This window comes from Solanum dulcamara, chromosome 10 (assembly GCF_947179165.1).
Source record: "Solanum dulcamara chromosome 10, daSolDulc1.2, whole genome shotgun sequence".
In the NCBI taxonomy this organism is placed as follows: Eukaryota; Viridiplantae; Streptophyta; class Magnoliopsida; order Solanales; family Solanaceae; genus Solanum; species Solanum dulcamara.
Window position 1 is genome coordinate 31,322,278 of NC_077246.1, and position 72,089 is coordinate 31,394,366.

General features: G+C 36.5%; 1 protein-coding gene and 1 long non-coding RNA gene across 3 annotated transcripts; one reads left to right on the forward strand and one right to left on the reverse strand.

Moving 5' to 3' along the window:
* Positions 1-19,412: 19,412 nt before the first annotated feature.
* LOC129871169 (uncharacterized) lies at positions 19,413-40,691 on the forward strand. Its single transcript, XR_008762203.1, has 4 exons — positions 19,413-20,253; positions 21,210-21,287; positions 40,157-40,185; positions 40,368-40,691. It is a non-coding gene; the product is annotated as an uncharacterized LOC129871169 (long non-coding RNA).
* A 1,310-nt stretch (positions 40,692-42,001) lies between these two features.
* LOC129870411 (uncharacterized) lies at positions 42,002-47,330 on the reverse strand. 2 transcript variants are annotated; one of them, XM_055945197.1, is made up of 9 exons: positions 47,112-47,330; positions 46,143-46,211; positions 44,663-45,777; positions 44,281-44,578; positions 43,818-44,027; positions 43,433-43,606; positions 42,993-43,190; positions 42,791-42,904; positions 42,002-42,597 (listed from the first exon to the last, which is right to left on the reverse strand). In XM_055945197.1, the coding sequence occupies exons 3-9, from the start codon at positions 45,751-45,753 to the stop codon at positions 42,250-42,252; spliced, it is 2,433 nt and encodes an 810-aa protein (XP_055801172.1). In that variant the 5' UTR covers positions 45,754-45,777; positions 46,143-46,211; positions 47,112-47,330; the 3' UTR covers positions 42,002-42,249. The 2 variants fall into 2 exon arrangements, with proteins under 2 accessions (XP_055801172.1, XP_055801171.1); XM_055945196.1 differs by lacking the exon at positions 46,143-46,211 and having other exon boundaries at positions 47,112-47,329.
* Between the last annotated feature and the right edge of the window lie 24,759 nt (positions 47,331-72,089).

The following is a 72,089-nucleotide window of genomic DNA, read 5'->3' on the forward strand; positions in this document are numbered from 1 at the left end:
CCACTAGACCTTCACCGAATCTATCTTTTTAGTCCTCAACTTCCTGACCTACATGTCCACAATAGCCACAGGCACTTCCTCATATGGCAAATATGGGCTCAACTCCACCGAGTCATGAGAAATCATATGAGACTCATTTGGAATGTAGCATCATAGCATTGAGATATGAAATACTAGATGTACAGAAGATAGAGTAGGTGGAAAGGCAAGTCTGTAGGTCACCTCTCCCACTCAATCTAAGACCTCAAAAGGGCCAATAAACCTAAGGCTGAGCTTTTCCTTCTTCCGGAACCTCATGACACCCTTTAAGAGAGAGACCCTTAACCATACCTAGTCACCAACCATGAACACCAATAGTCTAGCCCTCCTGTCAGCATAGCTCTTTTGGCGACTCTGAGTTGTCAACAACCTACCCTGAATCATCCAAACCTTCTTCATGGCATCTCAAAGCAAATTAGTGTCTAGGCTATCCATCGCCACAGAATCAAACCAGCCAATAGGTGATCTACATCTGTGGCCATACAAGGCCTCAAAATGAGCTATCTGGATGCTGGAATAGTAACTGTTGTTAAGCAAACTCCACCAGGGGCAAGTGTTGTTCCCGCCAAGCACCAAAATTGATCAAGTACCTGAATAGTCTTCTCAGACTATCCATCCGTCTAAGGGTGGAATACAATACTCATGTCCAATCAGGTACCTAATCCAAGCTGCACGGCCTTCCAGAAGTGAGATGTGAACAATGAGTCGATTTGGTCAATCGGTCAACCATAACCCAAATGGAACAAAGAAACCCCATGGTAGTGGAAAAACCTACCACAAAATCCATCATGATCCTCACCCACTTCCAAGTGGGGATGGACATCCTTTGAAACTCACCCCCGGGTCTCTAGTGCTCACATTTAACCTACTGGCATGTCGAACACTTGGAAACAAACTCGACGATGTCCTTCTTCATACCATACTACCAATAGTGCTAACTCAAGTCATGGTACATCTTCGCTGCTCCTGGATGAATAAAATATCGAGTGCAATAGGCCTCCTCAAGAATCAATTTGACTAACTCACCTACCTTGGGCACACAAATGCGACAACTAGTCCTCAAAACACCCTCTGAATGAAGCACCACTTCCTTAGCTTCACCTCTCGTCACCTTATCTCAAATGAGATAGGACTTCTCATTCTCAAACTGCCTCTCTTGGATCTGGTCCATCAAATACGAGTGGGCCTCTATTAAAGCAAGCACCAGGCCCTCATTAGAAAGCTACAATCTCACCAACCCATTGGCCAATCTATGAACATCTCTAGCCAGAGGTAGCTCCTCGACTCGAATAGCTATAAGACTTCCCATGCTAGAATTCTTCCTACTCAATGCATCGGCCACCACATTAGCCTTCCCAGGGTGATATAGGATAGTCAAATAATAATCCTTTAGAAGCTCAACCCATTTCTTCTGCCTCAAATTAAAGTCCCTTGGCTGAAGATGTACTATAGACTCTAGTGATTAGTGAATATCTCACAATGAATTCCATACAAATAATTCCTCCATAACTTCAAAACAAGGATAACCGCTGCCAACTCTAAATCATGGATGGGATAGTTTTTTTCATGAGTTTTTAATTGCCTCGAAGCATAGGCAATCACCTTCACCTTTTGCATCAATACTCCACCTAAGCCTACTCCCAATGCATCATAATACACGATGAAGTCAACATCCTCCTTAGGCAAGTATAACACACGTAGTAGTCAATAATACCTTAAGCTTTTGGAACCTGTCCTCACACTCATCCGACTAATGAAATACCACATTCTTCTAAGTGAGCCTGGTCAATGGAGTTGCTATAGGGGAGAAACCCTGAACAAAATGGCTATAATACCTTACCAAACCCATAAAACTATGAATTTCTGTAGCTGAAGTGGGTCTAGTCCATCCTCAGACTACCTCGATCTTAGCCAAATCGACTCTATTGCCCTCCTTGGACACCACATGCCCTAGGAACACCACCGAAATCAACCAAAACTCACACTTGGAGAACTTGGCATAAAGTTTCTCCTCCCTAAGCCTTTGGATTACAATCCTCAAGTGTTGCACATAATCTACCTCAGTCTTGGAGTAAACCAAGATATCATCAATGAAGACAATCACAAAGGAATCCATATACGGATAAAACACCTTATTCATTAACTCCATAAATGTTGTTAGGGCGTTAGTCAACCCGAAAGATATAACAAAAAACTCATAGTGGCCATATCTGGTCTGGAAGGTTGTCTTAGGAATATCTGAAGGCCGAATCCTGAACTGATGATATCCGGATCTCAAATCGATCTTAGAGAATAAGGCCGCTTCTTGGATATAATTAAACAAATCATCCATACGGGGAAGACGGTACTTGTTCTTGACAGTCACCTTATTCAACTTTTTATAGTCGATACACATCCTCATAGACCTGCCTTTCTTCTTCATAAATAGCATTGGGGTACCCCAAGGAGAAATACTAGGGCGAATAAACCTTTTACTCAATAAATCTCGAAGCTGCTCCTTTAGCTCTTTTAACTTACCTGGAGCTATACGATATGGAGAAATAAAAATGTACTTGGAGTCTGGCTCGAGGTCAATAGCAAATTCAATATCCTTATCAGGTGGAACCCCTGGAAGATCAGTAGAAAATACATCCATAAACTCTTAAAATACCAGAATAGACTCCATACAAGGCGGCTCAACATCTGTATCATGAATAAAGGCCAAATACGCTAAACAACCCCTATCGATCAATCACTGGGCCTGAATATAAGAAATAACCCTACTAGGATAGGAACCACTCAAACCCCTCCACTCTATCTGCGGTCTACCAGGCATAGCTAAAGTCACTGTCTTAGCATAATAATCAAGAATGGCACAATACGGAGATAACCAATCCATACCTAAAATGACATCGAAGTCTACCATATCAAGGATAATCATATCCACCCACATCTCATAACCCACCAAGGACACAAGATAAGATTTGTATAGCCAATCCACTAATAATGTCTCTCTTACTAGGGTAGAAATATGCATAGGCATGGGCATATAATCATATAGCAAGTCAAACCCAGAAGAGAATATGATGACCCATATAAATAAGTGGAGCCAGGTTCAAATATCACAGATACAGGGCGATGACAAAACAAAACAATAGTTGTGATGACTGCATCAGAGGCATCAGCCTTAGGTCTACCTAGAAAAGCATAATAGTGAGCACCTCGCCTGCCACCTATCAAGGAAACTCCACTACCACCCTATTGTGCTAAGGCATCACCCACTCCCTACCTTCGGTACGACCACCTCTATCGGATGGACCTCTACCCTGACCCCAAATCAGTGAGGCTGAACCTCTGACTAGTATCACCGAACCTTATATTGGTGCTACTGTATAAGTACGGTCTAGACTTGAATGACTCTGCTTAGGGCACTATTGAACCATATGGTACAGGGATCCCCACCCAAAATACGATCTCAAAATAGATGGATGATGTGGAGAAAAGGAATATTATAATCACCTCGACTCGTAGGCCTATGCTGTGAATCGAATAAACCCTGACTCGGACTGTATGAACTACAATAACTTGTCCCCCCTCAGATGCTCGTATAGAGGCATGAACCGGACCTCTGGGTTGAAAGAAACCACCTCCTTTGTAAGAACCTCTACCTCTAGATGAGGCACTCAGAAATGGTCCTAAAGCATAGGCCCTCTTGGGGTCCCCAAACTCCTCCTTCTCTATGAACTTCGCCTCCTTGGCGGTACTAACCATCGACTAAAAGAAAGCTCTATCTTTAGATACCCAGAATACTAACTTTCTAATAGAATAACTCGAATCCCTCACAAAACGGTGAACCCTCTCGGTCTCATCGAGGATAATAACAGTGGCATGTGTGGCTAACTGACAAAAGTGAACCTCATACTCAGAAACAGACATACCATCCTGCCTCAAGCTCTCAAATCTAAGGCGAATCTCCTCCCTCACACTCCAAGGGACAAAATGATCATAAAAAGCACTAGTGAACGCCTCCCAAGTCACTAGAAGAGATCCAACCGATAACGATCCAGAATATATCCTCCACCACTCTCTAGCTGGACCACAAAGATGAAAAGTAACATAATGAACACCATGGGACTCAACCAACCTAACTGTCTCAAGCAACTCCCTGCAGGTGGTCAAGAACTCATATGCATCCTCAGTCTTCCCACCCTGAAACTAAGGTGGGTCTATCTTCCTAAACTTCTCATAACGACGTTGCTCATCCTCAGTCAATGGATCTATTAGTGCATCCTGAACCTCAACTACTGGAGCTGGAGGAACCTCATTTATAGGGACTACTAGCGGTTATCCTGCTAGTCTCTGAACCTTAAGAGCCTACTACTGATCTGGTACCTGAAACCTCACTTGGGTCTGTGATGTATCGGGTGTGCCCGCTGCACTACCAGTCTGTGCCATAGTCTTGAGCATGCCCAACACCCTCAATAAAGTGTCTTGTATTAATGGTGCTGCCGCATAATTAAGAAGAACCTTCTCCCCTCTGGTCTCTATCGCTGGATCAAGGGAAATACCCCTCTCATGATCCCTAGTTGGTGCCTCTCCTCGGCCCTAGCCCCTATCTCAGCCTCTGGCCCTACCTCTATCTCTACCCCGAGCTGGGGTCTTAGTAACAACCTCAAGGACAGGCTCCCCTCATCTAGTAGAAGCTAATGCTTAAATCCTAGCCATCTTCCGAAATAACATGCAATAACTTAGCACTCATACAAGACCCATAGACGACAGATTTAAAAGATGTAAAAGAGAATTTTCTAATAGTCTTCATAGCCTCTCGAAGATAAGTATCAAACATCTCCACACTGATCCTTAAGGCTGTACACATGTGAGACCTATGAATCTGGGCTCTGAATCTAATTTATCATGACCCAAAATCAAGCGTGATGGCACAAACCTAACCCACCAAGATGAGTAAGCCTAAGAGTCTAAATAATTCAAGTAAGTGGAAATGTAAGTCTAACATGATATAAATAAGGATAAGCGGAAAAATAAATTCTAAGCTACCCAAGACTTAATGTCACATATACAAGCTGCTATTTCAACAGATATGAAGAAGATACAATTATAAATGTCTCAGTTCCCAAGTAGAAAAAATCGTAGAGTAATGAACGTCGAGAGTATGCCAAAGAGAACAAGCTGCTACCTCTCAAGCATCCAGAAGCCCGGACCAATCAAAGAGTACTATGAAGATCCTACTTAAATGTAGAAGCAAGGGGTGAGCATCAATAACACAGTACTCAGAAAAATGGAAACTAAACCCTAACAAAAGCAATGCAGAATATGGGTACTCCTGGCATCCTCACCACAATCCTCCAGAACTACACACCTGCACTCAGACAGCCCAATCTATATGTTTTATATCACAATTGCACTAGAATACTAGACAGACCACAATAGAAAGCACAAATACATTCTCACCACTATACTAAGGCAAACACATATAATCTCAGATCATAATAAATCACAAGAATAAATTAATAAATAAATGCAAATGCAATGTCAAATATAGTTATCCATCTTTGTCCTACGATACACATCCGTTGATCATCTCAGATCGGAACCCATTGGGGCTTCGCATAGATCATTATACGCCAAAAATAACCTTAGCCAATATCTGTCAGAAGAGACCTCAGCCATAATATCTGCCAAAAGAGACCTCGGCCACCAGAAAAAACCTTGGAAAATCACCTCAATCCGGTAGAAACTTTGGTCCAAATATTGTCACACCCCGAGAGGGTACCCTAGGCATGGCCGGCACTCAAAAACCATCTCTGGCTTACGAGAGAACCACTTGGTCTCATTACTCATTTGTTCATCAGCAGAAGACTTAAGAATACTAATGTGGTCTTTTCATCATCAACATCAAAAGAAAAATAGATAATTCTTAGAAGAAGTAGTTTCTAAGGAGAACTACTCTGATTACATCATCAAACTTTATCTATGAAACCTCAAATACTATTAGATGGTACCAATGACATGTCCATGGCTACCTTAAAAGAAACATAATACTCAAAAATAATAAAAAAGATAAAGAGTTCCTCCGAATACAAGAAAGACTCACCAAATAGTTCAAAAATAATGATCTTCAACGATGCGCCTATTGAGGATCTCTAACACCTGTATCTACATCATAAAATAATGCAGGTCGAATGACGCCAGTACGTGGAATGTACAAGTATATAAAATAATAGAAAGGTAAGGACATATATCAAGAAATTCCTCTTAGGAAAACTCATTTCAGAACTCAACATCATCTCAATATTAATATGTAATGCAAATTTAAAATAATAATAAGAAATGCTTAATCAGTTGGAAGTTTCTCTAACCGACAAAATCACTTATGAGTTAGCGATGATACAACAAAGCGATATCGTTGCCACATCTATCCAATATCTTGCTAGGGTAAAGGACATCACTATCTTAGATCCACTTATTAAAGTCCTCTTTTTGGGACTTAAGAGGCATAGACTCCATCCTATGCTGGCTACGTAGTTCTGGGGTTTTAGTCAATTAAACTCTTACCCAACTCGGTGCTCAATACTTTTTCCAAAATATGTGCTCATATTAATCTCATCATCTAGTCTCATTGGACTTTAATTTAAATCATCAAACTCATATCATTACCTCTTCATCAATCATTATACTTCAAAAATATCATTTACATCTCATCAAAATATCTTGCTCAAAACATTATTTGCTCAAATTCATTTAAACTCAACTCTTTTGCTCTTTAAAAACTCAATAATATATATATATATATATATATATATATATATATATAGTATTAATTCATATCACTCTTTTTATCAATGACAATATTAAAAATACAACATCTTTACTCTAAACATATGTAAAAATATTCATGAACATCAAATCAATTAGGATTCATGGGAAAGTAGCCATGAAGAATAATTTCAATAATATGAGAGATAACAATAATAATAATATTAATGCATAAATATATCTAACTCAATAGAAGAAGAATTAATTCATTTAGAATTTAAGATTTGGATAAAACTCAACTATAACTCAATTATAATGAATTTAAATATTGAGCGCATGGACGAACTCAATCTGATGCTATGAAAGCCTTACATATCTTAAATCAGAAGCTTTACTCCGAATTGGAACTTCGACCCCTAGCCTTTTCTTCTTGCCAGAGCATTTTGTGTACTACCCAAAGTATAAGAATCACCGGAATAGTATTTTTATACTACTAAAACTAAAACTATATTTGAGAATGAGTAAAAAAGTGTATAGAGAGAAGAGTTGCTTAAGAAAGCTTGATGAATAAAAATGATGAAATAAGGTGGGTATTTATAGGTGTGGAGGAGGGATCTAACAATAAATAAAATTAATTACAAAGAATGATCTTGAAAATTCAATGGAGGATTTTGATGTCATGGATGATGTCAAATGGTTCTAGATCTTTCTATGGTAGGTGAGATCAGATCTCTTTTAACGGAATATCCATTTTCAAAGCTGTGCTTGAACAAGATAAATTTCTTATTAGGATTTAGTGTCTTCATAAGAATTATAGATATAGAAGTCTAGTTTCAGTTAGTTCAAGAGTCATCCAATTTGGAGCATTCTACATCAAGATAAGAATTTTTATTCTACAAATACTCCATCTGTCACAGCACTATGTCTTGCAAAGATTAATTTATTTGATCTATATAAAATTTAAATCTTAATATATAGTCTTCATTAAAGTTGTAGGTAATGATGTTGTGGTTACTCAAAAATTTGAATCACCTAATTTGGACTAATCTATGAAAGGTTATACCCAAAATACAAAGACATTATTATTTTCATCGAGAATTGAAATACCAACATACAACGCTTTAGGGGTGTTACAATATCTCTTCCTTGGGATCATTCATCCTCAAATGAAGATGAAAATAGGAGATGTCAAGAATGAATATCATCAATACATCAATTTCTCAAAAACTCCGATACTCAAATGGTTAATGACTCAAATTTAAGAATACACATCGACTCTAAGGTAGAAGTAAGGAATATTACCTTGAACATCATCATCGGAAGGCACAAATAGATGAGGATATTTAGCCTTCATATCTTCTTCTTCTTTCCATGTAGCCACTTTAAAAAATTGATTTCGCCATAGGACTTTGACAAATGCCACTTCCTTAGTTCTTAATTTGCGAACCTGATGATCAAGAATCTGAACTAGAATCTTTTCATAACTCAAACTCTCTTTCACCCCAATGATCTCAGTTGGGAAAACAAGTGAAGAATCTCCCAAACACTTCTTAAGCATAGAGATGTGAAACACGGAATGAATAGCAGCTAATTCTAGGGGAATTCCAATTCATAGGCTACGTTACCTACCATCCTCAATATCTGATAAGGACCTATGTAGCGGGAACTAAGCTTCCCTTTCTTTCAATATCTCATCACACCTTTCATGGGTGAAACTTTCAAGTATACCCAATCGTACACTTCGAACTCCAAATCTCTCCTCCTAACATCAGTGTAGGATTTATGGCGACTCTAAGCAGTCCTCAACACCTCTTGGGATGGTTTTCACCTTATCCATAGCTTGGTGAACTAAGTCTGGTCCAATCAACTCAGCTTCACCAACTTCAAACCAACCAATTGGTGATCTACATCTCCTTCCATAGAGAGCTTCATAAGAAGCCATTTGAATACTCGAATGGAAGCTATTATTATATGCAAATTCAATACGAGGTAAATGATCATCACAATTACCTTTAAAGTCAATGACACAGGCTCTTAACATATCCTCTAAAGTCTGTATCGTATGCTCTACCTGGCCATCTGTCTGCGGATGAAAAACAGTACTAAGGTTCACTCTTGAACCCAAACCCTTCTGAAATGACTTCCAAAACTGAGCAGTGAATTGAGCTCCCCTATCAGAGATAATAGACAAAGGAACTCGATGCAGTCTAACAATCTCTCTAAGATACAGTTTGGCATAATCCTCTGTAGTGTTCGTAGTCTTCACTGGCAAGAAATGAGCCAATTTGGTCATCCTATCCATAATCACCCAAATAGATTCATGTTGTTTGCAGGTTTATGGTAAACTGGTAATGAAGTCCATGTTGATCATTTCCCCTTCCATTCCGGGATATCTATATTCTAAGCCACTCCACAAGGCCTTTGGTGCTCAACTTTAACTTTTGGCAGTTCGGGCACTTGTATACAAAATATGCTATATCTCTCTTCATTCCGCTCCACCAGTATACTTCTCTCAAGTCTTGGTACATCTTTATTAAACCTGGGTGGATGGAATACGTGGAATTATGGGCTTCTTCCATGATTCTCTGTCGAATACCATCAACACTTGGAACACATAATCTCCCTTGATATCTCAACACTCCATCTCCTCCTTTGGTAAAAGCCATTACCTTTTTCTTGTGAACCTCATCCTTCAGTTGAAGAAGAATGGGATCCTGATCTTACTTTCCTTTCACCTCTTTAACTAGAGATGATTCAGGTCCATTTTGGACTATTGTACCACCCTCACTAGAGTCAATAAGTTGAACTCCCAAACGTATAAGTCTATGCACTTCTTTTGCCAACTCCTTCTTTTTCTCTTCCACATGAGTCATACTCCCCATAAATAACCTGCTAAGAGCATCAACAACTATATTTGCTTTACCTAGGTAGTAGAGAATGCTCATGTCATAATCCTTGAGCAACTCTAGCTATCTCCTCTGCCTTAAATTTAGCTCCTTCTGGCTGAATACATATTGTAAGCTCTTATGGTCTGTGAACACATCCACATGTACACCATAAAGATAGTGACACCAGATCTTAAGAGCAAATACCACAGCTGCTAACTCAAGGTCATGAGTGGGGTAGTTCCTCTCATGAGTCATAAGCTATCTGGAGGCATAGGCAATGACCTTACCTTTCTGCATCAATACACATCCCAACCCAAATTTGGAAGCATCACAATAGATTACAAAACCATCTGTTCCTTCGGGTAGGGATAGTACTGGAGCAGTAGTCAATCTAGCTTTCAACTCTTAAAAACTTTTCTCACAAGCATCAGACCATTGAAACTTAGCCTTCTTCTGAGTCAGCTTAGTCAATGGTGAGGATATGGATGAAAATCCCTCAACAAACCTCCTGTAGTAACCAACCAAACCTAAGAAACTCCTTATGTTGGTTAGAGAGGTGGGTCTGGGCTAGTTCTTAACTGCCTCAATCTTTTGAGTATCAACTTGAATTCCATCACCAGATATAAAATGGCCTAGGAATGCTATAGACTTAACCCAAAACTCACACTTTGAAAACTTAGCATACAACTCTCTCTCCTTAAGAGTTTGAAGGACAATCCTAAGGTGATTATCATGCTCACTCTTACTTCTAGAGTAGACCAAAATATCATTGTTGAAGACAATTACAAACATATCCATGTATGGCTTAAATACCCGGTTCATGAGGTCCATAAAAGTTGCAGGAGCATTTGTCAATCCAAAGGACATAACAAGAAACTCAAAATGACCATAGTAGGTTCAGAAAGCCATCTTTGGGATGTCACATTCTCTCACTTTCAATTGGTGATAGCCTGATCTGAGGTCTATCTTAGAGAAGCATGTGGCACACTGAAGTTGGTCAAATAAATCATCTATTCTGGAGAGAGGATATTTGTTCTTTATGGTGACCTTGTTTAGTTGACGGTAATTAATGCACATTCTAAGGAACCCATCTTTCTTTCATACGAATAGGACATGAGCGCCTTAAGGTGAGATACTTAGCCTAATAAACCCTTTATCTAGAAGGTCTTTTAGTTGTTCTTTCAATTCTTTCAACTCAGCGGGAGCCATCCTATAAGGAGGAATGGAGATAGGTTGTGTATAAGTAAGGACATCAATACCAAAGTCTATCTCTCTATCAGGAGGGATTCTGGGTAGATCCTCAGGAAACTCATTCGCAATGGGAACTTACTCAAGAGATGGAGCCTGATCATTAATATTTTTGACTCAAACTATATAATATGTACATCCCTTGGAGATTAATTTTCTGGCCTTAAGGTAGGAAATAAATTTACCTCTAGGCACTACAGAACTCCCCTTCCACTCTAAGATAGGCTCATTTGGAAATTGGAAATTGACAATTCGATTCCTACAATCAACTGAAGCATAACAAGCATAAAGCTAGTCCATGACAAGAATCACATCAAAATCACCATGTCCAACTCAACTAAGTCAGCCATGGTATCCTTATGATAAATTGACATAATATAATTTCTATAGACTCTCTCAGCTAAGATAAACTTACCAACAGGAGTAGACACGCTAAAAGTCTCAAGAAGACACTCAAGAAGGAACTCAAATTTACTAGCCAAGTAAAGAGTCATAAAAGATAACATAGCACATGCATCAAGTAATGCATACACATCAAAAGAAAGGACTCGGAGCATACCAGTAACAACATTGGGTGCATTCTTTTGGTCTTGGCAACTACCCATAGCATACAGACGGTTGGTTCCCCCGCCTGCACTTGAAGTTGCACCTCTATGATTACCATTATTCTGTGGAGCTGCAGAAGAAAACTGAGCTCATCTACTTCTATCTCCCTGTCTCTTTGAAGGACACTTATTCTGGAAGTGACCTATCTTTCCACATCTGTAGCAACCATTGGTTCCCACATGGCACTCTCCCAAATAGAGCCTCCCACATCTAGCACATGGTTATTTCCCTCTAGAACCTTGAGCCACACTTAATTAGAACTGAGAACCCTGAGCTCGAAGGTTTTGGTGACTCAGCGACCTCTGATCATACCTGGTATTAGGTGTAAAAGCATTTATTGAGGAAGGTACATAATTAGAAGACCTTTTTTGAAAGAAGGACTTGTTACCCTTCCCTTGCTTCTGCTCGTTCTCATGCCCAGCAGACTTAGCCTTCTTGCTTAGGTGTTCCTCTCGGTCCTTTTTCTTGTCATCTTCAACCTATTGAGCATACACTATCAATCTAGAAAAATTCATGTCAGAAATTATTAGCATTGCCTTACATTTTTTCTTTACATGTTTGCTTAGGCCAGAGACAAACTTCTTCATCTTAGACCTCACATGAGAAATTATTTCTGGGGCATACTTGGACAACTGAATAAACTTCAAACTATCCTCTTTCATAGTTATATTCTCCTGTTTGAGGTTCACAAACTCCTCAATTTTTACTTTACATAGCTCTTGGGGAAAGAAGTTATCAAAGAATGCTTTTTCAAACTCATCCCAAAGAGCAGGCTCCGCATCCTCACCTCTACTTTCTTCCCACTGGTTGTACCAGACATTTGCCACATCCTTGAGCTGATAAGACAATAACTCAACCCCCTCAATCTCTGTAGCATGCATCATTCTTAGTATCTTCCGTATCTCATGAATGAAATTTTGGGGGTCTTTATTAACCTTGGAACCCGTGAAGATTGGCGGATTCATTCTTAGAAAATCTCTAATCCTCGTGGAAGAAAACAACTCTTGATAACTAGAGCTAGGAGTTGGTAAACTCTGGCTACTATTTCGAGCAGCCACCAATTGGGTGAGTATAGCAATTACTCCTCGAAATCTTTCTCTGAAGTAGGAGTGGTCTGAACAGTAGGTATTTGGGGTACCTCAGTAGACCTTGCAGGTCGACCTCTAGTTCTCCGTGGAGGCATCTCTGACTATAGCCTCCTAATTATAAGTGTGGTGCACGACACACCCATAAATAAGACTCTACTAGACACGGCTTCATAGACACCCTAGGACTCTTGAACTCTGTGCTCTGATACCAAGTTTTTCATACCCCAAGAGGGTACCCTAAGTGTGGACGGCACTCAGAAACCATCTCTAGCTTATGAGAGAACCACTTAGTCTCATTACTCATTTATTCATCAGCGGAAGACTTAAGAATACTAATGTGGGCTTTTCATCATCAACATCAAAGGTAAAATAAATAATTCTTAGAAGAAGTAGTTTCTAAGGAGAACTACTCCGATTACATCATCAAACTCTGTCTATTAAACTTTTAATACTCTTAGATAGTGCCAATGACATATTCATGGCTACCTTAAAAGAAATATAATACTCAAAAATAATAAAAGGATAGAGAGTTCCTCCAAATATGTAACGACCCATTAGGTCGTTTTGAAAACTGGAGGTTTTTATTTTATAAAAGACTCATTCCGTAAACTTTTAATGGGTATTTGGACTAATTGATAACTAAGGTTATTTAATTGAGGGGTAAGTTTAGATATTTAATTTAATTAGTGGGCTAAATTTATAATTTATTTAATACCTTATACCACTTGGCCATATATATTAAAATAGGTTAGTGAATTTGTGACTTTTAGTTCATATTATTTTTTTAAAAAAAGAAAAAAAAAGAAAAAAAAAGAAGGGTAACCTCCGAAAAGGAGTTCCCAGATACGGCACAATTAAGGCGTCGTCGAAAGAACGAGCAGGTACCAAACTTCTTTTCAACTAAACAATGCATTATATATTGGAAAATCAAGTCATCATTAGTTCTTGGATGAATTTAAAGAAAAGTTGAATTGAAATTCCAAGTGTCGTAATATGAGTTCAATTTGTTGTGACAAGTTTGTTGGTTAACTGTTAAGTAATGGTGCCAGAGGCTAATAAATAATAATTGGGCAGGGATTGTTTGGAAGTAATATAGAGAAATATAGGGGGAATGAATTGAGTTGGTGTTGTTCCAGCGAATTGAGGTACTCTTTTGTATTTCGATTTTGATAAATCTTTTAATTTTCTTACAGATTATCACATTATGGTTCACATTTTGATATATTGAGATATGTAATTATATAATTGGTATATCATATTATGTAAATACTATTAGAGTTATGATATTGGAGGAACTAAGACTTAACCCTAGGCTTGAATTTTAGAGAATTGATTATAGAGTTGGGTTTGTTGTGGGGTCTAAGTTACACATATAAATAATATTGGTGTCTACGGACTAGTTTACTTATAAATATTGTATATTTGATAGATTGGAAAAGTTTTGAGGCATTGAAGAAAGGAAAAGCGTTGGTCAATTAGCTTGCTTGATTTTGGTTCTTCGATTGAGGTAGGTTATGGTTTTATTCTATATCATAGATAGACTCTTAATAGTGATTGATATTCATTGAGTAATATGTGTGAAGTTTACTATGCATTTAATTGTTGTGGTTTGGATGGTTGATATGTTGTTGTGATTGGTCTAAAATCCTGAGGCCATGAAATCCATAATCTTGAACTTGCCCTATTAAAAATGGTGCCTTGAATAAAGAAGGCTTGATGAAATATTGTTAATGAAGTGGAATGTAATCATAGAAATGATAAATTAATTATATTTGGATCGGGTGTCACGTTCTTACACGGTATATTTGGATCGGATTTCATATTCCGGCACGATAATATTAAAGAGAAATAAATTAAAATTACTTAATACTACCCATCTCTAAAAACTCATATTTCAAAAGAGTGTGATGTGGAGGCTTGAGTCTTTATGTGTGATCTTTATATTATTGACTGGTTATGTAATTGTTCATTGGTTGCCACCTGTTAAGTGTTGTTATTGATTTTCCACTATTATTTTATGTATATTAATTTCTATTTTGAGTCGGCCGATGATACCAACTTAGTACATGTTGTCCTATACTGACCCCTACCTGTATCTTTTCTTGTTTTATTTTGTGGAGTGCAGCAAGTGTTCCACAGACTTCGACTCGACCTCAGCTCTAGTCAGTCTTAAGATCATTGGATTTTAGGGTGAGCTATCCTTCTAGCTCGTGATGGATTCTCTCGGTTATGGCCTAGTGTCTTTAGTTTTCGGACACATTTTGTTATTTGTTTATTTTGGTGCTTGATATTTCCAGACTTAGTTTTAGAATTTAGATGTCCTTCATGTGATGACTTTCAGATTTTGGGGAACGTCAAGTAATAGATTTTAGTGGCTTTTGTTATTTCTGACTTTAATAAGATTGAGCTTCTGTAGTATTATCGTGATTTATAAGTTGAATTGTTAATGTAAGTTGGGGTTTGTATCGTTGGTTCTCCCACCTAGGAGGTCAAGTATGGGTGCCACTCACGGCCCAGTTTGGGTCGTGACAAACTTGGTATCAGAGCCTTAGGTTCAGTGATCTCATCACACAAGGACAAGTCTAGTAGAGTCTTGCGGAATGATACGGGGACACCTTTACTTTTCTTCGAGAGGCTATGGGACTTTAGGAAAACTCCATTCATTCTTTCTTTCTTGTTATTACTTGTATCCAATTGGTATCTAGGTGATACAAATTTGTATCTGACCTCCTTCACTTTACTTTCGCAGATGGTTAGAACTAGAGCAACAAGAGCACCTGAGCAAGTTGTTGGGGCTGTAGGCAGAGGAAGAGTAGCAACGAGAGGCTGTGGTAGAGGTTGTGGGAGAAAGCCTACCAGGGGAAGGGTCCAGACAACTCGGCCAGCTAGGTAGAGAGCAGAGATCCCTCCACCGGCTGATGAGGTAGTTAGAGATGATGTTGAGGTGGAGGAGGAGCAGGTTCCTGAGAGAGAAGAACCACCCCAGCCTACTCAAGAGATGATCTACCAGGTTCTCACCTATCTCAGTGGGTTATCCGATCAGGGACAAGCTCCCCCAGCACCTCATACTCGAGGAGTACAACATGCAGCTGTTGTGGCTTCTCATATGACGGCGCCTTCAGGAACAAGCATGTTTCCTTAATTGACTACAGGTTTGGTAATGAAGAGTGACCAGCATGATCTCTTTGTTAAGTTCTTGAAGTTGAAACCCCCAGTCTTTAGGGGTACTGAATCTGGGGATGCTTATGATTTCCTTGTTGATTGTCATGAGCTGCTTCATAAAATGGATATAGTAGAGCGATTTGGGGTTGAGTTTGTGACATACTAGTTTCAAGGAGATGCCAAAATGTGGTGGTGGTCTCATGTTGAGTGTCGACCAGCAAAGGCACCAGCTATGACCTGGGCAACCTTTTTTGACTGTTTCATGGAGAAGTATATACCCCGGACCTTGAGGGACAAAAAGAGAGACGAGTTCCTGAATATAGAGCAGGGGAGGATGTCTATTGCCGCTTATGAGGCCGAGTTTTGTGCTTTATCTAGATATGCTACTTATCTTTGCTTCAGTCCAGAAGAGAGGATTCGCCATTTTATGAAGGGATTGAGGTCAGATTTATGGATTCCAGCTTTATAGGTTGCTGCTTCAGCAAAATCTTTTTAGGAAGTGGTTGATTTTGTGATATAGGTAGAGGGGGTGAAGCCAAATAACTTCGCTAAAGAGACAACATTCAAGAAGTTTCGTAAAGGAGGTGATTTTAGAGGTTTTTACTCCAGAGGATAGAGTTCTGGAGATTATTTGACCCGTCCTATTCAGTCTTCATTGCAGGTTTCAGATGGAGGTCCGTTAAAGACTAGTTAGCCCTTTTCTAATTTTGGAGGTTATCTTTAGTCTTCTTCATCTTTATAAAGGCCTACTCTTGACCCTAAGACTTGTTATGGATGTGGCGAGCCTGGACATATCAGAAAATATTGTCCAAGACAGAGTCAGGCTTGGTATGATTAGGGTTATAGAGCCCTAGTGGCTAGAGGTGGAGGCGATGGCTATGTTAGGGGCCGTCATTCTGGAGGACGTGGTGGCTAAGGTTGTGGTGGTCGCCAGTCCGGCCAGGGTGGCGGGTAGGTTGGAACTACTGGAGTACAGCCCGGCAAGGGAAATGGTCAAACAGGCAATAGAGCCCATTGTTATGCTCTTCCTGGGAGGTCAGAGGCAGAGGCATCCGATGCTGTTATCACAGGTACCTTTCTGGTCTGCGATAGCTTGGCCTTCGTATTGTTTGATCCTGGATCTACATTTTCTTATGTATCTTCCACATTTGCTAATGGACTTGATTTATATTATGACTTACTTGACATGCCTATTCGTGTTTCTACTCCTGTTGGTGAGTCTGTGCTAGTTGAGAAAGTGTATAGATCTTGCCTTGTGACTTTTGTGGAGAGCAGAACTTATGTAGATTTGATTATTCTGGAGATGGTTGACTTTGATGTAATCTTGGGTATGACTTGGCTCTCTCTAAATTTTGCTATCTTAGATTGTAATGCTAAGACTGTGACATTAACCAAGCCTGGGATGGATCAGTTGGTGTGGGAGGGTGACTATCTTCCCACCCCAGTTCGAATTATCTCTTTTCTTCGTGCTAAGAGGTTGGTGAGTAAGGGTTGTTTAGCCTTCCTAGCACATCTTAGGGATGATAATTCTGAAGTGCCATCGATTGAGCCTATCTCGATAGTCTGTGAGTTTATGGATGTTTTTCCTGCAGACTTACCTGGTATGCCACCTGATAGGGATATAGATTTTTGTATCGACCTAGAGCCCGACACTCGCCCTATTTCCATTCCACCTTATAGAATGGCCCCGACTGAGTTGAAGGAGTTGAAGGCCCAACTTCAGGAGTTGTTAGGTAAAGGTTTTATTAGACCAAGTTCCTCTCCTTGGGGTGCTCTAGTTTTATTCATGAAGAAGAAAGATGGTAACCTTCGTATGTGCATAGACTACAGGCAGCTGAATAAGGTGACTATTAAAAATAGGTATCCCCTTGCTCGCATTGATGACCTATTCGATCAGTTGGAAGGTGCTTGTGTTTTCTCAAAAATTGATTTGAAGTCTGGTTACCATTAACTGAAAATACGGGCAACAGATGTACCGAAGACTGCTTTTCGAACCAGGTATGGACACTATGAATTCTTGGTAATGTCTTTTAGGCTTACAAATGCGCCTGCTGCTTTCATGAGTCTGATGAATGGAATATTTAAGCCATATTTGGATCTCTTTGTTATTGTCTTTATTGATGATATATTGATCTAATCAAAGAGCAGAAAAGAATATGAAGAGCATCTGAGAATTGTTCTGGGATTGTTAAGGGAGAAAAGGCTATATGCCAAATTCTCCAAGTGTGAGTTCTGGCTTGATTCAGTGTCTTTCTTAGGGCACGTGGTTTCTAAGGAGGGAGTGATAGTGGATCCCCAGAAGATTGAAGCAGTGAAGAGTTGGGCAAGGCCCACTAATGTCTCAGAGGTAAGGAGCTTTGTTGGTTTGGCTAGCTACTACCGCCGGTTCGTCAAGGGATTTGCTTCCATTGCTTCCCAACTGACCAACTTGACCAAGCAGAATATTCCATTTATGTGGTCGGACGGGTGTGAAGAGATCTTTCTGAAACTCAAGACCTTATTGACTACTGCACCGATTCTTTCCCTGCCAGTAGAAGGTAAGAATTTCATTGTTTATTGTGATGCATCATATTCTGGTTTAGGTGCAGTGCTAATGCAGGAGAAGAATGTAATTTCCTATGCTTCAAGGAAATTGAAGGTGCATGAACGTAATTATCCTACTCATGATTTACAATTAGCTGCGATTGTATTTGCATTGAAGCAGTGGAGACATTATCTATATGGGGTAAAGTGTGAAGTGTATACAGATCATCCCAGATTAAAACATGTGTTCACTCAGAAAGACTTGAATTTGAGGCATAGGAGGTGGATGGAATTGCTAAAGGACTATGATATCACTATTCTTTATCACCCAAAAAAAGCTAATGTAGTGGCCGATGCCTTGAGCAGAAAAGCAGGGAGCATGGGAAGTTTAGCTCATTTGCAGGTTTCCAGACGTCCATTGGCTAGAGAGGTTCAAACTCTGGCTAATGACTTTATGAGACTGGAAGTAACCGAGAAATGAGGGTTCTTGGCCTATGTGGGGGCAAGATCTTCTTTCCTTGACAAGATTAAAGAAAAGCAGTTTGATGATGAGAAGCTAAGTAGGATTCGTGATATGATCTTGCAGGGAGAGGCCAAAGAGGCCGTGATTGATGAAGTAGGCGTCTTGAGGATTAAGGGGCGGGTATGTGTGCCCCATATTGATAATTTGATTTAGACTATTCTTATAGAGGCTCACAGTTCGAGGTACTCTATACATCCTGGTGCAACCAAGATGTATCGCGATCTAAGACAACATTATTGGTGGAGCAGAATGAAGCATGACATTGTGGATTTTGTTGCCCATTGTCCAAATTGTCAGCAGGTAAAATATGAGCACCAAAGGCCTGGAGGGACACTTCAACGAATGCCCATTCCTGAATGGAAGTGGGAAAGAATTGCAATGGATTTTGTGGTCGGCCTTCCAAAGACCTTGGGTAAGTTTGATTCGATATGGGTGATTGTTGATAGGTTAACTAAGTCTGCTCACTTTATTCCAATTAAGGTGACTTATGATGCTGAGAAGTTAGCCAAACTCTATATCCGTGAGGTTGTTCGATTACATGAAGTTTCGGTTTCTATCATATCAGATAGAGGTACGCAATTTACTTTTAATTTTTGGAGGACCTTGCATGCTGAGTTAGGTACTAGATTGGATCTTAGTACTGCATTTCACCCTCAGACTGATGGGCAGACTGAGAGGACAATTCAAGTGCTGGAGGATATGCTTCGTGCGTGCGTGATAGACTTTGGTGGTTATTGGGATCAGTTCCTACCCCTGGCAGAGTTTTCGTACAATAATAGCTATCACTCGAGTATTGATATGGCTCCATTTGAAGCATTATATGGGAGGAGATATAGGTCTCCTATTGGTTGTTTTTATGCGTTTAAGGTGAGACCCTGGGGAACTGATCTTTTGAAGGAATCACTAGAGAAGGTGAAATTTATTCAGGAGAAACTTCTAGCAGCTCAAAGCAGGCAGAAGGAGTATGCAGACTAAAAGGTCAGGGACATAGATTTTATGGAGGGAGAGCAAGTGTTGTTGAAGGTTTCACCCATGAAGGGTGTGGTGAGATTCGGTAAGTGAGGTAAGCTCAGTCCGAGGTATATTGGGCCGTTTGAAGTCCTTAAGCGTGTTGGAGAGGTGGCCTATGAATTGTCTTTGCCTCCAGGTTTGTCTGGAGTGCATCCAGTGTTTCATGTGTCTACGCTAAAGAGATATCATGGTGATGGAAACTATATTATTCGCTGGGATTCGGTCTTGCTTGATGAGAAATTGTCTTATGAGGAGGAGCCTGTAGCAATTCTTGATAGGGAGGTCCGTAAGTTGAGGTCAAGAGAGATTGCGTCTGTGAAGGTCCAATAGAAGAATCGTCTGGTTGAGGAGTCCACTTGGGAGATTGAGGCTGATATGCGTGGAAGATATTCACATTTGTTCGTCGAGTCAGGTACTATTTTCTATCCTCACTATTCTTTTGGCCATTCGGGGATGAACGGTGGGTAAATTGGTATCTGTTGTAATGACCCATTAGGTCGTTTTGAAAACTGGAGGTTTTTATTTTATAAAAGACTCATTCCGTAAACTTTTAATGGGTATTTGGACTAATTGATAACTAAGGTTATTTAATTGAGGGGTAAGTTTAGATATTTAATTTAATTAGTGGGCTAAATTTATAATTTATTTAATACCTTATACCACTTGGCCATATATATTAAAATAGGTTAGTGAATTTGTGACTTTTAGTTCATATTATTTTTTTTAGAAAAGAAAAAAAAAAGAAAAAAAAAGAAGGGTAACCTCCGAAAAGGAGTTCCCAGATACAGCACAATTAAGGCGGCATCGAAAGAACGAGCAGGTACCAAACTTCTTTTCAACTGAACAATGCATTATATATTGGAAAATCAGGTCATCATTAGTTCTTGGATGAATTTAAAGAAAAGTTGAATTGAAATTCCAAGTGTCGTAATATGAGTTCAATTTGTTGTGACAAGTTTGTTGGTTAACTGTTAAGTAATGGTGCCAGAGGCTAATAAATAATAATTGGGCAGGGATTGTTTGGAAGTAATATAGAGAAATATAGGGGGAATGAATTGAGTTGGTGTTGTTCCAGCGAATTGAGGTACTCTTTTGTATTTCGATTTTGATAAATCTTTTAATTTTCTTACAGATTATCACATTATGGTTCACATTTTGATATATTGAGATATGTAATTAAATAATTGGTATATCATATTATGTAAATACTACTAGAGTTATGATATAGGAGGAACTAAGACTTAACCCTAGGATTGAATTTTAGAGAACTGATTATAGAGTTGGGTTTGTTGTGGGGTCTAGGTTACACATATAAATAATATTGGTGTCTACGGACTAGTTTACTTATAAATATTGTATATTTGATAGATTGGAAAAGTTTTGAGGCATTGAAGAAAGGAAAAGCGTTGGTCAATTAGCTTGCTTGATTTTGGTTCTTCGATTGAGGTAGGTTATGGTTTTATTCTATATCATAGATAGACTCTTAATAGTGATTGATATTCATTGAGTAATATGTGTGAAGTTTACTATGCATTTAATTGTTGTGGTTTGGATGGTTGATATGTTGTTGTGATTGGTCTAAAATCCCGAGGCCATGAAATCCATAATCTTGAACTTGCCCTATCAAAAATGGTGCCTTGAATAAAGAAGGCTTGATGAAATATTGTTAATGAAGTGGAATGTAATCATAAGGAATGATAAATTAATTATATTTGGATCAGGTGTCACGTTCCGACATGGTATATTTGGATCGGATTTCACGTTCCGGCACGATAATATTAAAGGGAAATAAATTAAAATTACTTAATACTACCCATCTCTAAAAACTCATATTTCAAAAGAGTGTGATGTGGAGGCTTGAGTCTTTATGTGTGATCTTTATATTATTGACTAGTTATGTAATTGTTCATTGGTTGCCACCTGTTAAGTGTTGTTGTTGATTTTCCACTATTATTTTATGTATATTAATTTCTATTTTGAGTCGGCCGATGATACCAACTTAGTACATGTTGTCCTATACTGACCCCTACCTGTATCTTTTCTTGTTTTATTTTGTGGAGTGCAGCAAGTGTTCCACAGACTTCGACTCGACCTCAGCTCTAGTCAGTCTTAAGATCATTGGATTTTAGGGTGAGCTATCCTTCTAGCTCGTGATGGATTCTCTCAGTTATGGCCTAGTGTCTTTAGTTTTCGGACACATTTTGTTATTTGTTTATTTTGGTGCTTGATATTTCCAAACTTAGTTTTAGAATTTAGATGTCCTTCATATGATGACTTTCAGATTTTGGGGAACGTCAAGTAATAGATTTTAGTGGCTTTTGTTATTTCTGACTTTAATAAGATTGAGCTTCCGCAGTATTATCGTGATTTATAAGTTGAATCGTTAATGTAAGTTGGGGTTTGTATCGTTGGTTCTCCCACCTAGGAGGTCAAGTGTGGGTGCCACTCACGGCCCAGTTTGGGTCGTGATAAAATACAAGAAGGACTCACCAAATAGCTGAAAAATAATTATCTTCAATGATGCGTCTGTTGAGGATCTCTAACACCTGTATCTGCATTATAAAACAATGCAGATCGAATGGCGTCAGTACATGAAATGTACAAGTATGTAAAATGGCAGGAAGGTGAGGACATATATCAAGAAATTCCTCTCAGGAAAACTCATCTCAGAACTCAACATCATTTCAATATTAATATGTAATGCAAATTTAAAATAATAATAAGAAATGCTTACTCAGTTGGGAGTTTCTCTAACCGACAACATCACTTATGAACTAGCGATGATACAACGAATCAATATCGTTGCCACATCCATCTAATACCTTGCCAGGGTTAAGGACATCCCTATCTTGGATTCACTCATCAAAGTCCTCTTTTTGGGACTTAAGAAGCATAGCCTCCATCCTACGCTGGCTACATAGTTCTGGGGTTTGAGTCAATTAAACTCTTACCCAACTCGGTGCTCAATACTTTTCCCAAAATATGTGCTCACATTAATCTCATCATCTAGTCTCATTGAACTTTAATTTAAATCATCAAACTCATATCATTACCTCTTCATCAATCATTATACTTCAAAAATATCATTTACATCTCATCAAAACATCTTGCTCAAAACATCATTTACTCAAATTCATTTAAACTCAACTCTTTTGCTCTTTCAAAACTCAATAAAATATATATATACTATTAATTCATATCACTCTTTTTATCAATGAAAATATTAAAAAGCCAACATCTTTACTCAAAACATATGTAAAAATATTATTGAACATCAAATCAATTAGGATTCATTGAAAAGTAGCCATGAACAATAATTCCAATAATATGAGAGATAATAATAATAATAATATTAATGCATAAATATATCTAACTCAATAGAAGAAGAATTAATTCATTTAAAATTCAAGATTTGGATAAAACTCAACTATAACTCAATTATAATGAATTTAAATATTGAGCGCATGGACGAACTCAATCTGATGCTATGAAAGCCTTACATACCTTAAATCGGAAGCTTTACTCCGAATTGAAACTTGGACCCCTAGCCTTTTCTTCTTGCCGGAGCATTTTGTGTACTACCCGAAGTATAAGAATCACCAAAATAGTATTTTTATACTACTAAAACTAAAATTATATTTGAGAATGAGTAAAGAAGTATATAGAGAAAAGAGTTGTTTAAGAAAGCTTGATGAATAAAAATGAGGAAATAAGGTGGGTATTTATAGGTGTGGAGGAGGGACCTAACAATAAATAAAATTAATTACAAAGGATGATCTTGAAAATTCAATGGAGGATTTTGATGTCATGGATGATGTCAAATGGTTCTAGATCTTTCTATGGTAGGTGAGATGATATCTCTTTTAATTGAATATCCATTTTTGAAGCTGCGTTTGAACAAGATATATTCCTTATTAGGATTTGGTGTCTTCATAAGAATTGTAGATATAGAAGTCTAGTTTTAGTTAGTTCAAGAATCATACAATTTGGAGTATGCTACATCAAGATAATAATTTTATTCTACAAACACTCCATTCCGTCACATTACTATGTCTTGCAAAGATTAATTTATTTGATCTATGTAAACTCCAAATCTTAAGATATGGTCTTTATTAAAGTTGTAGGTAATGATGTTATGGTTATTCAAAAATTTGAATCACCTAATTTGGACTAATCTATGAAAAGTTATGCCCAAAATACAAAGACATTATTATTTTTGTCGAGAATTGAAAGACCGACATACAACGTTTCAGGAGGTGTTACAAATATCTAGTACCTCACTCATATCATTCCTCAGCCATCATAGATATAATAAGTGCACAATTAATGAGTGAAATAAGATAAATATTCACATATGATGTCATACAAATCACAATCACACAATAGGTCAAATTCCCATAATCCACAACACTTAGACAATTAACCCTATTCAAATTTCACTATCCCACTTCAACTCATATAATTCAATTTGATCTAATGACCCAACACACACTAATCCCCTCACATAGGAAAATACGAAGTTCAACATACTTAACAAATGTTAGAATTTCACTTGCCTTAGCCAAAAAGTCATGATCAATACGAAATCACTGTCTTTCCTCTTCGACAATACTTCAAATCACCACAATCTAATCAAATATAGACTCACCATCACATTTTGAATCTATGGACACTAAAATTAAGAAATTCGGATAAAAAGGATAAAATGGTCACAAATCTCATATCGGAAATTAAACTCGGATCTAATTATTTTTAGATGAAAATGTTCCTCAAGTAATAAGGAATGTAAAGGTGAAATCCATTTCAACAATGGAGTTAAAATGAGTTCTAAATCCCCATTTCTCATTCAAAATTTCATGTTCAAGAAAATTCCAAAATATCCAATTTTAAATCCATAATTTGAAGTTAAAATACAAAATTATTCAATGAAAATTAAGGAAAAGTGTTAGAAATACATTACCCAATAGTTTTCCATAAAAATTCTCCTTGAAATTCGCTTCCCCCGAGCTTAGAATGTCAAAAGTATGAGGAAATTGGCCCTAATCCTGTCTTTTGGGAAAAGACTGTTCAGGGCTTTTTAACCCTTCGCGACTGTGACCCACTTACGTCGCGATCGTGAAGGTTAGATCCTCGCTTCATCTCAATCATTTTCCCAAACCTCGCAATCGTGAAGGTCAAAATACAAGTGCCTCGGGATTGGGACAAGACTCCTCCGCGATCGCGAAGAGTGATTGGAGGCACCAGCAAAAAGCAACAAGTTTCACAAGGCTAAGTCTCCAAATGGACCCTCAGGATTCAATCGAAATCCCGTGAACACGAATCAAATATGCAACCCTATAATATTTGACATTTCGGACTCAATAGAACCATGAAAATTTGAATTCGAGGCCTCCTTAACCTAAAACCCGATTAGTCGCAACTAAACTAGTTTTGGCACTTGAAATACCCACATTACCCTCGGGACCTCTAAAAATTATAACGAAGCCACTTCTAGCTTTAAAATCACCTACAAAAACAATTGAAACTATGATAAATCCAATCCGAGCACCCAAACTTCAAATGTTGACCAAAGTCTAACTTGAACCAAACTTTAACTCAATTTTTAACTTCGGACGTAAATTCCACGTTTTAACTCCAATCTGATTCAGACAACTCTCTCAGACCAATTTCCATATTCCGGAGCTGATGGAATTGACGAAATTTTATTTTGAAACTCGAAACTCTGAAATTCAAATTTTGACAACTTAAGCCTTTAGAATCCATTTTTCAAGAAAAACCTCAACTTTTCATAAGATTTTCTGAAAATAACTTTCAAACCCAAACAAAAGTGACTCAGGGAAACTAACGAGAAGGAAAATGCCAAAAATGACCTTCAGGATCATTACACTTAACTTGTCCGACCTTTTTTTTTCATCATCTTTTGAAGTTTCTCCTATTTGTTTGGAGTGTTCTCTGTGTTTTGTTGCAATTTTGCTTGCTTGAATTTATTGGAAAATTTTCAACTTTCCTTTCTTTTGATGTCATTTTTGCATCCTAGACTTTCAAGGACTTTGCAATTTTTGTCTTTTACAAAGTTGAACTTTGAATGTTCTTTTGTAACACATACATCTTCAGTGCGCTCAGAAAGGTCAGGCCAAAAGAGGAATAGTATGTATAAACACTCAGAAAGGGTATAGGCTAAAATGTGGTTGTCCAAAGAAAAAGTTTAGGCTCAAAGTGGGACATACTAAGGAATAATGTCATTTGGTAAGCTTTAAAAGGCACAAACGGGTTAAAGAAGGCCTATAGTCATTTTTAAAATCAAACATTACTTAGAATTTCACCTCAATAACATTCAGGACAAGTTCTTGATCAACAATGCAAATAATTGAATTTAATTCAAAAGTCACCACACAATGCACTTGAAATAATGAAGCTATCTTTGTTCTTATCTTATATACATGCAAGAGAATATTTTCATGTGTAGCAAAAGTATGAATGAGAGGTACCAAAATAATCTATTGATTACCCTGAAGTCAGTCCTCTTCATCATATTGTTTGTTCTTTCATATGCACACTCTAACTGTGTTGGCACTAACTAAGTCAAAACATGATTTTAACAATGAAGAATATATTTATTTATTTATTGAAGTTTTTTTGAATAAAGAATACCGAACCCTATAAGGTATACCTACGTATCTCATTTGGATGAGAATCAAGTGTGCATAGTTCGTACAAGTATGACACATAATATGTGTTTTGAAAAGCAAATGTAATAACAGAATTGAGAAACCAATGAATCACATTAAAAGGAGGACAACCCAATAATAATAATAAAAATGAAAGATGAAGAAAATTAAAGATATCTACTAAATATAACATCATGTACAAAAATTAATATGAAGATGTAGACAAACTTGAGGCGATGTCTCGTAATTCTAGTGTCTGAGTGCAGCCTTAGTTGAATTTTTGAGGATTTTTCTCAAAAATTTTGCCCCTTTTCTAGCTTAAACAAAATCTGATATTCAATGTTGTAGAAAATGTCTTCTTATAAAAAAATTTGAGATCTCCTCAAAAGAAATTTGCGCCAGTTTCTATTGTAAAATAATGAAAAACTTATGGAGAATATGACCGAGCCATGTTGGCACCTACGTATCTCTTTGAAGTAGGAATTGTGTCAAATGTAGTTCCAATAAATGACTAGGTACCCATAATGTTTGATAAGACAACTATATTTTTTGACTAAGCAGCCACAACTTTTGTCTATACCCATACTCTGCCCCTCACCCCCACTTACACATAGACGCCTCCAAGCTCATTGCGAGCTTACAGTAATGAAATCCCCTAAATAGGCTTCTTTCAGTTTCTTAGTAAGAATGGGTGAGGGTATTCTGCCTAAATAGTAGACACAAGTAATAAATAAGAGAATACTAAAGATCCTTTATTTATATTGCATTCTATCTCATCGTATCACATTCTGTTCTGCTCCTCCTTCCTCCGTTAGTTTAGCTGCAACGGCCGTAGACGCACAACAACAACAACAACAACAATAATAATAATAATAACAACAACAACAACAACAATAATGACAATAACTACAATAACAATAACAATAACAATAACAATAACAATAACAATAACAATAACAATAACAATAACAATAACAATAACAATAACAATAATAATAATAATAACAATAATAAAAATAATAACCATAATAATAACTATAATAATAACAATAATAATAATAATAATAATAACAATAATAATAACAACAAAAACAACAACAACAACAACAACAACAACAATAATAATAATAATAATAATAATAATAAATAATAATAATAATAATAATAATAATAATAAATAATAATAATAATAATAATAATAATAATAATAACAACAATAATAATAACAATAACAATAAAAAAAATTAAAAAAAATAATAACAATAATAATAACAATAACAATAATAATAACAATAACAACAACAATAATAATAACCATAATAATAATAATAATAACAATAAAAATAATAACAAGTAGCAACAGCAGCAACAATAGTGGTAGGAGTAGTAGCAGCAGCAATAGGAGTAGGAGGAGTAGGAGGAGGAGGAGGAGTAGGAGTAGTAGTAGTAAGAGTAGTAGTAGTAAGAGTAGGAGTAGGAGTAGAAGGAATAGTAGGAGTAGGATTAGTAGGAGTAATAGGAGTAGTAGCAGGAGGAGTACTAGGAGCAGGAGGAGGAGTAGCAGGAGTAGTAGTAGGAGTAGTAATAGCAGGAGTAGTAGGAGTAGTAGTAGCAGCAGTAGTAGTAATAATAATAATAATAAGAAGAAGAAGAAGAACAACAACAACAATAATAATAATAATAACAACAACAACAACTCAAAAATAGAACTCGTCTTATGAACATGGATGGTCTTAGAAATCAACAGTAATTTCTTCATCGACCAGTTTTAACTAGGAGCAATCATATGAAACTAACAAAATAAAATGTAAAGTAACATAATAAAATATAACAACAATAACCACATGATGACAAAATAACAACATAGCCTACTGGAAATACTTAAAAATGCAAACAATCAACTTTAATAAATCAAGAATAGCAATATAAAACAAGAAATTCAAATACAAAGTCACTGACAAGTGGAGAAAAGAAAACATAACAGTAACATATAATATCCAAATATCAAGTAAGCATTTTTAGCAAAGAATAAAAGAAAACAAATGAACAATAAATAATTAAACGGGTAAACTTAAACTAAAATTTTCATCTTTTAAAATGGAGAGGCCTCGAAAATCGATGGAGAAAATTTTTCATTGGTCATTTTCAACTTGTAATATATACTATATAATTTAAACATAAATTAAAATTTCTTTCTTTTAAAATAGAGAGGCCTCGAAAACCAACGGAGAGATTTTTTAATTGGTCAATTTTAACTTTGTTAGATTAATAAAAATGCATAATAGCAATAATAACTAAATGTGTCAATAGTGACACTCTCAGTCTGAAACAAAATCAATATAAAAGTCAATTAAATTAAATGTGACATTGAATCAATTATAATAAAGAGAAATATATATAAATAAAGAACCACTGGACAAGGCAAAATATACCAACCATTATCCACAAAATGGAGGTTAAGTTACTGGACACAATGATAATAACCGAAAAATATTTTAAAACAATAATCAATTTCAAAACTCACAATAATAGATAACAAACTAATGATAGGCACCAAATAAAAGTAATAACAAGTAAAACTAATAGAATAAAAAAATAAAAAATAAATAATCAAACAACTTCATCACAAACACTAGGCCGAAATAGTTGCTTTCATTGGAAAAGCCAAATATCTCAAAAAATACAAAGAAAATTGCAAAAAATAAAATAACAATGGCCGGAGTTGAACCCCTCTGACCAGATAGAAGTAGTTAATTTTGAGCAAGGTGAGCCAAAATTGAGTGTCAACAAAGCCTACTAAATCAAATCTTAAAACTAGCACTATCACACTCATAATGACATTCCCTCTTTCTTTACACTACTCATCTCAAATTCAAGCTTAGGGTCTAGTACTAACACGAACATCACACACTTCTCGCATAATATACCAACTTACAACTAGTAGGTGAAATTAAGAAACTCTCCTACTAAGACCTCATGACAAGTAATCGATTCTCGTCTCCTTGTCTGTCTAATTATAATTTATCACCTCATCTCCTTTCTTAACCTAAGTACTATTTACCTATTCATTACACCTCATTGCCTAGTTATATTCATATCCTTCTAAATAACATGGAGCTCTCTCTTCAAAATCATAAGTCTAGCTTAGATCTATTATTTCATGACTACTTCTCCCTTCCGTTCAACACTTATACTAGGTATTTACTAACACAAGGATACCTCAACATAAAACTCATCTCTTGGTTTGAGTGTACTCTAACTCATCCTAACTAACAACTCTTCTTCTACATCCTATCATGAAAGTTATACGATACTTACTACTCTTTAGTCAAAATCAAAAGGGACTTTACTTATGACCCCATAACCTACCTTATAGATACGCAACTCTAGTTGCATGCCTCAATCAACCACCCTTCTCACTTTTTGTTTTCTACTCCTCTAACTCCATCTTTCTAGCTCTAGGATAATTCTACCAAATATAGCTTATAATAACTCAAATCACATTCCATAGAATGGTGACACTAATCATTTAGAGACACAACCTCTCTCTCAAAGATAATATATGAAGTAAGATCTGGAGGAAAGAGTTTGGGGATACATCTTGCTCTGGTTGAATCATATGAATTAAGAGAGCATTCTTTCAAATCAATAAACTTATGCACTCTAATCGGCTCCTATAAAGCCTTGTGCAGTCTCTTTACTTTCTTAAGACTTCATTTGAGAGTAACATATCAATAAGAATCTGAGATTTACTATTTCTACTACCATGATTATAAGGGGTAGTAGGACAGATTTGAGCAATGCACGAATTAGAAGGGAACTTTCATAGAGTTAAACTCTATCGCATGAACTCAAAATATGAAAAAAGTGAAAAAAATCCTAATGTCCTATAACCTCCTGATTATAAGTGTGGTACACAACACACCCATGAATAAGACTCTACTAGAAACGGCTTCATAGTCTCTCTGGGACTCTTGAACTCTATGCTCTGATACCAAGTTTGTCATGCCCTGAGAGGGTACCCTAGGCGTGGCCGGCACTCGAAGACCATTGCTGTTTCTCAAGCAAATCACTTGATCCAATAACACATCCATTCATTTATTCATGCACTCACGGAAGAGTCAATAAAAATTTAAAAGTCATTCAGATGGGCTATCCATCTCAACAATTCGAAGAATTATAAAGCAATTTAAATCCAATCTCAACTTCACTTCAACTCAAAGAAATAGTTTGAAAACCAGGAAAAAGAGTCAATGTCATCCCAATCCATCTATGAAGCCTCTATCACTATCCAGAAGGTGACAATAACAAGTTCATGTCTACCCAAAAGAAATTACTAAAAATAAAGATGAATTAAATATGATTCCTCTGAAAATAAAGGAGGTCTCACCACTCTCGGAAAAGAAGTAGATCTTTAACGGAGCGCCGGTTGATGATCTCTAGCACCTATATCTATATCATGAAATAATGCATGCCCAAAGGTGTCAGTATATGTAATGTATGAGTATGTAAAATGGCAGGAAGGAGAAACAGTCAAAAACACTTCAATCTCATCAATCAACTCAAAGGACTCAACTTAAAAGATACGCAGATTTATAACATAGCGAAGTTTTTCAAAATCGACTCAATCACCCACACTCTCAATCAAACAATCCTATCAAGCAAGATCATATCTTACTTGGGAGTGTCTCTAACTGACAACCATCACCTATGATCCGATGATGTACAACGAAGCTGTGTCATTGCCACACCCGTCTAATACTTTGCCAAGGTAAGGGACAAATCACTATCATTAGATCCAAAATCAATCAAAGTCCATCATTTTGGGACTTAAGAGGTTTAACCCTCCATCCTACACTGGCTACGTAGTTCATATGATTTGAGTTATAATTATACTCTTACACAAATTGGTTCTCAATACTCCTCCAAAGACTCAATGCTCATAAAACTCTATCGAATCAGTTCAATCTATTCATTTCGACAAGTCTTATTTGGACCCTTGTCAATTCATCAATTCTATCACAATCAAACCTCTCAACCAATCATACTATCTAATCAATCCCAAATCACATTTTTCAAGAGTAGTTTAGATATACTTTTATGACAACAATCAGTTATGCTTAATCGTTTGGGTTCAATTTATGGAGACACAAAGGACATTCTAGTTCCACCAAGGTTTCGTTCATATTTCAATGCCATTCACATTCATAGCTATCCTAATTCATGCTTTTCATTCCAATCAATACATATACATAATTATTTGTAGTCATTATATAGCTACGGTTTATGAAATAAAATATGTAAATCATTTTCTCAAGAAACTATATCATGAAAACCTTCAATCGTTTAATAACATGTGAAAATATTCAAGGGTTTAGGGAAAATTCAAGGAAAACATTTATAGAAGGCTTCAATCAATTCACAATTCAACCTATCACATCTATGAGGCACATGGAATAACACAATCCATGTTTTAGGTTTTCCTTACATACCTGGAAATAGAAGAAAAAAATCAAGACTTGAAGGAATGGCTTGAAGCCTGAGTTTTCTTCTTCTTCTCTCTAATCTCTTCTCTCCAAGGTTCTAAGGGTGAATGAGAATAAAATACCCCTAGGAGGCAGATTTTTAGTCTCAAAATGTAGTAGGTTAGGTTTAGGAAGGGTAGGGAAAAGTCCGGAATGCCCTTCCTTAAGAAAAATCTAAAAAACAAGCTCAAGTGCCTTGCTGGCGCGCCGCGCCAGGGCCCAAACTACTTTAGCTTATTTCGGGTGTACTGTTGCCGCGCCAGGCCCCAAACTGTTGCAACGATAGTCTTTGATAAAATGATCATAACTTTTTACTTCAAACTCATAATGAGGCAACTTGGTGGCGTTGGAAATAGGATTCAAAGAACTTTAATTTGATAGGTCATGGTCTACCTAACTCTTAATATTCTGAATGTTATAGTCATTTGAAGTTGACCCTTATATAATCTTATACGAAAACTCAATCGGTAAGATATTTTTGAACTCGACTTAGTACTAGAGGTTCCTCATGACCCTAATTCACCTCTTATACACTTCAAATATTTAAGAATTGATCCTAAAATATATATACAATTAGGAGTCATCGGGATCAGGCCTATACGCATAAGAAGAATGACTCAGATATTAGCTTGAAAATTTTCAGGGTACAACACTCGTGATCAAGGATATAGGAAATGTGCCACATTATCTTTCTCAAAAAAGATTTCCACAGTTCTCAACTTCCCAATGATCAATGATAATATGAATAAGGATGAATGCATTCACAACATGTAAGGCATGGATTCAATACTCAACTCAACATGTAATACAAGGTTCAAAGTTCTCAAAACTTAACCTAAACATGATATTCACCCTCAATAGACAGTAATGGGAAGGAAATACCTCAAATTAAGTGGTTTTCCCATTTTCTACAATATTTGAAAACTCATGTATGCTCAAAACCGCCAACTCAACCCCTCATACGGGCAAATCAAGTCAAATAACCATTCCACATCTTTAATTTAGTTAAGTCATGGATTACACAGTCTCAACACATATAAGATATCAAATAAGGCCCCTACACGGACTACACAACATATATAAGCCCCACACGGGCATAACAATATAAATTAATAGTCCCAAACTACACTATAACTCCATCCCAAAGTCTACAACATAGAATTTGGATAATTAGCCTAACTCAGCTCCAAGAAAGATAGCCAAACCTACCTCAACTGTCAAAACCGCACTCAAATGCTCTACCGTATGAAACAACCTTTGAATTCAACACCCAAAATGACAACCCACTATCAAGAATGAAACATACGTGGCATAAGGATTCCAATGACACCCATATTGATAGGTTTCATAAGTGGGTTAAAATAGTCCAAAAATTGATCAATTTCAAAAAGGATCAAATGTTGAATTTCTTTCGAAAACACGTTTTATTCACTGAGGGAGTTTGTGGGTGAAAAATCCATAAAAAAAGGCCAAGAAATAAGGTAAAAATCATTGAAACTGAATTAAAATTTAAGAACTAAAACCCCCAACAATTCTCACTTAAAACCAGAATTTTTCAAGGATTTAGAAAAGGAAATTCATAAATAAATGATGGGAATTGAAAAAGGAACTTACCCACATGAAAACCTTCAAGAACTTGACCCAAAATCTCCTACTCAAAGCTTAAAATCGATAACAATGGTGTTTTTTCAAAAATAAAATTGATTTCACGACTTAACACTATTCAAGTCATTTTTAGTCATCACGATTGCGAGTCATTAAACCTCGCGATCGCGAAGCACAAAGACATCCCCCTTCGCAATCACGGAGACCCCCTCTCGCGATCGCGAAACACACTAGAAGAAAAAGACCCTTCGTGATCGCTACACCCACCCTCGAGATCGCGGAGCCCATATACCCAGTATATCGTAATCGCGTAACGCGACATTGCGATCACGATGAAGGAAATTTGTTGCACCAAAACCAGATCACAACGACTTTGACAAGTCCAAAAATGCTATTATTTGGATCCTTGAAAATCATTTGGGGCTCGATAAAAATAAATTGAATATGCTACTATACTGATTTGACACTTTGAACTCAATGGAATCATCAGATTTTTAGAAAGAAGTTGTTTTGACCAAAATACCCTCCTGAATCCCTTATTAGCCTAAAACTCAACTTTTGGACTAAAAACTCAAAATGACAATTAAGGTCCTGGGGCTCTAAGCCAATGTTCAACTAGACCAAACTCGACGTTCTGGATGTAGTGGAACTAACAGAATTCTCATCCGAGCCTCGAATCTCAAAACATTGACTGAAGCCAAACTAACTCATTTAGAACCACACTTTTCAACTTAAGACCTCAAATTCATGTATCAACCCCAAATTTGATTCCAACGACTCTACTAGACCAATTTCTATAATTTAGAATTGCTGGAATTGACATAATTCCATTATTAAACTCAAAAATCCGAATGGTATAAAATCTCACTTTTAGAACCACTTTAGCCTTAAAACTCAACAACTTGCACAATTCACAAACCATTAAGATTTTGAGACTTTCAACTACACAAATCGATAAAACAACACTCGAGGGCACTAAAGATAGGGGTAAAATGGTAATTTTGTAAAAAAAATTCAAGAATAACCCTCAAGGTCATTACAACATCCACTACTAAAACTGATGTTTGTCCTCGAACATAAGATGAAGGAAAGTGCATGGAATTTTAAAAAACTGAGGGTGCCGAGCCCGCATATTAGACTTAAACTCCCAAGTCGCTTCCTCAATAGGCTGATGCCACCACTACACCTTGACCGAAGCAATCTCCTTTTCCTTAGCCTACGAATCAGCATGTCTAAGATAGCTACCGACTCTTTCTCATAAGTCAAATTCGGACCCAACTCTACCGCATCATAAGAAATCACATGGGACTCATCCGGTATATACTTGCGAAGAATGGAGACATGAAACACCGAATGAACAGCGGATAATCTAGGGGAAAGGCTAACTCATAAGCCACCCTGCCCACTCTTCTCGGAATCTCAAACGGGTCAACAAACCTAGGGCTAACCTTTCCCTTCTTCCCGAACTTCATCACACCCTTTATGGGTGATATTTTAAACCACCCACAATCACCTACCATGAAATCTATGGGATGAACCCTCTTGTCAACATAACTCTTATGATGACTATAGGTTGTCAATATTCGACCCTGAATCAAGCGTACTCGCTCCATAGAATCTTTGAGTAAGTCAGTATCCAATGCATCAATCGTAACAGAATCAAACCACCCAATGAGTGATTAATACCTACGACCATACAATACTTCAAATAGTGCCATCTGAATGCTGGAGTGATAACTATTATTATAGGCAAACTCCGCTAAGGGCAAGTGTTGGTTCTATCGGGCACCAAAATAATCACATAGACCCTAAGCATATCCTCCAACACCTGAATAGTCTGCTCGGACTGGCCGTCAGTCTAGGAATGAAATGCTGAACTCATGTCTAGTCGCATACCCAAACCACGTTGCAATGCCTCCCAAAAGTGAAAAGTGAACACTGAACCCCGATCTGGCACAATAGAGACATACTTACCCAATGCCATGGGTAACCCAAACACAAAATCCATGCTGATACGCTCCCACTTCTACTCGAGAATGGGCATCATTTGTATATGACCATCCAATTTTTGATGCTCGTACTTCACTTGTTGGCAATTTAGACATTTATCCATAAAATCAACAATGTCCCTCTTCATGCCACACCACCAATAGTGTTGTTTCACGTAATGAAATATCTTTGCCGCCCCCGGATGAATAGAATACTTGGAACAATGAGCCTTCTCCATTATCATACGTATCCAACCACTAATCTTAGGCACATAAATACGACCATTAATCCTCAAAACACCCTTTGAATCAAAAGAGGTTAATTTAGCTTCACATGTCAACACTTTGTCTCGAATGGCCCTCAACTTTTCATCCTCAAACTAATGTGTGCGAATCTAGTCCATCAAAGAGATATAGCCTCCACAAAGGCCAAAATGCTATGATGTGTAGAAATATCATGTCGTACCAACTGCCTAGCCAATGACTGAGCCTCCAAATCCAAAGGCCTCTCATCCGCCTTAAGGAAGGCCAAACTACCCATACTAGATGATTTACAACTCAGGGTATTCGCTACCACATTAGCTTTGCCTGAATGATAAAAAATAGTGATGTCATAATCTTTCTGTAACTCCAACCACCTAGGCTGCCTCATGTGCAGATTCAGCTGAGAAAAGTTATACTTAAGGCAATGGTGGTCAGTAAATACCACACAGTGCACACCATAGAGATAGTGCCTCCACAACTTTAGAATAAAAACCACCGCCGCCAACTCTAAGTCGTGGGTAGTATAGTTCTTCTCATGTACCTTCAACTATTGAGAAGCATAAGATATAAGTCTACCATTTTGCATCAATACACTACCCAAGCCAACTCCCAAAGCATCACAAAACACAATAAAGGCCATACTCTCCTCAGGTAAGGCTAGAATAGGTGTTGAAGTCAATAACTCCTTTAGCTTTTGAAAGCTCGCCTCACACTCATCAGTCCACTGAAATGCCATGGTATTTTGAGTTAGCCTAGTCAATAGGGATGCAATAGAAGAGAAGACCTAAACAAACTGATGATAATAGCCTAGCAACCCAATAAAACTCTAAATCTCGATAACCAAAGTAGGCCTAACCCAATCATGAGATGATGCAACCTTGGAAGGATCGACCATAATACTATCCTTGGTCACCACATGACCCAAGAATGCTACGGACTCGAGCCAAAACTCATATTTGGAGAATTCTACATACAACTTCTCCTCTTTCAATCTCTGAAGGACTATCCTCAAGTGACTAACATTGTCCGCCTCATTTTTGGAATAAACCAAGATATCATCAATAAATACAATCACAAATGACTCATAATAAGGTCAGAATACCCGGTTCATCAACTTTATAAAAGTAGTCAGGGCCTTAGTCAACCCGAAGGATATAACCACAAATTCATGATGCCCATAACGATTCCTAAATGCAGTCTTCAGGATATCAGATTCTCAAACTCTCAACTGATGGTAACCTGACCTCAAATCGATTTTTTGAGAACACCGAGGCAACCTAAAGCTAGTCAAATAAATCATCAATTTAAAGAAGAGGATACTTGTTCTTAATAGTGACTTTGTTCATTTATCGATAGTCAAGACTCATTCTCATAGTACCATCCTTCTTCTTCACGAATAAGATCGGTGCACCCCACAGCGATACACTAGGCCGAATAAACCCCTTCTTTAATAAATCCTTCAATTGTTCCTTCAACTCCACTGGAGCCATCCAATAAGGAGAGATAGATATGGGCTTAGTGTCCGACTTTAAATCAATCATAAAATCGATTCACGGTCAGGAGGAACACCCGGCAAGTCTGGAGAAAATATATCCATAAACTTTCTCACCACCTTCGTAGTCTTTAAAGGAGATGACTCCGTAGTGAGATCACGTACATGAGCCAAATAAGATAAACAACCCTTATCTATCAGATGAAGGGCACCAATATTAGATATCACCCCCTTAGAATACAATTCTAATTATCCTTCCACACCAAGCTAGGCAAATCGAGATAAGCTAAGGTCACGGTCTTTGCATAATAATCTAATGTAACATGATAAGGAGATAACCAGTCCATTCCCAATATCACATCAAAATCAAGCATGTCTAATAAAATCAAGTATGTACAAATCTCTCTACCCAAAAATTCCACCAAACATCCCCGATATACCCGATCCACCACTAAAAACTCACCTACCAGGGTAGAAATAGTAATAGGTGCAGTAAGAGGCTCACACACATAATCACTGCCCACATCAAGATAGGTCGACACATAAAAATAGGTAGACCCTGGATTAAATAATACTGAATAGGATGCTGGCAAACCGAAATAATACCCGTAATAGCTGCATCAGAGTCCTCCACCTTAGACCTACCTGGTATAGCATAGTATAGCTGACGGTCACCTCTAGCCTGCAAACCACCATGAGTGCCACCTCTAGCTCCACCCTTGGCACCCTTGGTACCACATCTATTACCCTGTGTAGTACCTCAAATAGCTAGAGAGGGAGTAGAACTAATAGCTGGTGTCCCGGGCCGACTAGTAGAAGGAGCACGTCTAGGGAAATCTTGCGCCTTATTCTCAAAATTATCACACACAAAGCAGCCTTGAGGTCGTGAACCCCGTGGAGGATAACCAGAAGTGTTAATACGTTCTCCAAAGCTTAAATAACCACTATACTCTATCTGACACGATCTAGGTCCACTTGTACCATTCTAGTCCTAAATAGCTTCCTAGACCGGTCTGCCCTGATAACCATGTGTACCTATACCCGAGTACTTTGTGCCTCTAGAGGAATGGCTACCAAACTGACCTTGCCAATAATACCTCTTGGCCTCTCCTTGTCTAGCATGCCGAATGCTATTTATCATCCGAGCGTGGTTAATGACACTCTAAAAGGTACCACCTGAAAGCACAAAAGAGGTAGTAGCCTCCTGAAGATAACCAGCAAATCCATTCACCAGCTTAAAAATCTGCTCAAACTCAGTGGGGATACTAGACATAGCATAATGAGACAACACATGAAAGCGAACCTCGTGCTCAGATACGGATAGGGAGCCCTACTCCAATCTGTCAAACTCATCTCTCCACTGATCATGGAGGCTATAAGGCACAAACCTCTCAAGAAATACCACTACAAACTGCTCCCAACTCATCATGGGGGTACCATCAGGCCTACGAGCAATAATCGATCTCCACCACTCCTTGGTGACCCCTATAAACTGATATGAAGTGTAAGTTACTCTATGTGCCTCAAGAATATCAAGGTTGAACAACCTGTCCTGACATTCAGTCTGAAAGTCATAGGCCTTCTTTCTGGCTGTACCATCAAATCTAGGAGGTGATAACCGAACAAATCTCTCAAAGCTCTTCTGCTCAACTATCGACATAGCAGAACTAGCAGAAATTGGCAGAGCTACAAATCTCAGAGGTAAGATAGAAAGGACAAAAGAAGAACACGGAGTCTGAAACCCAATACTAGGCCCCTGAACTGGTGGCATAGTACCAATTGCGATGGGAGAGCCTAAAGTACCTGGAAAACATCAGGAGTCGGAGCACCATCCAACCTTCCCAATAGTCTAACCAATAACTCTTGAAGAATCGAAGAACTATCAGTAACCGCAGGAGGCTGGGCTGGCCTTTGCTCCTCAGTCTTCTACTTATAATCATCCTCATACTCATACACTGGCTCTAGCGATGGATCTCTAGCTCGGCCACGAGTAGGTGTTGCTCCCCTCTCTCGGCATCGTCCCCTGACTCCACTACATCTCTGCCTCTCTAGCGAACTGGGGCTCGAGTAGCAGGTGCGGCCTCACTCTCGGTGACTCTGGCTCTAGTCATCACTATCTTCGTAGAAAGAATAGATTAGAGGTATACAACACTTGATATGAATAACTCACATGAAAGGAACCAAAAGAAGGAATTTATCCTAACAAGTATCTTGTAGCTTCTCAAAGATAAGTACGGACGTCTACGTACCTATCCATAAGACTCTACTAGACACCTTACTCTTTAACTCATTGGACCGGTGAACCTAGCACTCTGATTTCAATTTGTCACAACCCTAAAACTGAGGTCATAATGACACACATCCTAAACCCCATCCCGATGTGTAGGCTGAAAAGTAAAACCATACGAGACTCCCAAAGGGAAGTCTGACAACAAATAAATACAATAAAAAGACAACAACGAAATTATTCCAAAACCTGGTGTCATAATTTTAAGAGCATATAAATACAAATCTGAGTCTGAGTATCAAATAGTAAAGTTAATTATTATACAATAATAATCATCTTTTTTTAATTTTATATATTGAATAGAAAATATTAAAAAGGAAAAAAATTATTACACGCCTAATAATTATGTCAGACCCATTTTTACGGCGCTTGTTCCCTATGTTTTTACCCTCTTCAATGCTTTTTCTTTAGATTTCACTATAGCATCATTTTTTTTATTTTCTTCCCATTTTCCATCTCAAACACGATTCTCTTGCACGATTTCAGGAGCGATTTTAGTGATTCATCTTCATCAGGTATCTTTTAATTACATTTTTTCTCACTTTTTGAAGATTATTTTTCTATACATCTATATGTTTCATGTATTTTCATAGGGGTTCGGGGGTTTTATGAAGACTATTTTGTTTATATCTATATGTTTCATCTATTTACATCTATATGAATTTCTTTATTTTAACAAATTTTATATATGTCAAAGGATTGTGGACTGTATTTGCTTGCTTTTGCGGAGTAGTTGAGAGATGGCGAAGGTATTTCTGTTGAAACCACTAAAGCTGAGTTACTTTGTATTAAATATGGTGCACTACTATGGAAGTGTGTTGCAAAGAAGATTGACAATGGGGTTGTTAGCGACAATGTGACACCGCAAAAAATGATCAGGAAGCCATGCATTGAAAGCAACAGCAGTGAACTTATCATAATCAACTAGTAGAATGTTTAAGATTTTTTGAAACCACCAATTTTGTTTTGGATAATACATTTTAGTCATTTTTGATTTAAGGCATGAAAGTATTTTACGTAATGAACAATTTACTCTCATTTTGTGCGTTCTAATTGTGAGCAGGAGTAAATTTCTCTTCAATTGAGAAGTCATCTTATTTAATCTGTTAAAGTTGCTGCCATGTGACCAGGAGGTCACGGGTTCAAGCCTGGAAACAGCCTTTAGCAGAAATGCAAGGTAAGGCTGCGTACAATAGACCCTTGTGGTCGGGCCCTTCCCCGGACCCTGCGCATAGCGGGAGCTTTAGTGCACCGGGCTGCCCCTTTTTTTTTTTGATAAGAGAATTTTAGTGGAATCGAAAAATGATACATGGCTTTCCGGCATTTTATTAGAAATGAACATATTAATATATGTTACTATTTGAAATATCCTAAGTCACTTTGTGTGCAAACAAAAAATGTTAGTATCCAAGTATTAAAATGAGTAAAAGTTTGATAAGACAATTTTAGTTTGAATTAAAAATTGATACCTGTCTTTCTCATTAGACATGAACGTATTAATGTATTTTAATATTTAAATATCCTTTTTAGTCATGTTGGTATTCAAATAAAAATTATTTAGTATCCAAGTATTAAAATCAAGACTGTTTGTTAGAAAGAGTATACAAGTATTTAAATGAATAACAATTTGATAAGAGAATTTTAGTTGAATTTCAAAGTTATACCAGGCATTCTGAAATTTTAGCCACGAATGTATTAATATATTTTAATATTTTAATATCTTAGTCATTGGCCACTAGTTGGTTCATTAGTTTGAATTAATGTTTAAATTTCTAATTTAACAAACAATCAAATAAAGTGCAAATGAAAAACTATTTTTATTCAATAATTCGACATAATCAAAATAAAGGAACAAACACTGATAATCAAGTCAAAACGAAATGAAACAACAGGAAATGTATTACCTCTGGCCTACAGTGTAATAATGTTCTTGAACAACAACAATAAAGACAAGTAGAAGAAGAGATGTATCCCAATTTTTTTGCTACTTTGATTAGAATCCCATCCAATCTTCTATAGATTAAATAGAAGTTGTTAATTTAATAATAGGAAGTTGAGTATTTTAAGGACGTAAATAAAGGGATGTCAGTTATACTAACAACCATTACCTTATTTAATGCATTATATTAACACTTGTATTACTTTATAATTTTTTTTAAACATCGAATTTTAGATAGATAATGCAGTCATTTTTAGTAAATAGGATACTTATAGCTATTCAAATTCAATAATCCTATAACTATACTATTTATCTAAGTTGCTCTTTTAACTTTTTAATACAATTTGAGTCTCTTCCAATCCAAACAGAAAATAACTTATCACTCACTTTGCTTATGCTTAAAAAAGAAAAACAATCAAATTCTTTCTTTACTTTTTCTCAGAGATACAGTAATACGGATTTCATATACAGACAAGCTTGCTCATGAATTGGAACATGTACAGCTCTGAACACTATTTACTGCGAGCACATGCTGCATTAACTTCTACTGGAATTCATTTCCAGTTATCTTCTTGCTCTATACCATTATCTTGGTATGAAAATTCACAAGTATAATTCAAAGCGCAGTCAAAGAACTGAATTATGCTGCCTGCCAAACCTCACGAAGAAGTCCATACCTCGTATTTGATCCAATCAAACCTGTTTCTTCCTTTTGTTTACTTTTTCCATATCCATTTCCATTTTCTGCAGAAGCTGGTGACAACGGCATTTTATCAATAATACATGCAAGAGGAGAATCTATTTCCTCCAGTTCCTCATCGCTTGTGTATCCCTTCCTTTGTATAGCAGAAGCACTCCGAGACAGGTGAGAGTTCCCCTCAATTTCTGCAACATCTACGGCAACAGGAGGTGTATATACAACTGAGGCGGCAGGGTAGGGGAAGCTGCTTGAAGAGTCGCCTCCTGATAATCGACGTGCTATGATGCACTGCAAACATAAGTTATGTGAGATAAGGAAAAGTTAGTTTTATTGGCCAGTGATACTTGGTCAGTTGGTCACATTGTATCCATTTTCGTCATTATTGTTATCCCAGGTGTCTTTGTTTCAAAGTTGTAGTGAAGATAATGTTTATAAACAGCCATAAAATCCAAAACTTGAACTAGCTAAAGAGTAGCCAAACCTCGGCATTGAGAGCTTCTAATACAGCGCCAGGGACAGGATCAGGACAAAACTCATCTGGAGAGAAGTTGCAGAGTATTCGCTTAACCAATGGAAGACTGATAGATGGACATACCTGGAGCAACATTTAAAATTTTCATCAAAGACAGAATGAAGTAGGACTATTGACCACTACACATATTTGGCAACAGCGAAGGTTGTACCTCCATTCTGATTGTGCGGTCCATGAGCATGTCTTTTGGAAGCATGAGAAGATCGCTTAAGGCATTGAGAAGATAAAAATGCTCTAGATGATTTCCACCTTTTCTGTGATCATCTCCAGAGCTGTCTTCATCATTTTCCCCAGAATCTTCCGCATCCATGCCAAACAAATCAGTAAGACATCTTGACCAATTGCCAACCTGCAAGAAAAGATATATCAATACCAAGAGCATGAACCAAAGAACATAAGATCATAAGGGTTTTCAGAGAACGTAGCGCAATTTTGACAATTTGGCAGAGAAACAATGCAGGTGCCAAGGACAGAGAAAAAGATTCCCCGTGAAGAGCAAGCAGCTTTACTTTGCCCAGCAGACAGAAACGAAAAGACCGCAAATTTTTTTTACAGGAATTTGCAAACAAGTTAATAGTGATTAATACTTACCGAGTTTTTCAATAGTACACCCGACCCGAAACTCAAATCTCCGGCTGGAATAGGCAACACCTTGGAGTCAACTATTGGATCAGATATGGGATCAGTTGGGATCTCATGAGCTGACTCACGAAGAATTGCATTGAACATAGCGACATCCAGTCTGGCAACACAGTGTCCAATCACCTGAAAAGGTACATGTATAGAGGCATAAATCTTTCAGACTAACAAGTGAAACTGAAACTATTCACAGGTAGCTTAGAAAAATACAACAGATAAAATGGAAGTGCAAGAGTACTATGCGCTTTTCCTTGATCACCTGCATCCAAAACTTAGGGAGATAGAAGTGTGGTAAAAATACAGCAAATCAAAGGTAGAAACACCGGAGAATACTCACCCTTCTAGCCAAAACAGGCAAGCAACCACATTCATGGCTTCCTGCTCGTACAGGACATAGTCTCTTCAAAGCCTCCTGGAAAGCATGCTTCCATAGGTTAATGGAAAAGCTCCCTTGCTTCTGGTCACCCAAAGAAGGCCCTAATAACCTCCCAAAAGATTTTCTTGTCATTGGATCATCCGCAGGAGATTGCATATTGGGAGTCAAGGTCTGAAGCCAAAGTGAACAATCAGTTTTTAAAAGGAGAATATATTAACGTACTTAAACTTAAGAGATTAATTACTTGAACACCTTTTTAATGATGGCATGTTTGGAAAATCATATAATCATCATATCGAACAGAACATAAAAGGTTTACCTATTTGATGCAGCAAAATAGGATTTGCACTTAATTAGTGTTCTATACACGTGAAGTCCTAATTGAGAACATTGGTATAACAGGCAGCAAAGTACACTTGATTACCTGCCACCATATTGATTCAACGATCCGCGAGAAAATCCAGGATTCTACTCTCTCTAAAGCAGCTGTAAAAGTTCTTGTTTCTTGCCAATCATCAAAAAACTTCAAGAGGTCATTCTTACTTGATTGTTTGCTTCCTGGATGTGTCTTCCATTTTAAAGAGGAAACCATTGATTCAGTTTTATTTCCTCCTCCATTTGGCTCGGTAATTGTTACCAATGAGGTTGAGCTGCAGGAACTTCCAAATGCTTGAGAAATGATTACCCTCAGAACAACAGCATTTGACAGCCAAAATGTTAACCTTTATGAGAAGGGAAGAAAAACGTTAGGCTCATAAGAAGTACAAAAGTAACACATGATCCCATAAATGAAAGTATTAACATACCTTGCCACATCATTACCACATGACTTGGCAACTAATACAAGGCCGGAAACAGTGTTTTTAGCAACAGTAGCTCGTTTGTCTTGAGACCAGTATTTACATGCATGAAGATAGAGTCTAGAAAGGCGCCTGGCAGGTGTGTGCAGCTTATGTGCAGAACTTCCATGATCAGATACCACAGAGTAAAGAGAAATTTCAAGGGCAGCAACTTCTCTCAACTCTTCCTCAAGTTTCTCAAGTCTTGATTCCATTTCTCCAATCTTTTGTTCTAAAACTGCTTTATCTTCTTGCTCACAGTTCTCCTTGGTGTTGACTGTTTCATCATCGCTTCCAACACTTTGAGCACTAAATGACGTCTCATCCAAAATGTCTGCTTGATCTACCTCGTTATAAATTTTTTCATCACCTTCTTCTGAGGAATCTGATAGAGATTTGGGATGGACTTTCATATTTTTTGAGTTATCATTGACACTCTCGGATGACATTTTAGATGGATCCCTTATAGGTGCTTTGGCTTTGTTTGCTGTACTCTTTGATGCCTTAATCTGTGAATTGTTTGCTTTCCAATCAGATTTAGCTCGTTGTACCTGGGAAGAATTATTCCCTTCCGTTTTTGCAAGCTTTCTAGAGACCTTTACAGTCAAAGCTCTTTCTACATTTTCATCTTCAGCTATTTGTGGATCTCCTTGAGATGAAACTGAATCATTTCTTGTCTCAATGTCTGATTCCTCTTCCACTCCCTCTTTGGGTTCACTCTCCATATCACTAGAACCATCATTGATTTTATCCTTTCCATGTTTGTCAACCATTTCACGTGTCTTTGGTGGCTGAGTTGCTTCCTCAGACCTGTAGACATCATCGACATAATCTAAAACCACAATTTCATAAACTTCAGTGGCCTCTGTGCCCCTGTTTGGATCACTTACTAAGACACTGGACTCTGGTCTAGGAAGTGAAGCTTTATGATCAGTCTCTTTTGCTTTTGATGTTTTTCCAGTACTCTTTTCCTGCTGTTTGTAGTCCTTTTTCTCTGACTTTACAGCACGTTTTGCTTGTTTAGTGTTTAGACCTTGCTTCCGTTCAATTTCCTTCATGCTCAATATACTTCACCTGTAAATCTGCAGTAAAAAAAAGAATCCATAATAAGATAGAAACAGATAATTCATGATCACTATAAAATCGAGAAGACAATACATTGTGAATACACCAGACAGAGACTACAAATTACGCTTGATATAAGAGCTTTTAATTATAAGACTTTGTGAGCCTAATAGCTAAACAAATTCATGGAAATGCAGTGTCAAAATGATTTCTATGGAAAAATTGACATTTAGAAGAGGTGAAAACTAACTAATTTCTATTAGAAAAACAGCATTCTAGTAATAGAGAAAAGTCATTGCTATGAAATTTTTACATGAGTTTACCCACAAATAGAGAATTTATACTATTAACAGAATGGGGTTGCTGGGAATGAAGGTCATACTTGTGTTCATAACAGGCATTTCAGATCAACAAATGCTGAATTATCCTCACACTTTAGTTAAGAGAATGTCTGTAAGATGGAAAGAAGCTTGTATGTATTAGTTGAGTGTCTAGAATTAGAAATAACAGACACAGAGGAGTAGGATTGAAGGTGAATCAACCATCTCTTCACTTTTTTTGTTCATAATCCTAACAGTAGAGAATAATGCACATTTTTTCGAATGTAACACAATCTTACACAAGAATGATCAAAACTTTATCCAGTTTACATTCAAATACTGCAAGTTGCAAGGAAAAAGACAGGCCAATCAAATAAGTCAAGAGCTAAGACTCCAGTCAAATCCAGAGAAAAGTTTTAGAGGTTAAACTCTAAGTTGCCTCTCCTGCTCCTTATTCAATTTCAAGATATGAAAATCCCCTTGAATAGAATATGGGGAAAAAAACAAGAGAAAAAATTGAGACAAAAGGATTAGTGTTAATGGAAAAAGAAATGGAAATGCATTAGAGAAGATGTGGGAAAGGTGAAAACTTAGTCACTCACGAGAACATTTCCAGAAGCATTTAAGTGTCAAATTTATCAACAAACAGAGGAAAAGAACACAAGAGTGGCAAGACTACGGTTACAGGAACGTGGAGGGGTAACTGTCAAATGCACCCACGATCTCCAAATGTTATTAAAAAAAATAAAAAAAAAAAAAAAAATAATGAAAGAGAAAATTCAAAGACAAGATCTAAGCAATCAGAGAAGAGAAAGCTAAACGGATCTACAAGGTTTTCAAACTACAATTTTATTATGTTGGACAAAACCCATCACCTTCAGGCATTGATGACAAAATTACTAAAATCACTGGAAAACAGAATGCTTCAGCTAGAAAACAGCGCTTAAAGATGAGCGGTAAAATAGAGTAAAATCCAAAACTGCATTGTTCATCAGGAGAAGATCAAAACTGAAAACAGAGAATTGACTTACCCAACTCTATTATTTTAATGATTGCTAATCTGCGGATTGTCAAGAGATATTCAATGAGAAGAAGAGCCTGAACGAAGTGCAAGAATGTGAAGTGGGAATAACGTGATCCTTCTAGTTAATTTATTAATAACTATTTGGTTGATTACTTAAGATTACAGGAATCAACTTGGGGATGTGACCGGTGAAGGGGGTGTCGGTGGAGGGAAAGTGACCGGTCGTTCCCGGTTACGTTACGCGTCCCGCCATCATTACTCCCTTGCGCTCAAATTGGTAAGTATATAACTACTATAGTAATTCAATAGAGAAAAATCATAAAAATTAGTATTATCTTATTTGCTCGTCAATACTCAATCTATTTCGTGAATTTTTGGATCTTATTTTATTATCTAATCTAATTGAATTTTTCAAAATTAAAGATAAATATTAATTTTTCTTTTAATATTTGCCCTTTTCCTCATTCCTTCCATTTCAAAAAAATGATCTGGTTTGACTTGACACGAAATTTAAGAAAATAAAAAACATAATTCAATCTTGTGGTTCTAAATTAAAATCATGTCAAATGTATCAAAATATCCTTTAATCTTGTGATCTTAAACATGTCGCGTAAAAAACTGAAATTATTGTCATAAAAGAAAATAAATCATTCTTTTTGAAATAAACTAAAAAGGAAATAGATCATTCTTTTTTAAACTGAGGGAGTATTTTCTCGGAGATAAATTGCATTACTTACAAAGTTATATTTATAATTTTATAAAATGTCAATAGTGGAATGTCTTTCTTAATGGATGTGCATTTCCTTACAGATTCACTTAATATAAAATAAAGGGAGTATTAATTATTATATTTTAAAAATTGTGAAATTTTGACAAATGTTGGTTAGAGGATGAACAGGGTCGAAATATTATTTATGCCCCTTAAATTGTAGTTAATTTCGTGTTATGTGATGGCTACGTCCCACTAGAATATGTCTATGCTTATAGTTCTGCTAGGCAGTTTGTACATACACCATTTGCTAGTTCCCTTGTGTCTGTAGTGGTGCGGCTATAACTTATGCCCCTATAAATCCTTTTGTTATCTATGCATATAATCTTTCTGATCCGTAGGTCCCAATCGTAGGGCACTATGACAGTTTTAAATCAAGATTATTTTGGACAATTTTTTTTTTATTTAACTCCTAAATTACGTTGTTTTGGATTATTTTGGACATCCTATAACTATCTAAACTCTTTAAACACTCCCCATTCCCTCCTAATCTCCTTAAATTCATCTAAGACACTCAAAGTTCTTTCCCAAGATTTCTTCTCAAGACAAAGCTAGGGTTTCAAGTCAAGTTCAAGTCTCCATTGCTAGAGCTAGCTTTTAGGGATTTGAATATCAAGGTATGTAGGAATTCACCAATAGATTTTTTTTCCTTCATTGGGTCCCAAAATATCTCTATTCTACAAATTCAATTTCACCCAATTAAATGAGGGTTTTATGTCAAATTTTATGGTCCTTTTTATTTTGATTCAATTGATGTTATTCCACTTCATTATACATGAATTTACTAAGATACATAATTTTCAATTGATTTCACATAACCCATGCATTATGCCTATGATTTTCAATATGAACTATGAATTATGATCATGAAATTTATGAAAGAATTATGCATGTGTTTAGAAGATGATGAATTATGTTTCAATGATGTTTTCAAGTATGTATGAATGAATTGTGAAAGATTTTCTCACAATATGAATGAAATCATGATTTAGATGCTTAGAAATGTAAGTGTCTACATGAATTATGTTATGAATCATGATTTGAAAAGAGTTATTCTTATATGATTTTATGATGTGGATTGGCAGATGTTTATTGCCTTTTTTTAATGTTATATTGATAACTGATTTTATCTATTTCATTGGGATTTGACTTAGCACCGAGATGACTTAGGGTGAAAGCTTGGTAAGGGAGTCTCTAGTAGCAACCTCTAGTCCCAAACTATGTGCCCTGTTGGTTGTCTTAAATGACTTAGCTAGTGGATCTACATATAACTCATGATGATAATGGTATGCAGTCTACTTTGGCAAGTAACCTCTCTTTTTTGATGTAGAAGTTACACTAAACTCCATGTTATATCTCACATGGTTTTATTATCGGTTTCGATCCATATCCCACAAAATGATTATATTTTTTACAAGCTTTTGAATGCTGTCTTTTATGATGCATTGGCCTTATCTCATGACTTTATGATTTACTTCACGTTTTGGAGGAGCTTTGGTCATGCATGTCATGTTCATGCTTAGTATGTATTTTTATTCACATTATGCATATTTCTTACATATTGTAAGACCCCGAAAGTTGAAAAATCAAAAAATAGAGTTTGAAAAGAAAATCACAAAAAAGTTTTAACTTAAAACTTTTTGGCACTAGGTAGACTTCACGGAGCCCTTCACGGGCCGTGAAGTGGACCACGGGCCATGGAAAGCCAACGTTGTCTAGCACTGAATGTTTGGGAAAATGGGCGAAAGTCTAGACAAGGCTTATGGATCGAGGTGGACTTCACAGACAGTAAATCCATCAGTGAACTTGACTCCCCTAGGACCCCTAAGTTGAGTGAGGACCACAACAGGGTCCATGATCTGTGGAGTCCTTGACGGGCAAGAGTGCCCTCCGTGGACATCGACCCCTAAAATGTGATTTCTCCTAAGGACCACGACCATCTCCATGGATAGAGGTGACTTTTATGGGCTGTGGTGACCTCCTATCCAGGTTACTTCGTTCAGTTAAGCTTAGGGATATTTTGGTCTTTTCTCTATTAGTTCATTAATGTATTTGGATGGTTTTTGAGGATTAATCCCATCCTATTAACTACCTTAAATACTCTTAACTCCCTCATTCACACACTAACACCCAAATTACAAATCTTCTCTCTAAAAAGTTCTCCCAAGGTCTTCTTCTTCCTCAAGTAAGATTCCAAAGGTTTCGAGTTCAAGTTTCCAATTTAAGTGCATTTAGAGCTTCTATAGTCTAAGATATGTGGGAATTCATCCATGGATCCTTCCATCCATGGAGTCCTAAGGTTCTTCTTCAATTCTTTGTCAATTCTTCTTCTAAGCCCTAATTTTCATGAAATTGCATTAGGTCATTTAAATTGTGGTTTATTTCATTATTGTTGATGTATTTATGCATAATTCAAGTCACATTGCATGATTTCAAGTTGAATTTTATGAACCCATACCATGTGTTATTTTAAGTGTGATTTTAAGGAATTATGATCATGTTTTATAAAGGATTTCTATGAATGATTTATGAATGATTTCAAGGCTTATGAATCATGAAAACTAGTGAATGATGATGTATTGTGATTTCAATGATGTTTCAAGCAATGTATAAAGGTTGTGATGGGTTTTTCTCACACACTCATGATAAAGAGGTGAACGGATTATCTCACCAACTCATGGATTCATATGAATCAACCATGTGAATGGGATAATCCTATGATTATTTTATGATGAGGAGTATCCACAAATAGCTCAACCATTAAGAAAGATTCTTACGGAGTCTACCTTAGCAAAGTAACCTCTCCCTTCTTGATGTAGGAGTTACATCGAATTCCAAGTTATAGCTTGCATGGTCTATATGTCAGTTAAAGGTCCTATCCCACACAAAAGTATATGAAATGGTATAAGTTCTCATGATGATGTTTATGATGCATTGACCATATGATTATGATATTATTAAAATATTTTCAAGTTTTACTCATGTTTTCAAGATATTGATCATGCATCCTATGTTCATGTTGATTATGTCCAATTTTCATTATTCATGCATAATTCTAACATACTTAGTGCATTGTATGTACTAATGCATACTTTTTCCTATATTATATCATAATGTGGGGTTTGATGACAATCACGCACACTCTACTCGTGGCTAGATATTGATTTTACCTTCTATTATTGGTGAATCCTCATGATTCGAGGATGAGATATTTATGTTTTCCATTGTTCCCTATGACTTTTATTTCTTATGTTGGTGAGCTAAGAGCTTTTCCTATGCCTCATCTAGAGTAGAGGTATGTTAGATGTTCATGGAGTCTGTGTTGTGATGTTCTTTCAGAGTTATCTTCTCTCTTATTGAGACTATTCATGTTGAGACTTTATTTCCGCACTTATGATTTAGTCTTATTATTTCACTTACCTTATAAATGCTTATGAATGATATGCTAAAAGTCTTGATTGGAGTCCTTCGGGATTCTAATCGCCGTGTCACACCAAGGGCTTGGCTTGGGCTATGACATACTTGGTATCAGAGCCAAGTTTAAAGTGTCCTAGGGAGTCTAACATGCCGTATCAAGTAGAGTATTATTTCTTTGATATGAAATGTGACACATCTATGAATAGGAGACTATGAGATGTTTTAGAAAAAACTTCATGTCACGCCTCAAATCCCATTATGACGGACAAGCACCCGATGCCTTCACGACTCGGGACAACCAGCTTACAACCTGTACTTACCATGTGAATAACTATGAAAATCATCAAGCTTGACACGCATATATAAGATACAATAGTAAAGGCTAACATACATAGGGACAAAACTTATGCACATGATTTGGTCGTTGAGGCCACAATTGTCAAGGAACCAAACATAACTTTACTTTATACATGAATCTACAAAGCCTCTATAAGATAGAAAAACTTAGTCTAGGTCGGGACAGGTCCCTCCATAATAACTAATATACAATACCAAAATGCATCTATCAAAGACTCAGTATAGCCCCGAATTAACTTTGAGCTCACCAAAATCAGTTGAATGTCGTATACTCCTATTGGGGATATCTTCTAGCTGGAGTAACTATACCTGTGGCATGAAACACATCATCCCCTATGAGGGACGTCAGTACGAAAGAACGTACTGAATATGTAAGACAGTAGCATATGTAAAACGATAACTCAAATAAATCAAGTATCAATACCGTAATGTATAAATCAGAATAAAAGACCACCTTTGTTTATTCTTTTGGAATCATGTGCATTATAGTCTTCTCTTTATTCTTCTGTGCTTTATAATTTTTGTACAACATGTGATTCAAATGATCAACTGATCAGTGGTAAGAGAGGATGACACATGCAAGGCATTTAGACCCTTGGGATGCAGTCCTCATAAATATATAATTGGGATCGGCCCACGCTAAGCTTTCGCCCCTAGGCTGCCACCCTTATTCACAAATTAGGATCGACCCATGCTAGGCTTTCGCCCCTGGGCCGCCACCCGTACTGTACATATTTCTCCACCTTATTCTTTAATCGTTAAGATTGTTATTTTTATGGTCATGATTATTTTTAAGCTTTGGAACTATGGACCAAGTGTATAAGACATGGGAATAATCACTTAAGGTAGTACAACAACCTAAGGAACAAATGAGACATCAATGTAATGACTTAGGAGTTTAAATGACACAATTGACTCTACGAAGCTTGCTGTTGAAAGTACATTTTTCCATACTAGTGCTTGGAAGAGTAAAACTTCAGATCTAATAGCAACAAATATCAAGGTACTTTGACACAGACGAAAGGGGTAAGAAGATCGTTAGCTGCGTTGGAGGTCATAGGATGCCACTATGTATCTTTTACTTGGAAGAGCACTTTGGAAGCTCACTTGTTGGTAGTGACACAAATATTAGATTTCATGCCAAAAATATGGAATCAAATAGACTTACATACCTTTCTATGCAATTTAAATAATATGACTTAAGCTCCTTTTCTTCAGATTATTAATCTACAATGAAATGAGTTGCAAAACTAGTATTAGTAGCTAATCAATCAAATTGAGCTACTTGATCTCACCAAAAAAGTAATTGGGAATCAAGCACGCCATTAATCCAAACAAAGTTTTTTCCTTCCCCTTTTCCTTTATTCATGTCTATATACATACCACTTCCTTATATAGTCCTCCCCAAAACTCTGTGGGCTGCAGAACCCATGCAAATTACTATGTAAATATGCGTTAGGCCAAAAGTCCATGTAACACCATATTAAGTGGTGTATCACCACATGCTATAATGTTATGTTCTTTAATGTCTCCGCAACTTCTCCACACATCCAGTCACACCCTTATCATGATATACATAAAAAAGACCCCAAACATCATAATTTGGAAGGAAAATATGAACTCATAGCCTTTTGTTATTGCCTCATGAGTTCCAATTGACATTACATGTAAAGTGCTCAAATGAGCTCACCATTGAAGCTAAGGGGGACTCCCCTCCATGGCTTTCCCAACATGCATAACCCACCAAAACATCCTCCCCAAGCTTACATCATATAAAAAGAATAATTCCAAACTCATTAACACATACTAAATGTTTCAATTAACTCAATCACAAGAGAGGGTGAATGGCAATAGTACCTTGCTGGAAAACAACACCACTTACTAAGACTTGGATTCCTCAAGCTAAAGGTTGTTCTTTCTAACTTGTGTTGATAATAAGAAAGGAGTTAATACACTAACACACTAGTTATACTTAAGAAAATAAAATAAAATAATGAACATGGTAGTAGCTTTGGCTTACTTAGGGGAGATTTTGTTCTCTTAGTTATACCCTCCAAGTGCTTGAACACCCCTTCAATATTATCTTGAAAAGAGGGAGTATACAAGATCCCTAATGTTATTTCATGGCTGCTCTATGAAGCTAAGAGATAGTAAGAGAGAAGTCTAGGAATCTAATTTTTTTTCCAAGTTAAAATGATTGGAAAGAGCTAATCCTAATCCTTTTAAAAAGACCTGATTTGGCCTACTTTCTTGGCTTATTTTGGGCAATAATTTGTTATGTAGGTGATGCACCTACTTGGCCATTTAGCTTGGTCCTTTTTGGACTTCAATTTCTTGGGCCTTGGCTGCCCATTCTTTTCTCTTTTTTTCACTTGGTTTGGGCCAGAATTGTCAAATAGATGGTGAGTATACTTGGTCCCTATAAGATGATCAAATAAGTGTTATTAGGTGATACACCTACTTGGCTCTTACGGTTGGTCAAAAGTCTAAGTAGGTGATGCACCTACTTTTCACCTACTAGGTCAAGTAAGTAGCTTACTTATTTTATTCCATTTTCTAAATCTTAATCTATTTTGCTTTAACTTAACACTTTACTTTAAACTTTAAATTCAAATACCATGTTATTACCATGAGTTCAAATACTTCCATCCAGGTTAACTTGGAGTATACATGCTGAAATGTGCAAGGCACTACAACACCTTCCAATCTATTTTAAACCAACACTACTTATATAAGAAATATGGTCCCTCCCTTACACGATAAGGCTATGTCGCATGTCATATAAATAGAACTAGCATATGGAGAATATGGAGTGTTACACCTACCCTCCTTAGAAACATTCGTCTCAAATATTAGCGTAGTTAGCCAGCCCAAACAAGTTCAAGCCTAAGTTAAATACTACTGTTAGCCACATAATTCATATAGACTACTTACTTGTCAATTATTCAATTCAACATTTTGACCTTTCTCTTTGGATTGAATAAATGAGGATACTTGGAATTCATTTCTTCTTCCTCTTCCCATTAACCTCTTCTACTTGCTGGATTCTCCATAGTAATTTTACAGAAGCTACTTTTTTAGTTCTTAACTTCCTAACTTGTCGATACTGAAAGGAAATGGGTACTTCTTCATAAGTGAGATCTCTCGTAACTTATATATCTTCAGTAGGAGTGATACGAGATCGGTCACCTATGCACTTCTGAAGCATTGAGATGTGAAACACCAGATAAACTATTGAAAGCTCTTATGGTAGCTCTAACTCATATGCAACTTGACCAACTCTTTGAATAATCTTATATGGTCCTATGTAACGCGGACTAAACTTTCCCTTTTCCCAAATTTCATTATCCCTTTCATTATATGGTCCGTAGCTTGATGAACAAGATCTGGTCCGAATAAAGTAGTTTCGCCCACTTCAAACAGCCAATTGGTGATCTACACTTTTTTCCATATAAAGCTTCATAAGGTGCCATTTTGATACTTGAATTATAGTTACTATTGTAAGCAAACTCAATCAGCGGCAAATGATCATTCTAGCTATCTTTGAAGTCTAATATACAAGCTCGCAGCATATCCTCAAGCATTTGGAGTGTACGTTCTGCCTGTCCATCCCTTTGAGGGTGAAAGGCTGTACTTAAATTCACTTGCATTCCCAAACTCTTTTGAAATGACTTTCAAAATTTTGCGGTGAATTGATCTCCCTTGTCAGATATAATTGTAACACCTCCTAAAAATATTGTATATGATGTTCCAATTTTTGATGAAAATAATATCACTTCTGTATTTTGGATATAACTTTTAATAGGTTGATCCAAATTAGGTGATTCAAATTTCTGAATAACTTGAACATCATTACCTACAACTTTTGTCAAGACCATATTTTAAGTTTCGGAGGTTAAGTAAGTCAAATAAATAAAATTTTGCAAGACATGGTGCTGTGATGAAGTGGAATATCTGTATAAGAAACATCATATCTCATTGCAGGATACTCTAAATTGGTTGATTCTTAAACGATATAAAATTAGACTTCTATAGAGACAATTCATATGAAGACACCAAATCCTAATAATGAGATTATCTTTTCCAAACGCAGCTCCAAAAAAGGGTATTCGGTTGAAAGAAGGTTTATCTCACCAACCATGGAAAGATCTAGATCCATTTGACATCACCCATGAAATCAATAGTAATCCATTTGACATCACCCATGACATTAAAATCTTCCATTAAATTTTTATATTTTTCTTTATAATTATTTTAATTATTGTTAGGTCCCTCCTTCACACCTATAAATACTCACCTTATTTCATCATTTTGTTCATCAAGCTTTCTCAAATAATTCTTTTCTCTATACACTCCTTTACTTATTCTCAAAATATAGTTTTAGTTATTAGTAGTGTAGAAATACTATTTTTAGTGATTCATATACTCCTAGTAGTACAAAAAATGCTCCAGCCAAGAGAAAATGCTAGGATTCAAGAGTGTTTTTTAAGTCCTTCGATTCTTAGTAACGCTTCAGATTCTAGGTATGTAAGGCTTCAATGAGAGTATTCCTTCAACTCTCATGCCTAGAGTATTTTGATTATATGATAAATTATATTTATTTTCTTTAAGCTTTATTCTAAGTTATGTGGGTGTTTATACATGACTTCTTCCACCCATGTAGTCCAAAAACTCTTTCAATTAAATCTCTTGATTTCAAGTAATATTTTCTTAAGGGTAATTCTTATTTTTACTTAATAGCATGAATCATGGTTAAACTAATGATTATTGGTCTATTTTGATGTAACATTATTTCATATGTATGAATTGATGGTTTGCAAGTATTTTCTCTATTTAGCTCTTTAAAGGTTCTTGAAATTCATGGTGAGTTGTTAAAACATGATTTTTAATTAATGTATTTCAAAGTATTTATGTATAATTTCATTTACATTCACGTCTGAAAGTTGAAGTGATTTGGATCCACCTAGTTTTACTATATTTTCAATGATGTTTGATTTAAAAACTTTGACTCCAAATAAATATTTATGAAAGCAATGTCTATGATTAATAGGGAGTCTTATGAAATAAAAGAATGATGCAATGCTATGAATGACGGATTCTTTATGCTATAAGGACAATTCTTACATATTTGAATCACTAAAGGTTTTAATGCACTATTCCACCGAATATGATGTTTTAAATTTTCAAGCTATATGCTATGAATATTTTAAAGTATTAAACTATTTCGTGAGATTGACTTAGCACCAAACGGGGCATTGATATGGGATTCGGTAAGGGACTTCTAGTAGCAACCCCTTATCTCATTAACTATATGCCAACATAGGAGCCCTTGTAGGATTAGGCTAATGGATCCATGAAAGCCCTTAAAGTTAAAGTTAAAGAAATAAATGAAGTTGACAGAGTTCTACCCGACAAGTAGTCTCCCCGGTCAACGTAGGGGGTTATGTTGGATTCTATGTAATAGCTCGCATGGTCTTAAATATCGGTTATGGTAATTTTCCCATAAAATGAATATTTTAAAGGATATCTATATGATTGATTATGCATGCATTGCATTATGTTTCATATTAGATAAGTGTTTTAATGTTTTTTCAATGTTCATGCATGCTTACATACTTAGTACATTCAAAGTACTAACGCATACTCTTTTGCCTACATGATATCACCATGTAGGGACTGGTGCTCCTCCTTGTTCTCCTCCATGTGGCTAGTTGAGATTTCGTTTGAAGACTACTTTTGGTGAGTTTCCATATTCCAGGAATAATACTCCTTTATCTTTATAGCTTATCATATGTTGAGATCTTTAGACACTTACTATGACATTTCTTTCTATTATGATCGAGGGTGAGCTAGAGACTTGTCTTAGCCCTATTAAATCTATAAGTTAGAGGTATTGTTGGACATATGTAAGTTGAATATTTACTATTATGATATTTGCTTATTTATTTATTGTCATTACCTATGAAAGACTAAAAGAATGCTAAGAGGCTTGTTTGAAGTATTTTTTGTTCCTCATTTTCCATATCACGTCTAGGCCCTAGTGTTAGGTCATGACAAACTTGGTATCAGAGCCCGAGGTTTTAAATGGTCCTTGGAGTCCAACATACCACATCAAATAGGGTCTTGTTCATCATTGTGAAAGGCACCACAATTACGAATAAGAGACTATGAGGTGTTTAGGAAAGTTTCCAGTCTTTCATAATACATGTCGTGCGATAGAGCATACTATAGGTCTTTTCCCCCTAATAATTATTCTTTACAATTTTTAGAAGATACCTTCAAGAAGAGTTCCAATCCAAAGGGGGATTGATATTAATGGGGGTGGTTTTCTTGTACAAAATAGTTTGAAATTATCATTGGTAGATGTAAAAGTAAGGCAAGACATGGGTCCAGTCTTATTTAAATAAAGAAATTTGGAGGTTGATAAGAAATTTGAAGTTCTCTCACAAGGAGGAGATGGAGTACCTAGTTATCAAGTTTGGTTGTTTGTTCTAGTGTTAATGATATTAGATGACTTATGATATATATATAGAGAGTGGGTGTTCCGTATAGTGATGATGTTGGCATGCTTATTCCATTTAAGGTTATAGATATGGAAAAAGAGCTAGATGGATCTTATTGTGTGCATTAGATAGGTAAGAGTATATAGGTATTCCCTTGGTAGTAGTTAATGCAAATATGGATGTACAACTGCTAAGGTAGGCATGGAAATTCTTAAGTGATGTTGACTTCAAGGAAGCCATAAAGTGGTTAAAAGAGTAGGCTTGAATGCGTGGTTGTAGATATGTGAGTGATTGTAGTAGGCAATTGATGACTTCTCATTAAGGGTTTTAAATGAGTGTATAAAATGGTTATAGAAATAGGCTTGAATGTGGTATTGATGGCATGCGAGTGAATGTACGATGTATTGAGTGTTTCTTTATTAGGTCTTGTGGTTTGTTGAATATAGTAATAAAGGGTAGTACTCTTGGAATAGAATTTTGTATAGAGGTATAGGGCCCTAAGGTTTTTTTGTAAGGTGGCCTATGAACGTAATTTATCATTGGAGTTATCCTTGGTTCATCCGGATGTGGATGGTCTAAGGAGTTTGATCTTGATGGAGCTCATAATTCTACATACTCCATTCATCCCGATTCAACCAAAATATACTGAGACTTAAAAGAGTTCTATTGGTAGGGTGGCATGAAGAATGACATAGCAAGGTTATTATCCAAATATCCGAAGTGCCAACAAGTGAAGGCCGAACATCAAAGGCCAGGTGGCCTAGCCCAAGACATTGAAATCCCTACTTGAAAGTGGGAAGATGTGAACATGGATTTTGTAGTGGGTTTGCGTCATACTCGAAAGCGTCATGATTCTATTTGGGTAATTGTTGATAGAATGACTAAGTTGGCTCACTTCTTACCGGTTAAGACTTTCTATAGTGCCGAAGACTATGCTAAGTTGTGTATTCAGGAGTTGGTGAGGTTGCATGGTGTGCCGTTATCTAGTATTTCAGATCGTGGTACCCAATTCACTTCTCACTTTTGGAGATCATTTCAAAAGGGCATTGGTACTAAGGTAAAATTGAGCACCACATTCCATTCTCAAACTGATGGGCAAGCTGAAATGATAATCCAAACACTAGAGGATATGTTAACTGCTTGAGTGTTAGAGTTTATATGAAATTGGGATGATTATCTACCACTCATCGAGCTTGCCTATAATAATAATTACCACTCAAGTATTGAGATGACACCGTTTAAGGCTTTGTATGGGAGATGATGTAGATACCCAGTTAGTTGGTTCGAAGTACGGGAGATAACCTTTTTGGGCCCTGATTTAATAATTGATACTTTAGAGAAGGTGAAGATCATTAGAGAAAGGTTGAAGACAGCTTAAAGTCATTAAAAGTCCTATTCCGACACTAGAAAAAGGGATATTGAGTTTAATGCTAATGATTGGGTGTATCTGAAGGTTTCACCCATGAAGGGTGTGGTTCGGTTTGGTAAGAAAGGGAAATTGAGCCCTATGTATGTAGGGCCTTATAGAATTGTGAGGTGTGTTGGTAGGGTTGCGTATGAGTTGGAGTTTCCATTGGAAATGTCCATGGTTCTCCATGTGTTCCATGTGCCTATGTTAAGAAAATGTGTGGGTGATCCTAGTTCCATTGTTCCTTTTGGAGTAGTGAATGTTGAAGAAAACTTGATTTATGAAGAAGTCCCGGTTGAAATTTTGGACCAGTAAGTTAATAGATTGAGGAACAAAGAAGTTGCATCTGTTAAAGTCCTTTGGAGGAATCAACAAGTCAAAAATGCTACATGGGAAGTGGAAGCGGATATGATTAAGCGATACCCTCACCTTCTTCCCTCTATCCAAACCTAAGGTATTAAGTTGTCCTTTCTCAATTACTTGAAATCCTTGCATTTCAACATTTCTTGTCATATGCTTGCAAAATTATGAAATACGTTTCGAACGATGTTTTAAATTGCACTATTGCATTAATGATGGGTTGTTGGATTACACTCTACACTACTCAAGCTAAGTATTTTCTCATTCGAAGATGAATGTTCTCAAAGGGGAGATAATGTAACACCCCTTAAAAACGTTGTATATGATGTTTCAATTCTTGATGAAAATGATATTGCTTCTATATTTTAGTCATAACTTTTAATAGGTTGGTCCAAATTAGGTGATTCAAATTTCTGAATAACTTGAATATCATTACCTACAACTTTTGTCAAGACCATATTTTAAGTTCTGAAGGTTAAGTAGGTCAAATAAATTAAATTTTGCAAGATATGATGCTGTGATGAAGTTGAGTGTCTGTATAAGAAACATCATATGTCACTGTAGGACGCTATAAATTGATTGATTCTTGAACTATATAAAATTAGACTTCTATAGACATAATTCATATAAAGACACCAAATCCTAATAAGGAGGTTATCTTTTTCAAACGCAGCTCCAAAAAAGGGTATTCCGTTGAAAACAGGTTTATCTCACCAACCATGAAAAGATCTAGATCCATTTGACATCACCCATGACATCAATAGTCCTCTATTTTACACCACCCATGACATTACAATCTTTCATTAAATTTCTATATTTTTCTTTGTAATTATTTTAATTATTGTTACGTCCCTCCTTCACACCTATAAATACTCACCTTATTTCATCATTTTGTTCATCAAGCTTTCTCAAGTAACTCTTTTCTTTATACACTCCTTTACTTATTCTCAAAATATAATTTTAGTTTTTAATAGTGTAGAAATACTATTCTGATGATTCATATACTCCGGGTAGTACATAAAACGCTCTAGCGAGGAGAAAATGCTAGGATTCAAGAGTATTTATTAAATCCTTCGATTCTGAGTAACGCTTTGGATTCAAGGTATGTAAGACTTCAATGATAGTATTCCTTCCACTCTCATGCCAAAAGTATTTTGATTATATGGTAAATTATATATTCTTTTTTGAGTTTTACTCTAAGTTATGTGGGTGTTTATCCATGGATTCGTCCACCATGTAGTTCAAAACTCTTTCAACTAAATTTTATGATTTTAAGTAAGATTTTCTTATGGGTAAATTCTTATTTCTACTTAATAGCATGAATCATGGTTAAACTAATGATTATTGATCTATTTTGATGCAAAATGATTTCATATGTATGAATTGATGGTTTGCAAGTATTTTCTCTATTTATCTCTTTAAAGGTTCTTGAAATTAATGGTGGATTATTTAAAATATGATTTTTAATTGATGAATTTTAAAGTATTTATGTATAATTTCATTTATATTCATCTTTAAAAGTGGAAGTGATTTGGACCCACCTAGTTTACTATGTTTTCAATGAAGTTTGACTTAAAATATTTGACTCCAAATAAATATTTATGAAAGCAATGTCTATGATCAATAGGGAGTCTTATGAAATAAAAGAATGATGAAATGCTACGAATGATGGATTCTTTATGCTATAAGGACAATTCTTGCATATTTGAATCACTAAAGCTTTTAATGAGCTATTCAACCGAATATGATGTTTTGAATTCTCAAGCTATATGCTATGAATATTTTGAAGTATTAAACTATTCCATGGGATTGACTTAGTACCGAACTGGGCATTGAGGTGGAATTTGGTAAGGGAATCCTAATAGCAACCCCTTGTCTCATTAACTATATGCCAATATAGGAGCCCTTGTAGGCTTAGGATAATGGATCCATGAAAGCCCTTCAAGTTAAAGTCAAAGAAATGAATGAAGTTGACGGAGTTCTACCCGACAAGTAGTCTCCTCGACCAATGTAAGGGGTTATGTTGGATTCCATGTAATAGCTCTCATGGTCTTAAATATCGGTTATGGTAATTTTCCCCTCAAAATGAATGTTTTATAGGATATCTATATGATTGATTATGCATGAATTGCATTATGTTTTATATTACATAAATGTTTTAATGTTTCCTCAATGTTCATGCATGCTTACATACTTAGTATATTCAAAGTACTAACACTTACTCTTTTGCCTACATGATATCACCATGTAGGGAACGGTGCTCCTCCTCATTCTCTTCCATGTGGATAGTTGAGATTTTGTTTGAAAACTACTTTTGGTGAGTTTCCATGTTCCGGGAATAATACTCCTTGATCTTTCTAGCTTATGATATGTTGAGATCTTTAGACACTTACTATGATATTTATTTGTATTATGATTGAGGGTGAGCTATGTACTTATTTTATCCCCATTAAATCTAAAAGTTAGAGGTATTGTTGGACATATATAAGTTGAAGATTTACTATTATGATTTCTGCTTATTTATTTATCGTCATTACCTATGAAAGGCTAAAAGATTGCTAAGAGGCTTGTTTGAAGTACTTTCGGATTCCTCATTCTCCATGTCACGTCTAGCTCCTAGGCTTGGGTTGTAAAAATAATAGATATGGGTACTCCATGTAGTCGAACTATCTCTTTAATATATAATTTTGTATACTCTTCAACTATATAGCTAGTCTTGAAAGGCAAGAAGTGCATTGATTTGGTAAGTCGGTCAACTATTACCCATATGGAATCAAACTTTTGAAATGAGCGAGGTAAATCGATGAAAACATCAATGTTGATCATGTCCCACTTCCAAATTGGAAGTTCTATATGTTGCATATAAACACTAGGCTTTTGGTGCTCTACTTTAACTTGTTGACAATTAGGACTTTGAGCCACAAATTCTGCAATGTTCTTCTTCATTTTACTCCACCAATACACTTTTTTTAAGTCATGATACATTTTAGTCTAGCCTGGATAGATAGAATATCTTGAATGATATGCTTCCTCCATAGTCCTCTTTCTTAATCCATCTATATTAGGTACACACATCTATTCTGACATTGGAGTATTCCCTCCTGCGTAAGCTCAAATGCCTTTGTCATACCTTGTTTTACATTCTCCTTAAGCTGTAATAGAATAGGATCTGTATACTGCTTCTGTTACACCCTGTACTTTTGTACCTTGGAATGCATTCTTAAGCTTTTTAAGCTTTTTAAGTTTTTTAAAAGGCTCTTAAGCTTCTTAGAAGTCACCATGTGAACCGGATAATCTATGACGTTATCAAATAACTCTAAGGTAGGGAGAATGAGATACCCTATAATAAGGAAGATTGGAAATAGGGTCGTAAGAATTCGGAAGATGTTGGAGACCAAATAATGAGTTGTAGGACTTGACTACTTACTTAAGCTACCAACTTGGAAATCTTACATATTTAAACTACTTGAGTACATACCAAGCTTACGTAGCAAGGATTACATAGGTTTGTAAAGCAAGATGAGATTATGAACCCACGAGGAGAAGAAAAGAGAGACACGTGTTAGCATAGGAGAGTGCCACATGACAGCATCTGGAGGTGCCATATGGTAGTACCTGCAGTAAGGGGGTGGGCCCCCACCTACCATGTGGCAGCCCCTAAGTGGAGGAGGTGGTGCGTTGGCCCTATGGGGGCTTCACACATGTCACCACTTGGGGCTTGACATGTATCACCTCCTAAAGTGTCCTCTCTCTATATATATAATTTATGACTTTAAGTTCATATTTATCCAATAAGTCTCATCTTCATCTAAGAATAGTCTAGAAAAACAAAAAGAAGAGAAGAGAAACTTAAGCTAGAGAGAAGAAAGAGCTACGGTATTGGAATGAGAAAAAGGTAAGTTCTCCAATTCCGTTCCGTGAATTAATTATATGGGGAATACCACGAAGGTATGAAGGTTTTATTGTAGCAGCTCCAAACGGACAACAAAATGCCATGAAGTTTCAGTCGCGCTAGAAGAGCTTCTGAGGCGAGTTTTGGCGAGTTTCGGACAAGGTAAGGCTTTTACTTTCAAATTGAAGTTTATGATGTTTTTATGGGGATATTACATGTCTTAAATGAGGCTGGAAGTGGAAAAATTGTATAAGGATGCTTGACGTTAGAAATAAAATAAATTAAAGTCGCTAGCATTAAATCGAAGTCGAGTAGTGTGTTGTGATTGTGGTGCTACGGTTGTAGCTGGTTTGATGGCGTCTTTTAGGGATGGAAATTATTCTAAAAGGGGTTTGATTACTTCTGGTTTCAGCCACACAACCCTCCGTTTCATATTGTTAAAGGTTTTATGAAATAAAGGCTAAAAACTCTATTTTGGTATCGTAGTTTTGAGCTAGTTGTTTGGAATTGTATTGAGTAATGTTGAGGTGATTTGATTGTATATATAACTGCTGGTTGTTATTAGTGATATGGATGCTAAGATTAGCAGTTGGATAGGGCAAGTTATAGGGGAGATGCTGCCCAATATTTGCAACTTCAGAACTAGTAATAACCTAGTCGAGGGAAATGGATAAGGAAATGGTTCCTATGACTACTTGGGTGTAGAGTTGGAAATTGGAAAATAAAAGGTTATTAATATTATTATTACTTTCATGTTAAATAGGTTAAGGATATATCGAGGCAAGCTGGGTTACAATTAATCCCTAAAGAGGTATGTAAAGCTACCTTCTTTCTCTTGGCATGTTTTTGGCATAAGTATGTAAAGCTACCCTTCTTCTCTCTTGATATGTCTTTGACATAAGTTATGATATTATGATGAAATTCTTATGGTACCGAGTCCCTTTATGGTCCAAGTATGATATATGTTACTATAAAAAGATCGGGCTGAATGTTCCTCGGCATATGTTACTATATAAGGATTGGGCCGTACATTTTTCAACATATGTTTCTATATAAGGATCTAGCCATAAATTCCTCAGCATATATTTATATGATGACTTCATGAGGGAAAGTACAGAGTATATAAATCCTATCCTTTCTCTTCTTTTGGCATGTCCTAGATGTACGTAAAAGATGATACAATCTCGGAGGTGACTCCATTCCTAAGTATTTCTTACTCATCCTCTAATGTTGGAACTCTTACAATAATTGAGCTATTGCTTCTCAAGTTTTTCTATACATTGGGAAGTAGTAAGTATGTAAAGCTAATATTCCTTTCTTTATGGCATGATCTTTATGAAACAAATAGATGAATTATATATGTTTCCTAGGAAGTTCCTCTTCTTAAAGCCACTAGGATAGCCAACTTCTTAATTCCCAAAAGATATTTGATGATGACTTGATACGGGTGTATGATTCCAAAAGTTCCATTTGGACCTAATCCATAGTGGCTATCAAAAGGTACTTGATATGACTCTTGTCTTGTTTTTTTTGAATGACAACATATTTTGAGTATTCCATCGAGTCTCAAATATGATTTAAATTGCATATGGTTACTCACTACTCTACTCGTGTATACTATAACCCCTCATATCATCGAGTCCTAGGCCGGGTACGTAATCATGCGCAGTTCACTACATTATCCATCGAGTCCCTCACTAAAGGGCCGGGTATGCTATATGAGGAAATGATAGTGCAATGACATGAATAACTCACCAAGTCCCTTTCTAAAGGGTCGGGTACGCTATATGAGGAAATGATAATGCAATGACATGAATGACTCACCGAGTCCCTCACTAAAGGACCGGGTATGTATGTATATATATGTATGATAATGTTATATGATAAGTTAGTGATGGTACCAGACCCGATGATGGTCCTACAGTTATGATTTACCGAGTCCCTGAAAGGCCGGCTATATTGTATAATATAAGCATGCATGTTTTATGATTCACAAGGTACATGTACAATGTTTTCTTAAGTAAAGTATTTATCCCCCTGGCTCTCTTTATTTCAGATATGCTTCCAGTTATGCTTTGTATACTCAGTACATATGTCATACTAACCCCCCTCTCTTTGGGGAGGGGGGCTACATTTTATGCCCACAGGTTCAGATACACACTTTGGGAATCCGCCAGCGTAGGAGTCTCGCTCAGCAGATCAGAAGCACTCCATTGTGCTGGAGCCTAGATTTTGGTACTAACCCTCGATGTATATATTTATATGTTCATAGGTACAGCGGGGGCCGTATCCCGCCTTATGTTACTGTTTTACTCTTAGAGGTTAGTGGACATGTATGTGGGTTATGTATATATATATATGTGGATTGTATATGTATGTATGTGCAGTGGTGCCTGTAAGGTAAATGTTTTGGGACTTCCCTTTTGTCACAGCAGCCTTGTCAGCTCGCGCGAAATTATATCATAGGATGACCCTACATGTTACGATAGCCTCATCGGCTCATATGTTATCATGCTTGTCGATGTATTATAGCATAAATAGGGGTCGTGATAGCTTCTCTTTCACTTTCTCTATAAATGAAGATTTTGCTTCATTTTGCACGATAACCTCTTCATCTAGAGATTCAATAAGGCAAACCCCCAAGCTAGCTAGTTGGTACATATCCTTAGTTATACTTTGTCTTTCCATGGACTGGTCATAAGTGCTTGCCATTGTTTTACAACTTAAAGCATCAGCTACTACATTTGCTTTACCTAGATGATATAAGATATCAACATCATAATCTTTTAATAGGTCAAGCCATCTTCGCTGCCTTAGATTCTGATCCTTTTATTTAATGATATATTGCAAACTTTTGTTATCATTATATATGTCAACATGAACTCCATTCAAGTAGTGACGTCATATCTTCATGACAAATACAAATCCTACTAGCTCTAAATCATGGGTTGGATAAGTTTTCTCATGGGGTCGCAATTGCCTTGCGGAACAAGGTATTAATTTACCATGATTCATCAATAAGCATCCTATCCCCACTCCTAAAGTATCACAATACACCGCATACCCCTCTATGCCTTCCGAAAGCACTAATCCATGTGTAGAATTCAATTTATCCTTCAGCTCTTAGAAGCTTCTTTCACATGCATCGTTCCATTGGAACTTGGCTGCCTTATGTTTTATCTTTGTTAAGGGTTCAGAAATAGAAGAAAATCCTTCAACAAACTTTTTATAATAACTTGCCAAGCCAAGGAAACTAAGAACCTTCGTAGGTGTTGTAGGTCTTAGCCAGTTCTTCACCGCTTCTATCTTTTGGGTATCAACCCTTATTAGTTCATCAGATACAATATGACCCAAGAATGCCATAGATTTTAATCAAAACTCACATTTAGTGAACTTTGCATACAATTTATGGTCTAGGAGAATTTATAACATTTGCCCCTTTTCCGATCTTGAATACACCAAATTATCATCAATGAATACTATCACAAACATATCTAAAAATGGCTTAAACCTATTCATCAAATCCATAAAAGCTACTGGTGCATACGTTAACCCAAAAGACATGACTAAAAACTCAAAATGACCATACCATGTTCGAAAAGCTGTCTTAGGTATATCTTTGTCTTTGACCCTTACTTGGTGATAACCCGACCTCAAGTCTATCTTTGAAAAACACTTAGCACCTTGTAATTGATCAAACAAATCATCAATTCTAGGAAGGGGATATTTGTTCTTAATGGTTACCTTATTCAACTGCCGATAGTCAATACATATTCTCAATGAACCATCTTTCTTTCGTAAAGGTAAAACCGGTGCTCCCCAAGGAGACATTCTAGGCCTTATGAATCCCTTTTCTAGAAAGTCTTTTAATTGCTCCTTCAACTCCCATAATTCTATCGGGGCCATTCTATATAGAGGGTTAGACATAGGTTGAGTATCTGTAATCACATCAATACCAAAATCTACTTCTCGTTCATGAGGCAAACCCAAAAGATCTTCAGGAAATACATTAGGAAATTCAGTTACCACTAGAATAGATTAAAGAGTTGGTGGCTTCACATCTATATTTTTCACTCTCACTAAATGACATATGTATCCTTTGGATATCATCTACTTTGCCTTAAGATAAGAAATAAACTTACCTCTTGGTGCTCCAACGTTACCTTTCCATTCAAGGATTGCCTTTTTGGGAAAATAGAAATGCACTATTTTGGTCCGACAGTCTACTGTGACATAAAATGAAGCCAACCAATCCATACCCATTATAACATCAAAATCAAAATGTTCTAACTCAACCAGGTCAGCCAATGTATCACAATCAAAAATAATAACTATGCAATTATGATAGACTCTTCTAACTATAATAGACTTGCCAACCGGTGTAGATACTTCAAATGGTTTAACCAATAATTCTGGTGTTCTTTTGAAACTTCCAGCAATTAGTGGAGTGACATATGATAGTGTAGACCTTGGGTTAATTAATGCATATACAATATGTGAAAATATGGATAATGTACCTGTAACCACATCAGGCGAAGCCTCCAAATTTTATCGGTCGCATAAGGCATATGTACGATTTTGAACTCCACTAGAATTAGATGCTCCTCTAACACCTCTACTATGACTTGTAGGCATCTTTAGACATTTACCTAAAGAAGGTACCGATGATGATGATGCTACAAATGATCTCGTAGGTTGTGCCATACCACCCATGTCCCTTTATGGTCAATTTCTCATCATATATCCCAGTGTACCACATCAAAAAAAAGAATCTATCCTGAATCTACATGCACCTAGACGATTCCTTCCATATTGTTACAAGGCTATTAAGGAGGTCTTGGTTGGCTTGCACTTCCCTACTTTTGGTACCTCGTTGTTTGTGAACCTTGTCTTTCACCTCTTTTCCAAAATTGATTGCCCCTAGACCATTGAAATTAAGGTGGGGCACTAATTGTAGAGTAGGAAAATGATGGCCTAGATGGTCTATTAGAAAACTGAGGCATAAAATCACCCTGGGATGGTACAAACAGCCCCATAAATCTGGCCCACTTGGACTGCCCCTCTTTCTGACTCTCGTGTCCTTTTTTTTGCCTTTGATCCTCTAGATTTTGTGCAAAAGTTTGCATCCTTGCTATATCCATGTCTTTATTTAATGAAGCAATAGTACAATCTCTAACAAGATATGAATCCAATCTGTCCACGTATTGATGCATTCTATCCTCAATAGTAGCTACTACATTAGGAGCATACTTAGCTAAGAATTAAATTGAAGACTATACTCTCTCACGCTCATATTATCTTGGTGGAGATTTAAGAACTGATCAGCATGGGCCTCTCGGATCTCCAATGGAAAATAATGATCAAGAAATGCCTTTTTGAACTCTTCCTAATCGGCTAAAGGTTCTTCTATACCCCTAGATTGCTTCCAAGCTTCATACCACAATATAGCCACACCTTTTAATCTATATATTGCTAGCTCAACTACTTCTCTACCACTTATATGCATAACATCCAAAGTCCTTTAGATTTGATCAATAAACTCTTGTGGATATTCATTAGGATTTGACCTGGTGAATGATGGAGGGTCCAAATTAAGAAAATCACGTATCTGTATACTAGATGCCCTATCTATACCACTAGTACCTGCAACTAGACCCTCTTTCCTTTGGCCTTTTCCAATAACTATATGAGTTAATAATTGGACTGTACTCTTTAAATCTTGCTTAGTAGCATTAATAGGGGGTTCTTGAGGTGTTGCTTCCCTCCTTAAATCTTCTGGAGGTGGAGGGGTCAGGGAAGTTTGTGATAAGGACTCATCTTAAGCCTCACTTTGATTAGTCGTCTAGGTGGTGATTGGCTGCTCTATACTCCAGCAACTATATCTATTTTCTTACCTATATCATTACACTTTCTAACCGACATCTTCGCTATAATAAAACAATTTAAAGGTTAGATATAATCCATCTACATTGGCTCTATCACATTATCTATAAGATGGAAGAAAAGAAACAACTCCTAAATGTCCCATAGCTCCTATTTATATATGTGGTGCACAACACACCCATAAGCAAGATTCTATATCGTCACGGCTTTGTAGACTCCCTAGGATGACTTGCTCTGATACCACTTTTGTCATGTCACAAATCCTATTAAGATGGACAGGTATGCCTTCATGACAGGGAAAACCAACTTATAACCTATACTTACCACGCGAATAACTATAAAAATCATCAAGCTTGACACATATATATACGATACAGTAGTCAAGGCCAACATACATAGGGACAAAACTTATGTACATGATCTGACTGTTGAGGCCACAACTATAAAGGAACAAATATAACTTTAATTTATACATGAATCTATAAAGCCTCTATAAGATAGACAAACTTAGTCTAGGACGGGATAGGTTCCGTCGTAATAACTAATATATAATACCAAAATGCATCTACCAAAGACTCAGTACAACCCCAAATCAACTTAGAGTTCACCAAAATCAGCTGAATGTCATATGCTCCTATTGAGGAGGTCTGCTAGCTGGAGTAACTGTACCTATGTCATGAAACACATCATTCCCTATAAGGGACGTCAATGTACTGAATATGTAAGGACGTAGCATATGTAAAACAAGAACTCAAATAAATAAAATATCAATACCTCAATGTATAAATTAGAATAAAAGACTACCTTTGTTTACTCTTGAGGAATCATGTGCATTATATTCTTTTCTTTATTCTTTTATGCTTTAAAATCTTTTTCAGGCATGTGATACAAATGACAAACTAATCAATGGTAAGAGAGGTTGAACCATGCTAGGCATTTATACCCCTGGGATACGGTTCATATAAATATATAATTGGGATCGGCCCATGCTAGGCTTCCACCCTTATTCACAAATTGGGATTGACCCATGCTAGGCTTTCACCCCTGGGTTGCCACCCATACTATTACAGATGGCTCCACCTTATTCTTTAATCTTTAAGATCATTATTTTGGTGTTCATGATCATTTTTAAGCTTTGGAACTATGGACCAATAATATAAGACATAGGAATAATCACTTAAGGTAGTACAATGACCTAAGGAACAAATGTAACATCAATGTAATAACTTAGGAGTTTAAATGTCACAATTGACTCTACGAAACTTGCTGTTAAAAGTACATTTTTCCATATTAGTGTGTGGAAGGGTAAAACTACAGATCTAATAGCAATACATATCAAGGTAATTTGACACAAAAGAAAGGGGGGAAAAGATCGTTAACTACATTGGAGATCGTATGCTGCCACTAAGAATTTGATTTTGTTTCCAAGTTAAAATAGCTGGAAATAGCTGATCCTAATCCTGTTCAAATGACCTAATTTGGCTAACTTTCTTTATTATTTTGGGCCTTAATTTGTTGAGTAGGTGATTCACCTACTTGGATATTTAACTCTGGCCTTTTTAGACTTCAATTTCTTGGGACTTGTCTGCCCATTCTTCTCTCTTTCTTTCACTTGGTTTGAGCCAGAATTGTCAAATAGATGGTTAGCATACTTGGACCCTATAATATGGTCAAATAAGTTTTAATAGGTGATACACCTACTTGGCTCTTAAGGCTGGTCAAAATTCTAAGTAGGTAATGCACCTACTTGTCACCTACTAGGACAAGTAAGTAACTCACTTATTTTATTTTATTTTCTAAATCTTAATCTCTTTTGCTTTAACTTTAACACTTCACTTTAAACTTTAAATTCAAATACCACCTTACTTCCTCGAGTTTAAATACTTTCATCTAGTTTAACTTGGAGTATACATGCTGAAATTTGCAAGGCCCTACAACACCTTTCAATCTATTTTTAAACCTACACTACTCATATAAGAAATATAGTCCCTCCCCTACACGATAAGGCTATCTCACATTTCATATAAATAAAACTAGCATATGGAGAATACGGGATGTTATATTTCACTTCTTTCATTATTTCTATGTCATGCAATATAGTTGAACTCTAATACTTTTCCCTTTAATGCTTTATCTTTGCTATTACATAAATATGCCTCCAAAAAGCATCCCCGCAAGAAGGAATGTTGAGGAGGAGAAGCAAGCTTCAAATGACCCCTTGAATGGGCAAGTCTCTCATGTGGAGTTTCGGGCTATATTCCAAGTACTTACCCAATCCATAGCCACCCAAGAAAATAGGAAAGTGGTAGCTCTTATGAATCTAAATGTGGGTATGATGACTAGCTAAGTTCGTAATTTCACCTGCATGAACCCCCTAGACTTTCATAGTTCTATGG

Bases quoted from the DNA above. Each gene is read 5' to 3' on its own strand.
- LOC129870411 (XM_055945197.1), bottom strand. From the start codon at position 45,753: ATGAAGGAAATTGAACGGAAGCAAGGTCTAAACACTAAACAAGCAAAA. The intron at 43,607-43,817 runs GTGAGTATTCTC...GTACCTTTTCAG, and splicing joins TGCCTGTTTTGGCTAGAAGG to GTGATTGGACACTGTGTTGC. The intron at 42,905-42,992 runs GTACAACCTTCG...ATGTTGCTCCAG, and splicing joins ACCGCACAATCAGAATGGAG to GTATGTCCATCTATCAGTCT.